We start from the raw sequence: 71,701 nt of genomic DNA, 5'->3' as shown, positions 1-71,701 counted from the left end.
AGTCTGCAACATGTTGTCAGTCTAGCACTGTAGTATTTGCACAGTGGGGACATGTGACATTAAGTACACACCTCCCTCAACATCGAGGGTCACCAATGACTCCAAGACTGTTAACTAACCAGAGTACGTCAGGTCTTCATTCTAGCCCTCAGACCTGTCAGTGTTTCTCAAACTTTTAAATCTCAAGGTCTCCCTTTAACTCTGGCAGCGTACAAATGGAACCAAATGGACCCGTTAGGGTTCATTTGGTTCCATTTGTACACTGTCAGAGTTACAGACTTGTATGGGTCAATTTAGAACACCATAAAGGAATCCTGGAATCCACTTTGAGAACCACTGGTCTAGGTCAATGCATTAATGTACCTGGTAGAATATAAAAATAGTAGTATTCAGGGTTTTAATGGCCAGAGTTTAGAACCAGTTGACTATAGACAGTTGTTCTGGTAATCTCATGTACCTTTATTTTCAGCTGCTCTCACAACCTGTTCATTTGTGCATGTCGGAAGGGAACCAGGGTATCATCGTTATTTGAAACGACAGACACACCTAGGCAAGCACATACGTGTTAACTGTGTGTGAGCTGTGTTGAACTCCACGTGCACGTCGTCCACCTTATTCCTCATTAGTACATGAGACCGTTTATCCTGGAAGTGTTTTAAATACTTAAGTGTGAGCTTTTGCAGACACTTAAGTATTTAAAACAGTGGTTCTCAACCTTTTCAGGACGACCCCCAAAATATTCATATTTTAACTGGGGACCCCCCCCCCCCCCCCCCCACCCTGACGAGCACTAAGAGTTGAGGCATTACATTTTGTATAACACGGTTCTATTGTGAAAATAGCAGATCTACATGTTGCGAGGCGTGTTGAGCATGTAGATCTGCTATGTAGATCTGCAATTTTCACAATTTCTGACTTTCTGACTTTAGAGGTATTAAAAAGTCCTTAAATTGTCACTTTAGAATGTGCTCATACCCTCTATACACTTAAACTTTATGTTGGTTTGTTTACTGTTGAGTGAGAAAACAATGTTGCACATTAAGTTAATCATTTGGGGATCCCCTCAGGTTGAGAACCACAGGGTTAAAACAGGGTTAAAACACTTCCAGGATAAATGGTCTGGCTTGCATAAGCTGGGAGGGCCGCTGTCCAACTCTGTTTCAAATGGATTTCTGAAATCAAGGCTTCAAAGGGTTCAACTCATTTTGGCGGTGAAGTACTCCTCCAAGTTTAAATTCATTGGTTAACCACATTTTTAAACGAAATTTCAGCAAACGTCGCTCTAGCTCACCCATGGGGTTGAGTGGCCTCATGCCTGGCTGTCCTTGCAGGCCCTGGTTGGGCATGCTGGGCTGGCCAGGCTGGGCCTGGAGTTGGTTGCCCTGGTAGGTGAGGCCCAGGGCTGCGTAGGCCCGCTCTATGGAGCTGGGATCAATTTGGCTGGGTGGGTTGAGACTGGGAGCACTCGGTTGGCCGCCCGGCACTGCCCCGCCTAGAGAGCTGCCTAGACCAGCACTTGCACCGCCCAGCAGAGCTGTTGGGAGACGGAGGACAGAAGACAGCACGTAAGCATTTCCTTTGATGACACGAGAGATTAACAACAATACTTTTGCACACCTGAGTTGTTGACAGCTACAAAGCAGGTAGATAAGCCAATGCAACAAAGCCTCCACGCACCGTTGCAATTTATAAAAATGTACTTCAAGAAAGAAAACAAAACACTGTGGCATCCGGGTGTTACAATTCTTAGGTTCTGCTTACAGCCGTGGAGAGTGGAGACTGGCCTTTAAATCCTCCATGGTGCTTTCAGGTTGGCCAGGCACACCAACAAACTACTACTATTGACTGCTACAGGTTGGTTGGATGCCTGTTCAGCAAAGAGCAGCACTGGGAAGGATAGCACGTTCCTACTGTAATTATATTCATTTGAATGTAACCAGTGGATATTCACTTCTGAAGCCTGAAGGCCCTGTAAATTCACCATGAAGGAGCACGTACTTATTGGTGAACTTGGCATGCAAATTTGTGCCATCAACCAATAACAATACATTTACTGCACTGACCTTGGCTGGGGAAGGAGCAGTACAATTAGGGAGGAAACTATCATTTTATCTTTGTCACATTGTCACAAACAGAAACTGTAACATTGTAATGACAATGACTCATGAGGCTGGGATAGAGGGTAACTAACATTTGTGACAGACACTAAACATAAACACAAAAGAAGAAGAAAAGAAAAGAAAAAAATAAATAATTTGCTTTTATGTCAGCAAGCTTCCGGTACCTATTATGACCAGAAGTTAAACCTTGTTGCATGGAAACATCTGATTTTCAAGCTGTCAACAGAACACTTACGATCGCAAGTGGTCTGTTGACAGTTATTTTCCAGTACCATTATCATCATGTTACCAAGTATACTGTAAATTCGGCTTTATTATAGTATAGCTGTCGTATGGTCAGATACAGACACTCACACTGGGGGTTCCTCTTGTCTCCGGCATTCTTCAGAGGCAGGCAGACAGGACAGTCATGTCGCGTGCAGTTCTTCCAGTGGGAGATGATCTGCCTGGATGACGCACAGTGAGCGACTGAGGAACAAGGGAACAAGAGAACAAGAAAGAGGGGACGAGTTGGGGTTACAAAATGAATGGAAAAGAAGTTAGAACTTTCAAGATGCCTCAAATAGAAATAGTGCTGTGTCCACAGTAGGGCAACAACAACTATTCTTCGATAGTTAAACCTTTATTCAAATAGTAAATTTGCCAGTGCCAGTAAATAGTGAATTTAAAAACAAAAATGTTATCTGCCTCGTGAATTCTAGCATAGCCCTGGGGTACTGTAATCTTGCTGCAGCAGTGAGTCCAGGTAGTCCAGGTACACGTTTGATAACAATTTAGTTTCATTGATTGACATGAAACTGAATTTAGTACTGAAAGGAAAGGGCCCGCTAACAGATGTCTTCATCATTGTACAGATCCTTCTCGAAATATTAGAATATTGTGTAAAAAAGTATTGCAGATGCCATATCACCCCAAATCATAACTGACTTTGGAAACTGGACTGGACTTCAAGCAACTCTGACTTCTGAAATGGTTGACATTCGTATTATAAATCCTTGTTTTGAGTGGTCTTGTGTAATATTGTAATATTTTGAAATATGGACTTTTGATATTCATGAGCTGTATCTGTATGCCATAAAAATTCAAGGTTTTAACAAAAAAAGGTTTGGAATAATTCACTGAATGTCCAATGTATCTAGAATATATGAAAGTTTCAAGAAATATATGAAAGTTTCAAGAAATATATGAAAGTTTCAAGAAAATGTACTTTTACACAATATTCTAAGTCAGGACATAGCAATGTGTGAAAGGGGAGAGGTAATTCTGTTGCTCAAAGACACTGCAGGTGCAATGGGTATCAATACAATAACAATAGCCTTCGCCCAATCCTTTAACTCCTACTTACCCTGACAGGACTTGCCGGCCTGGCAGTGGGTCATGTGGTTGAGGACGTTTTTCATGGTGCGGCAGTGGGGTAGGTTGCACTGGCGCACCTCCCCGTTGGCCTGCTCACGCCGCTGGCACTTGTGGGCGTGGAGCAGGAGCACCAGCTGCTGCTGGATCAGCTTGCGCTTCTCAGGGTCGGCGGTAGGGGGCGCTCCGGCCGCGGCCGCAGCGGCTGCCGCTGCCGCAGACACCTGGCCTCCCGGCCCCACCAGACCGCCCTGGCCGCCAGGGACCATCCCCGGAGCTCCGCCCACCCCAGGCCCAGAAGGACCTCCCACTCCCGGCTGTGGCTGTTGGGAGGCCTGCACCAGTGAGGTGGTAGAGAACAGAGAGGAAGAGGTGAGAAGGAAATAAGGAGAATTTTGTTTATTACGGTATAATAAAGGTTTTGACAATCATCACTATGACAGAAATGATGTCCTACCATGGCAGCCATGCCTTGCATGGGCTGGTTCTTCTTGTCCATGCTGAACTGGGCCAAGCTGTTGGCCATGGGCCCCTTGTTCTGGAGCTGAGGGCCCAGCCCTGCTCCCCCGAGACCCTGGTTCCCCTGCCCTCCGTATGGACCTCCATATGGGGCCCCTGGGGTCCCCATCATACCCATCTGAGAGGAGTGAAGGGAGAGAAGGAGAAAGCGTGCATTAAAATAAGCAGTGGGGAGAGATGGTGGAGAGGGAGAATAAAGGGAAAAGTGCACGTGAAAGGTGCACAGGGGGAGGGGAAAGATGTAGGCGAGTAGGAAGAGAGAAGTTATGTGCAGGGGGAGAACAAGAAAGCAGAGCAGGGAGAAATGGATGAGGAGAGAGGAAGGGGGTAGGAGGAGAGAATATACAAGAAAGGTGTGCAGAGATTGAAAACAGGGAGATGGGGTAGAAGCGGAACAAGTAGAGATGGGATGAGAAGAGGGAGGTAGGGAAAAACGATATGAGATGGGGAGGATGAAGGGTGTGAAGGGGTGGAGGGGCGAATAGGAGCAGGAAGGGATGAAGGATTGAGACAATGATGAGGGAATGGTGAAGAAAGGGGATAGAGGTGAGAGGAAGGGAGAACGAGAGAGGGGAGGGGGATGGAGGAGAGAGAGAGGTAGTGATGTGAGGTATTTAAGGAGCAAAAAGCAAGGGAATACAAAAGCAGGAGGTAAAAGAACGGCAAACAGTGTTCATGTTCACGGAGCACAAACAGACAACCTTTCCCAAGATTTCAACTGTATACTTGGTTCGCTGCTTCGCTCCCTTTACAATCAAACATCTTGTGCTCAGACTGCTCAACCAAGGCAGCGCATATTCATAATCTAGCATTGCGCCTCAATCCAGGATCTCAGAAAACAGCAGTTAAACATGGGTATCAGTCTTGCGAAAGGAACATGCATGGAAGCGATGAAAGATGAACGTTGCTTCTCCCAGTGGGGTGTGGGTACAGGGAGGACGTTAATCACGTTCCATTTTTCATACCGTTGAGCTGCGTAGTGCGTTCCCTTCCATCTGAGAGAGCAATTAAATACGTCCACTTTCTGAATAGACACGCTGCTTTCCGTTTCTAATCAATTAGGTGGGTTATGGCATTTAGTTCAATTAAGCCATTAGCGATGGTTTAAAACATACCATAAACCCAATTAAGCCGGTCGTGGCTTCTGGAGACTTAATATTGACATCTCCGGGACCGTGTAACCACTCGCTGTGATGCACTTAATTAATTAATGGGGGGGGTTTCCCCTCGCCCACCAATCTATAGCTGGTAATTTTTGGTTTTCATGTCGCCAACACTGTGTGTGGGCCACGTGAAGGGAAAACATTACCTGTGATATCTTACAGTGTGACACCTGCAGATACAGCCTTTTCTACACCATTTCTTTTTGCCAACTTGACCAAAATGTGGACAAATGAAAACATGCCTAGATGTTAAAGGTCAAATCAAAACTTTTCCAACAGGTGTCCCACCTGGTAAGAAGTAGGGATGGGACGATATGAAAGTTTCATATCACGATTATTGTGACCTAATCACGATTATTGTGTTATTATCACAATAATCAAAAAATTCCCAACATCAATTATCCTAGGGCAGAATATTTGACAAAAAATAGCTGATCAACAAGCTCACAACGTGTCGTAAAAACAACGCGTTGTGAGCTTGTAGATCTGCTATTTTTCCAGAAATGTTGGTGGTTCTCAAAATAGCAGATCTACAAGCTCACAAGCTTGTAGATCTGCTATTTTTTGGCAAAGAGATTTGGTAGAGTGAAAAAAAGACTATCAACTCGGCAACTAAAAGGTGATCCCAGTGCATGACGATTTCATGATAAATTAAATCTCCACGATACGATTATCGTGAGTGTTTTTTAATCACGATAAAATCGCTTTTCGTTCCATCCCTAGTAAGAACAAATTCCCACAAATCCGACCAGAAGCTCTTTGCTGCATGTCATCCCCATGTCATCCCCATTCTATCTCCCACCTTTCCTGTCTCTCTCGCTCACTGTCACTATCGAAAATAAAACAGAAATGTCAAAACAAATTTAAAAAATATATATACAAAAATATAACACCTCCCAAATATGCAGCTTAATTTGTGGGCCAGTAATTCTGCACAACACGACCAGACTACCTTTATAGGAAGCTAAGCTATATGAAAAACATTTCACTCAGAAGAAAGAAAATAACGCCTTGTGCAATTTATAAATTACAGTGTTTTGTTTTTGTTTTATCAATGAACTCGTTTTTGTTTTATCAATGAACTCTGTCTGCAGTCCTAAAGTGCATGCCTTACTACAGTTGCAAACATGTCATGAACACCATCCCCCAATTCCTCCATGAGGACTGGGAATGAAAACTAACACGTTTATTATCCCTTTTATCCTATTCTCCGATCCAATATTGTTCAGTTTTCCTTTCTCGATCCCTCCATTACTCCCTCCTCAATCTCCTCACTAGTGGTCATCTTTATATACATTTTACGTTATTACAGTTCGGGTTATTATTTAGATGAATAGACATGCTTCTTTCTATTTCTATTTCATCTGCTTTCCATTTCTGTTTCATCTTGAGGAACAAAAATATTTATTCACAGCCATTTTTGCATCTTATATCAACATCGTCACTGTTTCCGAATATTAAAAGCAATTAAATTGTTTTAAAAGTTTGTTGTTCCTCCCACTCAACCGACAGGTTTTACAACAGTAATTCACCAGACTTTGACATATAGCCTGTAAATATTTACCATACTGTACATTTTCGAATTACTATTTTATTCACTACCTAGTACCCTACCACTACCAAGCAGCTAAAATCTACACAAATGTGAAATCAGGCTTTGACTGACCTAACTCCAATTAAACAATTTTCACATCATTTTAAAGTCACATCACAGAATTGAAGGAGCCAGGATCCTTACCTTGTTCAGTGCTCCAGGTTGCTGACCTCTCATCCCAGCCGGTCCCCCTGATCCTTGCTGCTGCTGTAGGGTCTCAGCCAGCAAGTTACCATTACCCCCCATCCCTTGATTCCCAAAGCCCATCCTGGGGGAGCCATTCATCACCTGGCCCCCCATCATGCCCGGCTGCTGCTGTCCGTTGTTGCCTTTCTGCTGCGTTCCCATCATGCCTCGGTTCATGCCACCGCCCACCATGCCGGCTGCACTGTTCTGTTGCTGCTGCATCATGCTGACTTGCTGCTGGGGAGACATATGCTGCCCCCCCGGGCCCATAACTTGCTGGGGCCCCTGGTTGGGGGATGCCTTCATGTTCCCAAGGTGTTGCCCCATGGAGGTTGGCCCTCCTGGGCTGCCCATGGCTCCCTGGTGCCCCTGTTGTTGGGTGGAGGTGGGCGGTGCCCCCGAGCGCAAGAGGTCGGAGAGCTGCTTGTGCTTGGCCACCGCGTCTGGGCCGCCGCCTCCCCCGCCTGGACCACCTCCACCAGGACCTGGGCCTAGACCCAGGCCCATTCCTCCGCTTCCAGGACCTAGGCTGCCAGGGCCTCCTCCCAGACTGGTGTGCAACTGGTTGAGGTCCCCACCATTGACCAAGCCCAGGTCCGAAGAGCTGATGAGCTCATCTGGGAGGTCATGCTCCAGGTCAAACAGTGAGCCAAAGTCTGAGAGAGGGGATGCAAGGAGAGCAAGGGAAGAAAAGATAGTCACATGAGAAGCATGTTGAGACATAAAGACTAAAATAAGGAAAACAAAAGTGCATCAGGTTTGTCAAGGTTGTATGAAGTCTAGATCATTCAGCAGAACTGAGCAAGGACATTATTATAAACTGCATGCTTATTGCTTAACCAACAGTGATGAAAAGCCAATTGGGAATGAGGATGCCTGGGACATTTTCTCAACCCTCAGTGACAGTGTCTTCAAACAAAATGAAATCCTGATGTGCAGATGGTCTATCCATGCACAATACTACAGGTGACATCCAAAAATGAACTCACCCAGCCCTACAGTTTGTTGCATAAATGCCACCCCAGAAACATGTCACACAACTAGCCCATTAGCGGAGGGAGACCGGTGAACATGTGACAATGTGATTTAACATGATGGTGAGACAGGTTCATGCATACAAGCTGACGGATGGCCTGATTCACAGTGTTATTGCCACAGTGACAGAGCCAAGCTGGTAGGAAACACACTGGGTGTGCACGACTCCATGCTGTGTGCTGAGCACAACTCTTGGGCAATCCAGAACGCAAAGAGAGACCAATTCGCTATTCCAATGACAAGACAGGCACATAGGAGACCAAATGGCACATTTTTGGAATTCTTCAAATCAAGAATTTAAATGGGTGATTATTTGTCTCACTCTGTCAATGGATACAGTTGTTTGTGTGTGTGTGGTTTTTTTCTCCCATAAGATTAGGGTATCACATTGGGACACTGTCATTTATGTGTAGAGACAGTGAGACACACTGCGACTGTTATTAATCAATTGGATAATGCACTGGGTAAATTCAGCATCAATATACAATCTGAATCCTCAAAGGCAACCGCTATTCACAAACTATTTAGCTGAGTTAAATTAAGATAACATCTCATGTACAATATTACTAACAATGTAATACTTTATGCAACTAACCTAATAAAACAACAGCCAGCCTGAAATGTCAAAACAACTTCTAGCACAAAAACTTCAATAATATATGATGTTTATATTATGTCTTATCCACAAGCGTTTAGGCCTGTAATGTTATCACTGAAACATGCTTCCATTCAACATGTGAAATGTCTTGACACACGACTTAGCTTGACAAACTCAATTGAATTTAAATTGTTCTCTACGACTAGTTTGATTTTATCAACAGGGAGAGATTATTCTCGCCGTTCTTCAAACACAGTAACGCAAGCTTAATTACCTAGGTGGACAACGGTAAAGGCTTGTGCAATGACAGAATGATGGAACATGTCTACTTGCAAAGATGCTGACCACCTCAGATCATAGCTAGAGAAGCTCAACTGCAGCAGTTAATGACCATATGCATAGGTGATGGAATCAAGACAACTACATTAAGTTTTAACAGCAGCCTGTCAAACTAACGTGATATTTCAGTGGTGCCAGTGATAAGACACACACGACGCTGTCCCCGTTCCCCAGACAGAGTTGTGTCCTCACACTGAGCCCACTACGTTACTCCAGCCCTCTGCCACACACCATCCACAGAAAAACTAACAATGGCAATTTGAGCATAACAATCACTCAGACCCATGGGCCTAAATTTAGCTCCCCCACAAAGCTAGCACCGTTAGCGCTGCCTCTGCTCAGTGCTTACACCAACGTTAGCAGGGGAAAGATCCCATTTGGTTATGATGAGGCAAAATAATGTGGTTCAGTGTTTGTAGTAAGCATGTCTACACGGCTCCGTGGACAGAAGAGGAGTTGTTGGACATGTCTAGTGTTTTGCTATGGCGATCACTCAAAACATCGCTAAGAAAAACTTTATTATAAGTTGGCTGGCCGTTTAGCTCATTAGCAACCTGGCTAAACTAGCCATTAGACATGGATGGGACCATCATTGGAAGCCAACTAGCTATGGCTAGGAGAGTCTCGAAAGAAGACACCAAGGATGAGTCAGTGACGTCAAAAACAATCGGGAAGTGTGTGTAGCCTGTTATGGTATAGGTTCCGACGTCCGTTATGGCTTTTACATGCGTCGCCCCACTGCCCCTGTGTCACTGGACAACATGACGTATTTTCAAATAAAAGTAATTGTCGATACGTCATTATGTCGAGCGAACAGCTCGTGCGAGACAGCCTGGCAACGGTGCTGTTTTGCGGCGCATTTACTGCACGGCAGTCCGTCCGAAGCACTTCCGCTAGGACGAAGCCTAGTTGTGACATCATGCACGCATCCTTGTTATTCTATTCTAGAGTAGAGCTAGCTTCAGCTAATGTCTCTCTCCAAGTCCGACACACACACAACGCTAACATGCTAACATTAGCCAGCTACGACAAAAACACAAGAGGAATCCCACGTTTCCTTCCTCTTTTGGGCGAACACGGGCCGATGAAAACGACCCAATTTGATCAATAACACTGTAACGAATCATATACGAAACAAATATTTACCATTTCCATCGCTGGCGGAGGCAGAAAGTGCCGGAGAGGAGAGTTTAGGCCTCTTGGCTGAAGGCGGGCCAGAGTCCAGAACGTTCTCGGCCATATTTTTTTCGAAATAAAAATATACAAAGTATCCACAATTGCGGACGTTTTTCACGTCTCGAGAACCTCGCTCCTTGTCGTTTCCACTATTGCGACTTTTCCCCCTCCTTTTGGGGGACTAAGAGGGGGAAAGTCCCGTTGTACAAATTAACTCCTCTTTCCTGTGTGTTCGCCTCTCGATTTCAGCCTCGGCGTATCAACCCCCCTCCCTCCCTGCTCGGATTTTTTGTTCTTTATAAATTTCTGCGAGCGGAGGAGGAGGTGGTGGAGGAGTAGGAGGAGGAGGAGGGGGTCGGTGAAAAGTAAAAGAGGGAGACGCACGTAGCGGCTTCCCTCTAAAGTTATACAGCCTCTTCGGAGGTAAATAAACCGCCCCGGCAACGTCTCTCTCCCATGATTGCATCCGTCATTTCAGCCTCCCCGTAGCGGAGTCTGGGTGAAGATAATGTCGGGCAGAGAAGGCTTGTTTGGCTGTGTGTGAAGTGATGGTGTGGTGGTGGAGGTGGTGCTGCTGCTGCTGCTGCTGCTGCTGGTAGCGGGGAAAGATGAAGGCATGCAATAAATAAAATGTAGACAAACATCCACATGCAGTGGCGGATAATATTCAGATTCATTTGTATACGAGTGGTATAATTACACGTTTGTTTTTGTTTTAGTATTATTATTTTAAAGCCAAAACAAATTAAGTTTAGAAAATTATCCTGTATGGCAGTGGGAGCTTTGGGAGTTCTCTTATAAAAGAAAGAAAGAAATAAAAGAAAGAAAGAACATGTTCTAATACTCGTTCTAATAACTGTAAAGACATCTGAAGTCTTAAAGGAACTAAAGCATTTACAACATAAAATATGTTTCAAATATAGTTGATCAGACCTAATAAAAAGAGAAAAGAAAACAAGTGTGTGTGTGTGTGTGTGTGTGTGTGTGTGTGTGTGTGTGTGTGTGTGTGTGTGTGTGTGTGTGTGGTTAATTGTGTGTAGGTCTAGTGGCATTTTTAATTTAAACGTACTTCTTTAATGAGTGCTGTGTAAACTGCTGCTAAACTCATGCTGTCTGAGTTTGTGTGTAATAAAGGGAACGAGTGCATGTTGCATTATGGGACATTGTCATTTATTCTGTATATATGGTAATTACTGTACATCTTTTCTTCTTTCAGCTAGTCCCACAGTGGATCATATATTTTCATCTACTGAATTCTGTTCTCTGCATCTTCCGCAGACACTCCAGCCACCAGCATCTCCATCTTCAGCATCCTTCTCCCAATGTATCCTCCGATCCTCTGCACATGTCCAAACCATGCTCAACCCTGCCTCTCTTGACTTGTTTTATCCCCAAACCTTAATATATCCTGGGCTGATTCTCAGTCTTTATACATAATTTTAGATTATAAACGAAACAGTTTCCACGTGTATAGTAAGTAGAGAGAACACCTGACATCAGGGCAATTTGGGCAAATGAGTGCAGGCCTGAATGAAAATATAGCCATACCTTTATTGCACAAGTTCCTTAGCTTCATTTTGAGCATCGGTATTCAACACAGGGTCCATGGCCCCTAGGGGGTCCTCAGAGTCATTCAAGTTATTATATGATAGTAATGATTATTTTAATTTTTCAAATATTTAGATTATGTCTGAAAATATCCAACAATGTTTTTAAAATAGTAGGGAGGGATAGAAGGAGCACTTGTAACCCTGTACAGTATTATCATCTCCAAGGCCACCTCTCTACCTTTACCCTAACCCTAACCTTTCCTCTTTCTAAATTGCCTTCGAGGCATCAGGAAAACCAGAGACAGACAGATGCTTTTTAAAATGTCCATAAAACACCCCTATATAAAGTACCTTTGTCTCCTTTCTTCCTCGTCTTTGCTCTTTCTAAATTGCCCTTGATGAACTTTTCATTGGTACAGACGAGCAGTCCACCGACCAAACCTGCCAGCGCTAGATACTGTTGTTACTGTCATTTTATTTTATACACATGCCAAGAAACTCCCGTGCACATCCATTCTCTAAAACTCTACAGAGCTGGCTGCAAATTTCAGTATCCATTCACAAATCTGGCATAAATAGTTTCTGAGATCAGCAGGGCAGGAATTTCAGGGAGGCCACAAAGGCCATGGCCGTCGTTGCCCCTCAGTTTGGCCTTGTGTCCCTCCAAAAAATTGCATACCCTGAGGCCACAGTGGCCTTATAGCCACAGCTGACTGTACCACTTTCTCCTCTGTCTCTGTCTCTGTCTTGTCAATATGTAGACACCAGTGTCTCTTTCTTGTCATGTGTCACTTGTCGCGTCCCCATTTTTAAACCAATCCAGTATCTTTGGGGCTAAGCATGGATCAGAATGTAAATACCACATTATTTATTTCACAGCACATAGTCTACATATTACATTTAAACTCATCCTTAACCCTTAAATTCGATCAATTATTTCAATGGATTAAAATCTTGTTTTATTTGATGGCCTTCCTGCCCTGGCATTTGGCCTTTGTGCCCTCATAAAATGGACAACACCAAAGGCCAAGTGGCCTTGCCCCTAAAATGATGAAATTCCAGGCCTGGAGATCAGCAAACTTGACAATCCCATGCAAAACCACAATACCTATACCATCCAGCTGTATGATAGAATAGAAGGCTTTCAAAAAACTAAAAAAGATCAGAAGATTAATATGCAAAACAAATTTACAAAATGAGTAGGGTGTCCCTGCTGTGTTACCCAAGGAGACCTTGGCCTTTGTTTTATTTACATTTGGAAATATTGTATTTTTAATGTATCCATTTCTGTTGTTATAACCTCCATAAGCTGCTGAATATCTTCCCCGCTACAGCAAACAATACACATTTCAATACATTTGACACCATCCATAGATCATTGATACATTGAACAGTTTTGGGCCTAGGACAGACCTTTGAGGGACACCACATTGTTCTGCAGCTTGATTTAATTAATGCCATTGCAGGCGATCTGTTGGCTCTGAAACCATATCGAGTCTCTGTTAAGAAGTTATTTCTTTCCACAAAGTGATCCAGTCTGTCTATGGTGAATAAGGCCTGGAGATGGAGGCAGGGAGAGACGGCCATGTAAAGGTGGCTCTCCAACAAACAGACTACAAGAGACTCTTTCCAACTCGTTCAGACTGGCAGTCTGTAGCACAAACTCTAGTCAGCCGAAAGAACACAACTTTTGTGCTGATCTCTGTGTTTCCAGGTCTGCTTATTATAAGCAATTATTAGCAATTATAAGTAATAATAGGCTTGTTTTCCTGTAGTCATTTGTACATATTATTAGTTGCGGGTTGCTTTTGTTTGGGCTTGTTTTCCGAAGTGTATAGTTGCTTTTTTATCTGGGCTTTCTTTCAAGATTACAGTATATATATATATAAAAATCTGATGTAATAGGGCTCAAGTGGTGAACTGGTCACATCTTTTGGGCTTGTTTTCATAGACCTGTTTGTTTGTTTCACTCACAGAATATAGCAAATGTGGCAACACTCAGCTTCGACAAAAACAAACACTTTAGAGTTGATCGATTGGTATAGGAATTCAGAGTTGAGATTGAGAATATGGTATTTAGTTCAAATGTGCAACGGGAAAAGGCTTGTTTCTGCACGAGTATTGCAGGGGAGTTTTTACCCCTAGTCGGGGGCCTTGTTTATTTGTGCTAATCAGTCTAAAAGCGCCAAATTTTGCACAGTATCCCAGGGCATGCTCTAATGATTTAGCTAGGGCGCCCGAGTCGGCGACCTTCGGGGTCGCCACAGCGGCCAAATCAAGTTGGGCTCCCATCGACTTTCTATACAGGAGGAAAATACCCAGGAAAAAAAACTGCTTTGAGTAGGATGTGAGGGGTCTAACTAGGGGTTTGTCATTATTCTGAATCCATTGCAAGCATTTGTTTTGCACAAAAAACATTCCTTGGGCTAGAAATGGCCCCACAAAACGCCCACAAAATGTTGGTTTAGTGATGAGTCATCACCTTTCACAGTTTTTCTGGGTATTTTCCTCCTGTATAGAAAGTCGATGGGAGCCCACCTTGATTTGGCCGCTGTGGCGACCCCGAAGGTCGCCGACTCGGGCGCCCTAGCTAAATCATTAGAGCATGCCCTGGGCTACATCTGTGCAAAATTTGGCGCTTTTAGACTGATTAGCACGAAATTACCATTCTATCTCCCTAAGGCCCCCGACTACCCCTCATCTCTACCGACAGCAAAAATATGAACCCTTGTCGTAAAAAAACAAAGTTGTCCTTTAAGCTGGGCACTGGGAGATGAGGCAGAAACAGGGCAGTAGAAAGTGCAGCAGAAGAATAATTATTTGCTGCCATTTATGAGAATGGCTGAGTCGGCTCGTCTCAATAGAGAGTAGAACATCATAAATGTCTTGAGCAGAGGGGAGGTGAGGGCTTCTCAGATCACATCAAAAGACTATAGAATGTTCATTCTATTCTATTCTAATGGTCAAGTTCATTTTCTTATCTCTTGGCATTTTCTTAGGTCTTTGGCCTCGATGATCTTGGCCACATGCTACGGAGATCCACCTTTATCTGGGTGGTTTAGGACCATGATCCTTCGATGAGCCTCTCGTACCTTGGCCTTAGTAAGCCTACTGACTGGACTGATGCCAAGGGCACAGCTTGCTTCTCTTTTGGTCATCTTTTGTTCAAAAGGCTGATGTGGGCATCTTCTTGACTGTCTCAGAGAAGACCTGTCCAAGCGGCTTCCACACCTGGAATGCATAGCGTCCTGCAAAGCCTGCAGCTGCAACTCCAAGTCCCACTGTTATTAGAGTTTGACCCAGTCATCTATCTATATAGACTCCTGACGTTTGTCTTGGAAGGGTATTCGGCGTCGCGTAACGACTCTCCTACATCCATACTATGAGCCAACATAAATGCAATATAAGAGCAAGCATTATGTCATACAGTGCTGTTAAAATCGTGTTAAAAGAAAAATAGCAAGAAGATCCTTTTTCTATGTTGGAATCTCCTTATGGAGCAACCTGCCATTACATATAATCTCCCAAAAAATGGCAATCCTTATTAATGCACAAAATGTGTCTCAAGAACGGACCATCCGATCAACTTCAAACTCGATGTTGTGTGTGTGTGTGTGTGTGTGTGTGTGTGTGTGTGTGTGTGTGTGTGTGTTTTTGGGCTTTAATGCCTTTATTGATAGGACATTAGACTGACAGGAAATGGGGAGAGAGATGGGGAGTGACACGCAGCAAAGGTTGTCGGGTTCGGGACTCAAACCCACGACACGCTGTCAGGCATTAGAGCCTATGTGGTATGCACCTGGACCGGTAGGCCAGCAGGCGCCCCAATGTTGTGTGTGTGTTGTTACCAAGGACCCGAGGGAGTGCCGTGCCCGGCAAGTCAGTGGATCAGCGGTTCTCCAAAATATATTCAGAAAACGGCAAATCCCCAGGAGTACCCTGATGTCATCAGTATGATGTCGTAGTAGTGAGATCATAGACTGTCTGGACTCCATATCGGTAAAATGGACACAGACAATCAGAAGGTTACAACGGGTACTCTGTTAACAGGTACAAGTGGTACAACGGTTATTGTATAACTGGATGGGTATGCGTTCCCAACTAGCCTAATTCCCAACGGGCATGAGCCTATAAAATGAAAGCTAAGGAGGCTTTGTGGGGCATGTTGATGGTTAACTTTTAAGAGAGGCAGCGAACCTGTGTGTTCTAAACTTTTTGACAGATGTTATTGTAAGGCTGGATATCTTGGACAATATAATGTCCAATCAGACACGATTGGCCATGCTTTGCTTGACATCACAGTAATGCAATTCCAAAAGCCCATTAAGATCAATTGAGGAGTGGTCTAAGACTTTATAGAGTAACTTTATAGACTAACCTCAAAAGTCCATTGAGTTCAATGGAGGAGTGGTGCAAGCCTAACATCATGTATAGCTGTATAGCTATAAATAGGCACACTTGCAATTTCCCAGAATCGCACCTTTCTAGATTTTTGGATCCTACGTCTGGCTCTGTGTGTTGATGTATCCCTATGTATGTAAACGAACGTAATAGAAAGTACGCAGAGACCGACATCACCACAGCTGGTGTCACGGACAGAACGGCCCATACAAGGAGATATGCACGTGTGTTGTGTTTGATACACAGGTACGATTTCTTTGTTTTCCATTGATTTTCCATCAAGGACCACTTTTGAAACAAGTGTTTTAATTTTAAAAGGAGTTTTACATTTCAGTGGCTCCTGTGTAGATAACAACGGCTGTGCAAATCGGCATTGTTAGGCATGCATGTTAATGTTTTGTGTTATGTGTGATGTCAGACTAGAGCTCTGGTCAGTCTAGGGTCAACAGATATAGTCAACACTCTAAAAAGGCAACACCATATATAGCTTTGGTCAGGCTATATAAGGCTAGACATTGCAAGAAGAAACTCAGAGACAAAAGAGACACAGGGGGAGAAGCAGAAGATAGACAATAGAGTGGAAAATGTTTCGCTGGACATTGCATTTGAACAGACGTCTAAATAGACCCGGTCATGCTGCTGTAGCAGTGGGGGATAAGGTGTACTCCTTTGGAGGGGACTATTTCAGAGATGACTACAACATGGGTCAGATTGAGGTGCTCGTCTTCAACACAGTGGCTTTATGCTGGATGAAGTTACCCCCAGTGACAGCTAGAAGAAGAAAACATACCCTTGAAGTTCCCTCAATGCGTTGGAGCCACACAGCTGTGCTTATAGAACATATTATCTATATCTGGGGAGGGATTACTAAGAAACAGGAGTACTGCAATGTGCTTTTTGCATTTAATGTCAATACCCACAGATGGTTCATGCCCAATGTTTCTGGCACGGTTCCAGAGCCGAGAGTCGACCACTCAGCCTGTGTCTTGGAGAAGGTCATGTTTATCTTCGGAGGATTTAACAGGCTGTCTGGACGCACTAGTGATATCCACAAGTTGGACACCACCACAATGGTCTGGTCTTTAATTAACACCAGAGGCACTTCGGTACCTGTTTCAGCAAGCCACTCTGCCACCGTCATCGGGACAAAGATGTTTGTATTTGGGGGCCGGCGGTATAAGGACCACAACAACAAAATCAGAGTGTTTGACACAGAGACCAGCCGCTGGCTGAGCACGCCTTCTGCACAACTTCTTCCGGAAGGACGTGAGGCTCATTCAGCCTTTGCCTACAGTGGAGATCATTCAGCCTTTGCCTACAATGGAGAACTGTACATATTTGGTGGCCGCAACGTTCATCTGGATCAGACGTTCAATGTTCTATGGAAATTCAATCCAGAGACATTTGCCTGGAGGAAGGTCAAGCCTGAGGGGAAAGGTCCACGTAGGAAGTCTGGGATGTGCTGTAGCAAGGTGGGAGATCGTGTCATCCTCTTTGGAGGTTACACACCCCATGACATTTACATTTTAGACTTAAACCCTACTCTGAAGACGTTATGCAAACTAGCTGTTATTGAGTATGGTCTGGAACGGTCTGTACCCCGACACATAAGGTGGGAACTGGCAGCCATGACTACCAACAGTAGCAGCAGAAAAAGAAAATCTGTTGCCAGCGAGCCCACTAGAAAGACCACTAGCAAGCCCCCCCCCCCAAAAAAAAAATTTTGCCCACTAAATCAAACACAGTGAGTGCCCTAAACCAAAGTGAGCACACTAAAAAGAGAAAAGTCACAACCATAGAGGTAATATATAATAGAGAGCAGACTGCCTGGCCCCCAGCTATTCATGAAGGGGTCTCCATGTATGAGTAACTGGTCCCATATACATCACTGGCCAGATGGCCAAGAATTGGTGCGGCCTCGCCCAATATTAAGGACATTATTAAGGAGCTACGAGATTTCTCAGGGTATAAAAGTCCATATATGGTCATTCCCAGAAAAAGAAAACAACCTTTTATGCCCATACATGGTTTTCTGATGGATTTCTGATGTCATAAATCCCAGGCCGCAAAAAATTAGAATGTTAGGGTACCCCCTTATGCCCATATATGGAGATCCACAGGCATGAAACCAAGGCCCTAACTCACCAAGGCCCTGCTTGGCATTACTTACGTACGTTTTATGCCCATATATGGAGATTCCTAAATTGTCAATATTAAGAACATTATTAAGGATATTATGTTATCAATATTAAGGACATATACTGTATGGGAATGCCCATATTTGGTAATGTCCATATATGGGCATGTTTTGGCATAACATAACTATCATGAAGGGGTCTCCATATATGAGTAACTGGTCCCATATACTGTACATCACTGGCCAGATGGCCAAGAAATGTCACCCTGAGGTCGCAAGTCACCCTGAGGTGTCTTACTAGTTCATCTATTAATTTAGTGAATGTCTGTCCTTCCATCTGACCATCTGCATGCTGACATTGCTGATATTACACAGTTTCGCCGCCATGGTGGTAACCGTCTGTCTGCATGCTACTCTGACGTCATAGTACTGACATCACAGGCCTGTCACTGGCCTGGAACACCTTGAATGGGCATAAAGATCTTCCCAACGGGCACTCCAACATGGAACACCATATATGGGCATAAAGATCTGCCCAACGGGCACTCCAATATAACTTCTGAGACTCCTACATTCCAATTCCTTACAGTAGATATTGTGCACACGTGCACACTGCCGGGCACAGGACTAGTCTATCTACCAGTAAGATTCCCTAATCGGGAGATAAGCGACCATAGGTCGCTTATCTCCACAAATAGGGTAAAAATGTGTTTTTTCCAAAATCTTCCTGATCCATGTTGATCACATGAGTGTAGACATGCTGTGTAGTGATTTTAGGGCAAAATCTGTAGGAGCAGTGTCCAAAAATGTGTTTTTAAAAATCGGCCTGAAGGTGGCGCTATATGGGACAGATTCATGTTGATGGGATGAGTGTAGACATACTGTGTAGCGATTTGCGTGACTTTAGGGCAAAAACTGTAGGAGCAGTGTCCAAAAATGTGTTTTAAAAATCGGCCTGAAGGTGGCGCTAGAAGAGGGCCATGTGAGAAATGAGGGGTGGGGTCTCCGCGTTGCCTTGGCGGACGAATAGGTACCGGCCCCGGCTCTCCCGGACGCTCCTAGCCCGAGTTACGGCATTTTATGTGAGCTGCAGTGGAGGGGGTCCTCCACTGGGGGCGCCACCACTTTTGCATCCGTTCTGGAGCACCAGGAGTGGGTGGTCCCCAGGAATTCCCCGTGAGCAGCCCCGTTGGGGTGGTCATTTGGTCATTTTTGCACATTTGGTCATTTTTTACACCTGGGGGTCCCCCAGGGACCTGGGGGTCCCTGAAGCTCCGGGGGTCCTTGGAGGTTGTAGTTTGGCAGGTAAGGAGTGTGTGCAAAACTTGGCATGGATGGGGGCAACGGTTGTGGAGATATGAGCAGGGCAAAACCAAAAGTGTGACGTGTGACGGACGGAGAGACAGACAGACAGCCGGTGGAGGTTTTGGTAGTAAATGCGACCTACGGTCGCAATAACTTCCAGAAACATGCATGTCTGTCCGTGTCCATCTGTGTTTATGCCTGTAGCCATGTATGCCCGTAGCCATGTATAACTGCAGCCAATCAGAGAGAGTCAAAGGGTGACATCATAATATCGATGCATAGATAAGGTTATATGTGGGTATTTATCCAGTTTAGAGATCGGACAGTTGAGGAGAAGGGTAAGAAACAAACCCCTTGTATTGCCAATTGTCTCTAATGTGATTCATTGTCAAATGTATCAGACAGACAGACAGACAGACAGACGGCACACACACACACACACACACACACACACACACACACACACACACACACACACACACACACACACACACACACACACACACACACACACACACACACACACACACACACACTTAAAATACTTGATTTCAAATCAGATAACAATTTATTTTACACTTGTCCAGGCAACAGGAAAGTATAAAATAGGCTTAAACAACAAGGGTACCAAGAATAATGCTAAATGGTCCTGCTGCCTTTCCTGGATAACAGAGAAGTTAGAACAATAGTGTGTTGCAATAGGTAACCACATTCACCAGAAAGATGCAATTGGGAAATTGCAAGTGTGGTTGTCACGAGGAATCCACTGGAAATGAATTCCCTCTTACCATTTATGTTTTCATATTGTGATGTCAGGACAGGTGAAGCATAATCTCTCGAGACAGCCTCAGAGTCGCTACGCTTCTGAAGGAAGAGAGACAGGCCGAGTGGGCGTCGCCCTTTCTTTGCGATGGCTCGCCAGATTGGGTGAAGCATGACCAAAAGTAACAACTCAGAAATTTTACAAAACACAGGTTCAATTTGCTGGGGAAAAGTTCTCGAACCAAATAAAATAGTGTGTTGCCTATGACAACCACACTAATAACTAGAACTGCACTCTGTCGAGGTGCCAACTTTCTCCTTGTGCACCACTGGCGATGCCAGTGACATCACCACTGGCATCACCAGGAATGCTGGTCCCTCATTGGCTGTTAATGATGACGTTGCCAGAAATGCTGGTCCCTGAATGGGCTTCGGGCTTAAAGAAAAGAAGGACAATGACATACATACCCAGCCGATCACTAGCCTCACGTAGCCAGGCTTTACTCATCTACGAAGAGAAAAGCCTGGTGACCATATAAGGCAGAAAGCGTTCAACTTCCGCTGTGTGAGCTTCCCCGGAAGTGAGCTTCCCCGGTTTTCCCCTAACGTGACTTCCGTTAAACGCAGCACTTCCGCTAGAAATCTTGGAACCAACCGGAAAGCATATTGTCTACAGGGTGGCCGATCACAGTACTTGTGAGCTCTGCTGTAGAAAAGATGCAATTCGGGGAATTGCGAGTGTGGTTGCCTATAGTATGTATTGCAGTCAAAAATGTTTTTGAAACTTGACTAATACTCGAACTACTATCACTCCTCCATGAACTCAACTAGAAAGATGCAATTGGAAATTGCAAGTGTGGTTGCCGACGTGACTATATTCTGCAGAACGCTAACATCATGTGAAGTTCGACCAATACTCATTGATTCCCTATTGATTCCCAATTGAAAGTTTATCTAGAATAAATAAAGTTTATTGCGACCATCAGGTCGCAGTTACTATCAAAACCTCCACTGGCTGTCAGTCAGTCTGACTGTCAGTCTGTCTGTCAGTCAGTCTGTCCGTCACACATCACGTCACACTTTTGCCCTACTCATATCGTAATGTCATGTGTGTAACCTCTCTCTTCAGGAGGAGGAGTTCATCTGTGTTCATGAACATCGCAGAGCAATCCGACCAGCGCAGGCCTCTGACGGAGGAGGAGGATAACGACAGCAGGACAGGGGGGGACCTCCTAACTGCTCCTCCTCTGCTCCTCTCAGCAGGAGTAGTTTCCAGAGCCCTTCACGCCGTTCATGATCTCCTCCTGCAGTTTCTTCCTCTCCTCCTCTTTGGCGGACGGGCGATTTTCCGTGGGCCGCTCGGTCACGCCGTTGATGCTGAGGATCTTGCTGTTCTGGGTGTTCCACTGGTCTGCGTACAGGTTGCCGGGCGTGCTCAGGAGTGTGGCGTGGTCTCCGCGCTCCACTACTTTACCCTGATTCAGGACGATGATCTCATCAGCGTCAACGATGGTGGACAGTCTGTGGGCGATGAACACTGATGTTCTGTCTTTGACCATCTCCTTCATCGACCTCAGAATGACCTCTTCTGTAATAGAGTCCAGTGAGGATGTGGCCTCATCATACAGTAGAATAGGTGGGTCCTTCAGTACGGCGCGAGCAATGGCCACGCGCTGCTTCTCCCCTCCTTACAGTTTGAGGCCTCTCTCGCCGACCATGGGTGTCGTAGCCATGAGGCATCTTGAGGATGGCATCGTGGATGCCATGGAGTGTGTTCATGTCGATGAGCACCTGTCTGGTCTCCTTGTACACGGTACCCAGGAAGTTGAGAGGAAGTGAGAGCTGAAAAAGCAGGCCGTTCACCATCACCAGGTCTCCTACCATCATGGTGCCTGCCATGATGCCCTGGCTGGCCATCACCATGACTGTCTGTCATTTCTTTGAGGAGAATAACCATGTTCTATAACGTTTTGGGATAACATACTGATTGATATAACATACTAGTCTCAAGCCCACGTGTTGTTGTTATTTATATCAGGTCGCACTTGTTGGTGGTGATGTCACCAAGTACGCTGCTCCTCATTGGCTGAGGGCCCTGCCTTTGTACTGTCGTTCATTTTTTTGAGGACATTTTGGTACAACATACTGGTCTCGCCTTTCAGCAAGCCCACAGCCCCACAATAATAACTAGACTAGAAAAGATGCAATTGGAAATTGCAAGTGTGGTTGCATATTTATTGCCCAGATAGCCAGAACGTCACCACCCCCCATTCCCCCATAGTCACCACTCCCCCATAGAACCCACATAGAACTCAACTACACGACACTAACTACACCAATCAGAATCAGACTTACTCTATAATGGTGATGTCACCGAGAATGCTGCTTCCTGATTGGCTATGTTGACCGTACTTTTTGGCCTTCCTGATTGGCTATGCTGACCATAATCATTTTTGGCCAGACTAGAACAATAGTCTGGTTGCCCTATTGGCAACCACACCAATAATACATGAAATGTATGTAAAGCTTTTCTCAGCTTTTCTCAGTACACAAAGTCGCTTTACAACAAAACAAAGAAAACACAAACAACTTTATTGGGAGAGAAACAGAGTTCTGACTGCATGTGCTATTAAACACAAGAGAAGTGTTCCTGACAAAATGGATGGCACAGAATAAAAACTATTAAGCCCACTGACATTGCCAAATGTCTTTTTGGCAATTGCAAATAAACCTGAGAATATATATATATATATTCACTATAATACAATGATCACATATTAAAAATTGCATCAACCAAACAAAAATACATTTGTTTAGGAAGTTTTGTTTGAAAGGGAGTACTGTAGGTATGCAAAAGCAATAACTTTAAATTGCCTTGTATAAACTGATAATGAAGTAAGCAATCTGATACATTATGGAAATTTTGGTCTTGCAGAACTCCTTGGTTATATATTCTCAGGAACATTAAAATGGATGGAACTATTATGTATGTGACCCCCAGGCTATATGCACAAAACTCTCCCTCTTGTTATTTGTATTAAAGGGATTGTTCACTTTCAAAAATACTTTTGGTCATTTTATCGCCAGGATCAGGATTTTGTGAACACCCTGGACACATTTTAATTTGCTTGATTCCATATTTAGATATTTGATATTCATTTTATCAGACATTCCCCACCCAGGGAACTTCAAACTCCCTTTTAACCATGATAGATTCATCAAAAACACTTGACCTTTTTTATGGTGATCATACTGTCCTCCTATTACGTGAGCTGTTTCTCTGATAACCTTTTTCATTTATTTTCAAGCAATGCCCACACAGACACACAAACACTCAGAGAGACACAAGACCTGATGGTTGCTCCTCACCCTTACGGCGTGTTACTTGTATCTGGTGTACTCGTTCAACCCATTGTCAGCTCCACATGTATTGTGTTTACATAGATTTTCAGCCTGAACATCTAATCCTATATTGTGCTGATCAGAGCAATGGTCACCGAGTTATTATCATTTGTGCTGTGATTCCCCCCCCCCCCCACCCCCACATCATAATCATTTTATGATGATTTATTTTCCCAAAAAAGTGTAAAAAAGAAAAAAAAAATATGTGGCCTCACCAACTGTTCATTAAGTATGCCTGGTTGTCAGGTGGGTGGTGATCCAGCTGAAGTTATCTACACCCACAAAAAGGGGAAGGGATGATTTTATGATGTCATTAGTTTACATATAAAGTCACATAATAAAATATATAAAAAATAAAATATATATTTTTTTAAATAATAAATGTGAATATAAAGTCAAATATAAAATATAGCCCAAAATATATAAAATATAAAATACAAAATATAAATATTTTTTAAAACATGTAGGTAGTGGTACCCAGAAATAGCATGCCCACTGTTCCGGTTACAGATATGCAGTAGAAGATATAAAGGCTATCATTAACTTACAGAGACCATCAACATCACAGGGGGTCCATTTTATGTATCAAAAATAATGCAGATTAAAATCTACAAAAGTCATGACATACAAGACAATGTTTGCTTAAAAAACTTATGTTTTTACAATGTTTGCTTAAAAAAAAGATTAGTCGTGACGTGAGTGACTCGTTCTCATTGGTCCTGTTGCCTTGGAGTCACCACTCACCGATGAGCTTCATTCGTTGGATACAGACTTCAAGTCCCAGCATTCCATGCGCATGAAAACAACATTGAGGTGGCGGGTAGGTGACTGAACTACTACAATGAAAACATAATACTGTAACTGTAGACTACTTATTTATACATGTATAGGCATATTAAACATCGCAATACACACGTAGAGACGTAGCCTACTGTATTATGTGGAGGAAAAAAACATGCATAAAGTTTCTACTCTTTTGCCCATTTATTTTACACGTGTGCTAGCGACTAGCGAGCTAGCTTGACTGTATGTTTTGATCAGCAAAGTTTGTAAACATGAAAATAATATTAGCCTACATACGTTGCACACATTCTGTTAATATTGGTTATGACGTGTGCCTTAACGTGAGTAAGCTGGGCATGAGTGATTTCTTTTATTATCTGGTTATCTGGTGATTATCTGGTTCTTTTGATTGATTTAAGTATTTATTAGAAGTTTTGCATAGGAAAAGGTAGTCTACAGTTTCATGACAGTACAGTTCACTGATGGGGGGGGGGTCAGTTCTCTATTCTGAAACACCCCCATTCCGAAACCAGGTTAGCATTGGCATTCACCAGCGTCGGCATGTTAGCATTTCACCAGGTTAGCATTCACCAGCTTCGGCAGGTTAGCATTTCACCAGGTTAGCATTCACCAGCGTTAGTTTTACTGAGGTTACTAGGGTTAAGGTTAGTTTTAGGTGGTTGGAAATAGCGATGTTTCGGAGTGCCGATGTGTTATCCTTTAACTCATATAGGGATTGGCACTCCTTTAAGGCCTTTGGTAGGGTGTTCCTCATTTTAGTGTTTATAGCAGGAGAACGAATTTGACCCTTTGTTTGAGTTGCATCTGGGTTGATCAAAGGACAAATGAACTCTGCCATCATCATCCGTGTAGAAATGTATATGTTAATAACGTGTAATATAATATAATATCAACAACATTGTTCCTTACAGAACCAATAGGAGCAACGCTATTAGACACATAAGAGTTGTGAAGAAGAGAGGGCGTGTGACTGTTAGATCCAACACCAACCAACTCTCTTTGCCACAGAAGACACAATGCCCTACCACTGTGTGGCTTACGGATGTGGAAAAACGGTGGAAGATGGCGTGACTCTGTACAAATTCCCCAAAGATCCTGAGGAGTCGCGAAAATGGGAGAAACAGGTGCAGCGGACCCGCAGCCACTGGGTCGCCACGCCCAGGTCCCACCTGTGCAGTGATCATTTTGGCAGGGAGTACTTTGAACTCCGGTCAACTTACAGCATGTTCAAATCACTGGCTGCCTCCGGAACCTTGAAGCTGAAGCCCGGGGCTGTACCAACAGTGTTCATCCGACCCGCCTGCTCCACCTGTAATGGAGTGGGCTGCATCGAGTGCTTGCCTCCCATCCAAAGAAAGCTCATAGCATTGGGCCAGACAGAATCCAATCCCCCAGTAAGTCATTGTTTAAGAGAGAGCGTGATAAATACTTATTTTGAAATTGGGGCTGCAGTGTTGGATATGTTAGTCTGTCCGTAGTCTGTGAGTCCTTTTCTTTTAAACTTTAAGCGTATAGTGCTTCATTTGTGCTGTTCACTGCTGTGCCAGTTATGGCGCATAGGCTTGTATCCCCTGGCTCTCCTACTACACTCCTTCTCTCAGCTTTCCTACTGTTACCATTATTAATAATATTTAGTGGGCAACTGCACTCTCCTTAACTCTCCTTTTTTGTCTCCACCAGCCGAAGGCATGGGGGAGAGTATGTTTTCCCCTTCGTCCGTCCGTGCGTCCGTCCGTGCGTGCGTCCGTCCGTCCGTCCGTGCGTCCGTGCGTCCTCGCAGTTTGTGTGCACCAAATCTCAGTCGCCGTTGGCCCGGTCGCTGCCAAAGTGAGCACACACATTCCCTGGATGCCAATCTAGAACCTCTGCCTTAAATTTTTCAAATAGGCCTTTTCTAGCGCCACCTAGTGGCCGATGTTCACAAAACACATTTCTGTGCACTACTCTTACAGATTTTGTCCAAAAATCCTACAAATCGGTAGGCAGTATCTCGACAGTCGTGTGATCGACACGGATCTGTCCAATTTTGCATATTCCATCCTGATTGGCTAAGATTGGCTTCCAGAATTTGTAGGATTGAGCCGTTTTGAACAAAATGCCTCAAATCCCAAACGCAAAGTGCAATTATCATGAAATTGCGCACACACGTTCCCACTAGGTCGAGGAAGAAATGCCACTTCAAATTTTTGAAATCAGCCTCATGGTGGCGCTATAACGGGCCGATTTCTGGTTTTACCTATAACTCCACCGATCAATTTCAAACTTTGTAAGCGCACTCCCTAGAGGCTAAGGATAAACCTTTGCCCTGCATTTCTCACATCAGCCTTTTATAGCGCCACCTTTGGGCCGACTTATGTAAAACACATTTTTTAATATTACTCCTTGAGATTTTATCCAAAAATCACGCAAATCGTTACACAGTATCTCTATAGTCATGTGATCAAGTCCGATCCGTCTGATATTTCATATTCCATCCTGTTTTCCAAAGTTTGCAGGATTGCTCTGTTTTTGAACAAAATGCCTCAAATCATCAACGCAGCTTGCGATTACCGTGAAATTTGCCACACATATTCCCACTAGGTCAAGGAACAAATGCTACCTTTTTCACATTGGCCTGTTATAGCGCCACCAGCAGGTAGACTTTAGCAAAACACATTTTTGGAACACAATGCTTCAAATCATGCATGCAGCGTCCGATTGCCATGAAAAATCTAAGGTGAAGAACATATGCCACCCTTTTTTACATTGGCCTATTATACAGTAGCACCACCAGGATGCACGGCCTGGTGGAGACCTGTGCTCGGAAGAGAACTGCTTCTAGTTTAAGATTTGTTTTTGGGCTTTTTTCCTTTATTGGATAGGACAGTAGACTGACAGGAAATGGGTGAGAGACAGGGAGTGACATGCGGCAAAGGTCGCCCGGATCGGGAATCGAACCGGCGACACCGACAGGCATTGATGCCGAAATGGCAATGCCTATATGGTATGCGCCTGGTCCACTAGGCTAGGCCACCAGGCCTAGCCTAGCCAACTTTTTAGTTGGTTGCACTGGTGCGCCTAACTTTGTCGCCCAACTTTGTCATACTGTAGGTGCACCAGCATGTCATTGAGATGCACCCACACATACACACGCAGACCCTGTAAATATATGGTGCACCGGTGCAACCAATGAACATTTTTTGTTGCATTGGACAGATATTTGAGTGTATGTACAGTGTACACCCAAAATGGGCCTGCATAGACTGTAGCATTCCTCATACTAACTCTAATCATGTATGTTTTTCCCTCAACAGACAGATGATGACATGGCCCCGTTGGAGTTGGATGAGCCTGAGCTAGGAGGTGAGGAAGTCTGGAAGGAAGGAACAGTGGTTCACTCTCGAAAAAAGGTCAAGGAAGACATACCAAGTAAGGAACAAATGACAAACAGAGGAGCAAGAAAGGATTTATACTACCAGGTACTGGTAGTATACTGTACTGGTAGTATACCTATACAGTACCTGGTTGTAAAGGTATACTTATACTAGATATACAACATGCAATGTGTGTTGTAATAATAATAATAATAATAATACATCAAACTTATATAGCGCTTTTCAAGGTACTCAAAGTCGCTTTACAAACAAAATAAAATAAAAACAACTTTATTAGCACAAAGTTAAAAGGATAAAATCTAAGATGTACATTAACAGGCACACAAGGAAAAAAATAAAAACTGAAGGCGGGTGGAGAAAAGTTAGGTAGGGAAAGCAAGTCTGAAAAGGTAGGTTTTGAGGGAGGCTTTGAACACGGCAAGGGTGGGTTGTATTATAACATTGATTCCCTGAAGAAGACTTTGAGACTTCTGCACCAAGGTCAGCAGCAGCATCTCAAGAAATAAACAAGTAAAAATCAAAACATGATGTGCCGGAAAGGTAAAAAAAAAACAAAAAAAAAACAAGAGGCGTTTGTCGAGTGGCCTTCCTAAAAGCTATCATTCAAGCTTAGTTCATAAGTATATGGGGAATATATCTATGTCAGCAATAATAATAATGAATATAGCAATATCAACTATATAATAATAAAATATACAATATACTATACTATGATACTATGATAATAGTTATTACTGATAATTAAAGTATAAATGTTTCAGTATACCATAAGAAATGGATAAGTAGAAATGACCATATAGTACCTGTTTGTGTGCCGCATTATAAGATTGATAACATGATGCATAATGTTTAAGGTTACAATAACATTTTGATTATAACACCAAATGGCTTACTGCCCTCCCCAATTATAAAGAAGTTATTATATCTGGCCATGAGAACAGCCCAACTCGACCCAGTCACCCATATGATTCCAACTCTTGAGTCCACTCCCTGCTCACATGCTTGGTGTGCTTGTCGACTGGTTTGGTGCAAGCAAAATGGCTGCCGTGTATTATATGGTAAATTCTTGGTGCTACCATTCCTTTTGTTCTCCAGCTGTGTGCGAGATGTGTGGTACCAGTGGGACCACCGGTACGTTCTTCTCCAAGACCAAACGCTTCTGCAGTGTCTCCTGCTCACGCTCCTATTCCTCCAATTCTAAGAAGTCCTCCGTGCTGGCACGTCTACAGGTAAGAGAAATGGAGAGATGAGGCAGGCCATCACAAATAATGGAGGTGGAGAGAAATGGATCATTTATAAATGAATGAATGAATATAATGATAATGGCGACATTCTGGACTTTGTATCTCCAAGATGTTCTCAACTGGGATCACAATTTGTGCATTGGCATTACCTTTTATATTATATGTTGTGATGTCATGTGATGCATGACCAAAAGCTTCACTTTTACGTTTTAGCAAAAGTTTACCAAAAGCAGGTTCACTTTGCTGGCCAAAAATTCTCAGAGAGCGAACAATAGTGTGTTGCCTAAAGCAACCACACTAATTACACAATATGTCTAGTATTGAAGTGGTTCTTTCAATATCTTACAATATAATAATGTATTCAATTAGTGGTTCCATCCCATACTTTTCCCACGAGAGCTTTACCTGTATTCCTCTACGTTTACGGTGTGGCCTCCCTCTCAACTTCCCCTCTGTCTCATTAACTACCTAATCCCTATTTTATACTGAGTCGTATGACAAAGCTACCTGCTAAAGCTTGTAGATATTTTCAAAAATCTTGATGACCTGCCCAAAATGTGAACGGCAGGTAATGAGGCTGGGCGATATGACTTCAAATCGATATATCGCAATTGTTTCAAACCTTTTGCCTCAATTATCGAATATATGATTATTTAAAAAAGCGAAAATAGCAGCTGTACAAGCTCATTAATTGGAACTCATCAAGTGCCTTTGTCTCCCAAGGGAAAGCCCCCATCAAAGAAAGCTACAGTGCTGCTGAGCAAGGTGCCCAAGGCCCTTCCCACCACTGGAACGGGTGGTGAGAGCACACACACACATGCACTATTTTACTTGAAGTGATTTGTGATTATGATCACATTATAACCTTTCTTTACTTGCATGATTGGAAATTTGTGCTGGCGGTGCACATATGTATTATAGACATGGTAGGACTTATGATATTATTAGCTACACAGCTCCTGTATTGTGACGCCATAGCACTGTAACTGTAACTATAAGAGCAACCATTTAGTCAGGTGGCAAAGAACACAGTATTCCATGTCACAACATTTCCACAACCTGACAAGAAACTATATTTCTCTTCTAACCTCAGGCTTTGAGTGGGGCTCCTACCTGGACAGGGAAACGTCTGTGGCTGCTTCTGTCTCCTGCTTCAGACACGTGAGTTGGGACTGGGAGGCGTTTCTTTGCTTTTGGCCCCTTTTTGTCTCCCCAATTTAGTCGTTCCCAATTGATTCCTACCCACAAACATTTCTGTGGTGTCACATGCTGTTGTATCCTACTCACTCACCTATCAGTGAGGAGCCCCCACCGAGAGGACGTAGAGCCCATAGATATAAAAAGCTAGATGCCTCGTCCGCCCTGCAGTTCATTGGAGCGACGTGCAACAACTGGAGGCCGGATGTCCGGGAGTGCTGGAGACCACGCTGCCAGTCAAAGTGACTACTGGCCAATCACAGCGCGTCTTTTCCGGGACCTGTCAATTCAATTCAACAGAGCTTTATTTGGCACGTCTCCATCCAGTTCTGATGTTGCGCGGCTCAGCTGTTCTTAGAGGCTGCGTACGAAAAGACCCGCCCCCACCTGCCTCTGATTGGCCTACCAACCTCCGTATGTGTGACGCACTTGGAAGTGGGAAACGACCGAAAACAAGCGATCCAAGAGTGTGATAGCAAGAGGGCGGAGCAGACCCGTACTTCCCGTTTCTGCGTGACGTAGAAGGATACTTATTTAGGAGGCGGAAGCATGTTTGGAGTCTATTCATTTACAATGAGAGAGCTAACGTGAACACAGCTTTTGAACTATTATTTTGCTCTATGGTCACTGAACTAACTATTCGACCCGATCTTCACAAGCCACATAATATTAACAAAATTGTCATACTAAAGTGGCTTTTTTCAGCTACACAGAAAAGGAGAAAATCAACTTTATTATCGCCCTTTATCTGTCCCAGCAACACACTCTCGCGGGGTCTATAGCACCAGTAAACAGGACGTTAGTGAGAGTTGCCCGTCAGAGCCAGCGCCCACTTAGGAGGCTATTTGTAGGCTTTGTGTACTATGTCGCACTCTAGTGGATCCAATGAGGTTGCGCTATCTTCATAATTAAAAATCTTTGAGATGCATGTGCCCCAGAGCCGAAGGAGGCGTCTACCTTTCTATGCCTAAGTCCTACTTCTCCCACCCAACACTCCCTGCTGACAGTGAGTGTGTTTATGCAGACGCTTGACACGGTGGATTCGAACCCACAACCTCTGGTGATGGTGGGCGGCTACTTTACCACAGCGCCACCGAACACCTCCCCATTGTTAATTCTTGTAGCATCACAGGAATCTTGTCTGAGCAGCACTATGCACACGCAGACTCCAAACTATTGTTGGTGTATATTAGGAACTATAGTTGCCCTTTTCACCCTGGATAAGCCGATGAGAATGACTGTTTTTAACATGCTCCTACCCAGAGAAATGTGTAACAAATGTAAAATAATCTTCAATCGTAGCATTAAACACACAGATATTCCTGACTAAGGGGTTTTCCCTGACTTCTCCCCTTCCTGCAGGCTCCTCTGTGTGCCCAATGGGATGACATCAATGTAGGGATGAAGGTGGAGGTGTTGAACACCAACGCAGTCCTGCCCAGTAAAGTCTACTGGATCGCCACAGTCATTCAAATAGCAGGTCTGTACAGTACACCTGTATGTTGGTGCTGGGGTTGGGGTTGGGATCTTTTTGGATTTTAACGATTCCGGTTCCAAATGGACCTCTACAGGTCTGTAAAACTGAGAGTGTAGTAAGTGTAATTTGTACACTCTCAAGAGTTTGGGAACCACTGGTATTGTAACTGTAATGCAAGTCCACATACCAGCTCTGACAGAGTGATAAAACCGGTTCCAGAAAAGGTTCCAAATGTGATGGAACCGATTCTGATGCCTTGCTGTTGGCTCCGGTTCCGGATGCCAACTCTTGTTGGCGTGTGGATTCATTGGGCCATTATAGCAAAGTAGCACTTCTTAAGTGACTGTTTACATCAAGGTTGTTGTAAGCCTTGTGGTAACTACTTTTTCTGATGCTTTGCTTTCCAAGGAAATGTAATCATTCTTGGTGTCACCACTCACCATGGCCTACCTCTCTTTCCTTGTCTCCAGGATACAAAGTTCTGTTAAGGTATGAAGGCTTTGATTACGACAGCAGCCATGATTTCTGGGCCAACCTTGGTTCCGGGGAATTGTACCCTATCGGCTGGTGCGCAATGACCAGCAAGTTGTTGGTTCCGCCTCAAGGTGAGTATTCACATCTAGAGCTCACATCCACGTCGCTCTGCCAATCCGACTGATATGCCCATATATGGAGATCTCTGTATCTGTCAGTTCATGTCCCTTTTATGCCCATACCAGACCTGCCAACCCGTACGCATTTTGCGTACTAAGCACGCATTTTAAGGCTCTGTACGCAGGTACGCAAACTCCTCTAACGGCTACGCATTTTTGGTTCGGGGGAACCATGGTAACACATAACACATTCTGCGTTGTGTTGTGAGGCCAACATTTTTGCTCCATGCCGTGTAGTTCTCCCAGGCACCACTCCCAGGTGTGTGAATGGGGTGCATGGCGCTGCGGAGCACTAGAACGGAAGCGATGCTCGTTTTGTCGGTAGAAGAAGAATTTAACGCGGACGGAGTTTGTTTTGTTTTGGTCATAGAGTTATAAGAAGAAGGTTTTGGTTTAGTTTCAGCATGCACACATCTCACAGCGACGCGTTATCGCTCGGATTTCACATAGCGGCGATATTAATCAGATTAATTTATAAAGAAGATACTACGGAGAATGGCCGTGGTGTGCTGCCAACGAGTCTTAACAGGTAGGCTAATAATAAACTTTTAAAACCCTCCTCTGAGGTGAATTCACATGTCATAGCAGCCACGAGGGTGAGAATTGGTGAAATCTCGTACTATGCCTAACCTAAACCTATCTTGCGACGCTGGTGAAACAAAACAACGAGCGGCTGCGGTCCGCCTGGAGCTGTGGTGTTGTGTACGAAGTGTTGTAATTCGTCATACGACGGTGTTGCAGCGAGCAACCAGTCAAAACGTGTGACCCAGGGCTTAGTACAATGAACTGATATACATTGGCCATGATTGGATAACATACTGGGCTGCCTGTTCCACTTTATCTCTAAATGAGTATGAATGAATGAATTAGGCCCATGTGTATTGTCAAACACATTAACAGTGAACAAATTATTTATCACCTTTGAATATATGAAGACATTAATGGTCTATCAACAATGAGTAGCCTGCAGCCTATATGAATGAATATACAGACTAGGCTGTATGTGATCTATACACAATGTAGGCCTATATATCATGGATGGAATAGAAACCTACATGAGTTGAATACCTTCAACTTCATGCAAATCATGCACAGACATATGGTTTTATTTAGGCTGCTCAATTAACAAAGACACAGGTTTATGTAAATAGCCTACAATGAAAAGCTATTTTGCAATTTGAATAACAGGATTATATTGATGTATGTTCATTCCTGAAGTCACTGGTGACTGTTTTGCGAGTCTATTGTTAACTAACTCTGAGCAAGTGCAGTTAGTATATTTTATTAAAGATTTGTCAACAATATTGCCAAAGCAACATTACTGTATTGCCTGGTAATACTAGCCTCCAGACCAAATGGCATTTTTATTTAAGAGGTTGTTCTAACATCTTGCCTCCTCCTATTAGTGTAAGTCAAGACATGCAATGTGCTACATTTCTGGTGTGAAATTTTGTTAACATAACTGTAAAGGTCCCACCCAAAAAGGTGCATGGAACCCCCCAAAATATACGCTGTTTTGTGCGGGAAAACAACAAAAATTGCACCGCGGGCGCTGCGGGCGCCGCGCGGGCACGAAGAGTACTCAAAAAAATGTGCCAGGGTTGGCAGGTCTGCCATACATGGAGATCCCTGATTTCATCAGTATATACCTATATATGGGCATGCTGCTATACCCATATATGGAGATCTCTGTGTCTTATCAGTCCATGTCCCTTGTATGCCCATATATGGAGATCTCCATCAGTCCTTCTCCCTTTTATACCCATATTTGGAGATTTGTTCGCCATCATGACACATTGAGTAGTCACTACTCAATGTGTCATGATCAATACACTACTCGGTAGTGTATTGTGTATTTGCCCCTTTAACCAGCATATCATGAATACTGGCTATAGATTTAGTCAGATTGCCAGAGGTGAAGGTGAGATGCTATACAGAACGTAATTATCACACATGCCTTTGTTTGTGAAGACATTAAATGGTCTTAAATAAGATAAAAAAACGTATGCAGGTGGGGAATAACCTTGAAACGAGCAAAGAAACAATGAAAAGAAAATGTCTCTCTATAGATGTGCAGCAGTTCATTCCTGATTGGAAGGAGTATCTGATGAGGAAGCTGGTTGGGTCCAACACTCTACCTGTCGACTTCTACATCAAGGTAGGCATGAAGTAGATGTACAGTATACATCAGGGTTCCCCAATTAGTTTTCCCCAAGGGCCGAATCATGTCTAGGGTACCAAGCTGAGGGCCACAGCATTGCCGGGGACGACGGTCGTCCCCGCTACTCCAGCGACAGTTCAGATATCGTCGTTGTCGGGTGTAAATCTTTTATGTCCAAAACATTCGTTTTGCATTTATCATTTTAAAAACGATTTAAACTAGTGAAAACAGCCGATCTATAAGCACACAACGCCTCGCACCGCGAGGCGTTGTGTCCTTGTAGATCTGCTGTTTTCACTACTTTTGTGAGACAGCCTTGAATGCTGAAGCAGGGCTTTACTTTGCGAAAGAACGTACAAATTTGGAGATACGAGGTTTCCACCTGACAATGACGGTATACTAGTGTTGTTGCTGCTCTTATACCACCATTATTACTGGGGTTGGTGGGGGCCAGACAGTAGACCCCCAAATGGCCCGCCGGGCGCCTATTGGGGAACCCTGGTATACATAATGCTTATGAATCCACCAAATATCACTCAGCCAGCAACATTTCTTTAATATACCTGTACTTGTACGCAAGTTGTATTTGTGTATACATTACACTTTCCTGTACTTGCTTTATATTTCTATTTTAACTGTACATTCTGTGGTATTTTGTTCTATGTCGGACTGAGGCTGTATATTAAATAGAGACATTATAAACAAGTGTTAAACGGTGAAAAGTCACACCTGAACTAATTCTCCTGTGAATGTAATTGCCATCCGTTGGTCAAAGTGTAATTTGCCTCTCAGTGTGAAACTAGTTCATAAACCTCATCAGCAATCAGTCGCAGCTGGTCATTTCTACATGAGTGCAATATAATACCATTATCCCTCCAGTTAGCAGAGAGCTTAAAGTGGCCATTCAAGCCAGGCTTGCGGGTGGAAGTGGTGGACAACAAGCACATATCCCGGACACGAGTGGCCATGGTGGACAAGGTCATCGGGGGCCGCCTTCGGCTGCTGTATGAGGACGCGAATGCCGATGGACCAGAGAAAGTCGTCCCAGATTTCTGGTGCCACATGTGGAGCCCCCTCCTCCACCCAATCTGCTGGTCCAATAAAGTGGGACACGCCATTAAAGCCCGTATGTATGAAGCCATACACCCTGGGAGGGTGGGGTAGGGTTGCAAGACAGACAGTGAGACCAATGACTTATAGGACAAAAGTAAAAACTTTGCTACATCAACTATATGAATTTAAAACTTAATTTGTACAGTTTTACAATTATTCTTAATTCGTTTACTGCCCGAGTTATTTACTTATCATTTTCTTCCAGCATTTTTACAGTTTTTCCACTAACCTTTGATTAAAATGCTTCGATCCAATCCGGCCATCAAAAGATGCACATTGACGTCATCGATAATCCCATGTAAAGTTGGATTATGTTGAATGCAGGCTGCTTCAGTGCAGTGTTTACAAAATGTATTGTATGTACACCAATCGTTTTGGAACCGCTCACTTCACACTGGGTGTAATTTTTAAATACAAAGAATGGCACCCACCCAGTAATTCAACCCCTATCCAACCCTGCATTGTCATATCATGGCATTTTATATGTAAGGAGCTAACTGCTCCTAATGAGCGTGCAAGTACTGCGGTTGGAGTATCTGTGCGTCCCTGTGCGCCTGTGTGTTTACTGTTTACGTCAACCAATGGCAAAACCCTTGAAAAAACACAGGGTGACGTCACCAGTCACCACCAACAAGTGCGACCTGATATAAATAACAAGACGCAAGTTGGCACCCCGGCAGACTGCCAACTTCCCCACCCACATATATACAGACAGCACGGATCGAAGTACGCTCTGCTGGCACACAAGAAGGCCATACGTGGCCACAAGTGCACAAGGAACAAGTTGGCACCTCGATAGAGTGCAGTCTAGTTCTGTCTTTGTCTGTTTGTACGCCCCGGGTCACGTTGGCCACACTTCGTGGGACGCCACAGTATGTCTAGAGTCATGTCATCAACATGGATCTGTCCCATTTAGCGCCACCATCAGGGCGATTTTTGCAAAACACATTTTTGAACACTGCTCCTACAGATTTTGTCCTAAAATCATGCAAAGCGGTACACAGTATGTCTAGAGTCATGTCATCAACATGGATCTGTCCCATTTCCCATATTCCCTCCTGATTGGCTATGACTGCCTTCTCTTTGTGTATGCGATGTGACGGTCGCTTATCTCCCGATTAGGAATCTTACTGGTATAATTAACTCATATAAATGGTAGCTCACCTATTCTTTATCTTCCAGCTAAGAGAACAGAAACCATTGGTCGGAAGGCTCAGCCAGACAGCTTGGCCTGCATGTTTAAAAGGGTAAAGTGAAGATTCCCACTGAAGTTAACATGATTAATCCTTGAGTTGTTGCCACACAACTAAGTATAAATCAGGTGTTAGTTTTCATAAAGAAAAGGTCACAGGATAACTCCTTGCAACGCCTGTAATCCACAGCCCAGGGTGGTGTACATGGAAGGGGGATTCTATGAGGAGGGAATGAAACTAGAAGCTATAGACCCCCTTAACCTACTTAACATCTGTGTGGCTTCTGTACACAAGGTAAGAGACCCCCCCCCACACACACACACACACACACACACACATTATTATGTCCAGGCTATTGGTCTAGGTCAGAGAACCTTTCTGTCACATAAAGTAAACCTGTTTTCATTTAACTTTTCTGTAACCCCAAAAGTCCATTGTGTTCAATGGACCTTTTCTGTCACTCTGATTGGACAATATAATGTCCTAATCAGGCAGGATTGGTCATGCTTCATTGACATTACAATATCTAACATAAATGGTAAAACAAGAGTTATTTTCCTCACGGCCCGCTTCAATGCAACCGCAGTAGTTTCTAGTTTGCCTTGCATTGGCTTGATTGTGTGAATTGTGACTCTCTTGTGCTCCTCGTCTGTCTGTCTCTCAGGTGTTGTTGGACGGTTATCTGATGGTTAGCATAGATGGCGCTGATCCAAAAGGCGGTGGCGACAAATTTTGTTACCACGCCTCCTCTCATGCCATCATGCCCATTGGCTTCTGCCAGAAGAACAACATCCCCCTCACAGTACCTCCAGGTACATCTCTAATTCTCTTTCCACTTAACCCTTAAGTTCTGTTCAGATTCACTACACCTTCGTTCTGTTCGGGTCATTTTGACCCGGTGGATATTTGGTTTAAAAAAAACAACACTAATATAAATTTTAACTTAACAAATCATCATGATACATTGACTTTGACTCAATACCAAACAATTCATATGATATATATGGTAAATGTTTGCATTTCTGCTTTGCTATATCACATTAAACACTGAAAGAGCTAGGCATTTTTACTGATTTAGCTGGAATCCATGTAAAAAAAACTACTTAATTTAATACTGGGCAATATTGCTCATGCTTATAGGAAGGGGGGGAGGGTTCGGAATGGGGCTTCGGAAGGGGGGTGTTAGAAGTGGGGGTGACTGTGTGTCTGTGTTTTGGCATAATACTGTGTATTTCTGTGCTTCCGGGTCAAAATGACCCGAACAGCACTTAAGGTTCAAAAAATATGAGGGGGGTGTAGCATGGGTGTAGTGCAAAAATATTTTTTTTACATGTTCATCTCAGAAGAATCTTTAAGGCCAGAGAGTTTCAGGTGGAAACATTTTCAACTTCTACCTTTTTTTTTCAAATGAAAATGTAAAACGGGTCAAAATGACCCGAACAGCACTTAAGGGTTAAACAAACAGGGTGTAATAATGGTGTCTTGGCGTGGCTTCCATTTGGATCTCTGACATCATACTGATGAATGTCAGTCTTGCCCAAATATGGAGGGACGGTGGATCCAAGATTATGAATTCCAACTGTAGGTTTTCACCAAATAAAATATTTGGGGATTTACTTCCTTGGGCTCCAAGTACCCATTCTTGAGAACTGGGACATATCAAGTCATTTTTTAATAAATACATAAATAAATACTTATTAACACTCTAATTTCTTTTTAAAAGACAGGAAAATATATTTCCTTTTTCATTATATAAACTTGCACTCTGCCAGAAAAGTTAAAACCATAAAATTACAAAATAAACTAACCATGTGTATTGATAACATGGGTTTAAGGATGTACTATTATCTTGTTTAAAAATATATATTCTTTGTAAAAATGTTGGCCCTTTTAAAGGTCCCTGACCGTCTCACTTCCTTGTTTTTTAAAAAGGCAGGAAAGCTTCTGAAGCATTTTATTAGCATTAAGAGAACTCTGAGCAACGGTGTAAAAACAAATTGTCTACTCACTATGACTGTGCTGTTGAAAAAACATAACATTTTGTCAACTCCGTAAGATGTCCTCTCCATCAGAAACATCCATCCAAATAAAAATTTAAAAAATCAAACCTCGGTTCGAAGTGAAGCGGTGAATCTTAGTATAGAATTGTGTGGAGAGCCGGTATGACAGCCGGTATAATAGGTTTTCTCTTTTGTCGTCTTTTCGTAGCTATAGCGGGTGATTCCAACATGCCAAAGACATAGGAAACTACAAACATGGGAAGCTAGCCCATGACCGATTCTACATTGGCCTTTAGGGCTTTTTCCAGGATGTTATTTAGCCCTGCTGCTTTCCCGTTTTTCAGCTGTTGTACAGCTTTCATGATTTCTTCTCTGCTGGGTATGTCACAGCTGATGGGGAGGCAGGTCTGTGCTGGTTGGATATTTTAGGGGTTTTCTAGGTAGAATCTCCTTTAAGTGTTCTACCTATCTGTGTATTTGGCCATCCTTTGTTTTAATACTGTTTCTTTCTTTATCCCTGACCAGTCTTTGTGACCTATTATATTTTCCCGACATCTTTCTGGTGGTGTCGTACATCTGTTTCATGTTTCCGTGTCTTGTTGCTTCCTCTAATTTAGTCACAGTGGCTTCTGTCTACTACAGAATGGTGGCATATTGCTAGGTTGTCAATGTATTTCCTCTTGTCTGCCTTAATGCTCCTCTTTATCGTTCATTATATACTATAATGAACGATAAAGAGGAGCATTAAGGCAGACAAGAGGAGTGACACCATGGAGTGCCTCAATAGCTTCCAAGTAGTCTCTCTATGTCTATTTCTCAGCTGGTGTACAGTTTTCCTGATCTTTATCCCTGATCAGTCTTTGTGGCCTACTACATTTTTTCAACTCTTTTGTGGCCTACTACATTTACCCGACATCCTTCTGGTGGTGTCGTAAAACTGTTTCATTTATCTGTTTCTTGCTGTTTCCTCTGCTTCTTCTGCTAGATTTTCAATGTATTTACTCTTGTCTGCCTTAATGCTCCTTTTTACCATTCTGTTAGCATCTGTATATTCTTATTGTGCCTTTACTTTTGCTCTTATGCGGCTATTTGTCATGCAATAGGTGAGACCTATTGCATGTACAAGACAGATAAACCCTGAATGCCAAATTATCATGTGAAGCTTGACCAATCCTCAAAGTATCCATTCATCTGACCGGGAGGGACACCGCACACATATTCTGGACGTACAGGACATATAAAGCCTATTCATTCTGAACTGAAATGACCATATATGGACATGGGACACACATTTTGCTTTTTGAAAAAGCCTATTCATTCTGGACTGATATTTTGCACGTACGGGACAGGAAAAACCTGTTCATTCTGGCCTGGAGTGACCATATATGGACATGAGGTGACATACATTGTGTTTTTGAAAAACCCTGTTCATTCTGGACTGAGATCACCATATATGGTAATTAAACGGACATTCTGTTTTTGAAAAAGCCTGTTCATTCTGGACTGAAATGACCATATATGGACGTGATACACACAAAGCCATTCATTGGAAGCGGTTTACACTGCTTCAAAAACAGTGGGAGGTTATATATTAAAATATATTTTCCTGGCATAATTGTATAGTATTCAAAAAATAAACGTTATGTCCCAGTTCTCAAGAAAGTCTCCTACATGTAGGAGCTACACTGAAAAAATAATCGTTAGTGGATTTTTATGGTGATCTTGGCTCAATCCAAGACCTGTAGTGCCCGGCATCCGTCCTCACTGTTGTCTACATCAAGCAGAAATTACCTACAATTAGTCTGTGAATATACTGACAAATTCAAGTGGGTGCCAACAATTTGGTGTTTCTCCTTCTGTCACCAGATCATGACCCTGAGACATTCACCTGGGACAAATACCTGGAGGAAACCGGAACTAAAGCTGCACCGTCACGTCTCTTCAACACTGTAAGTTGACATTGTCCTAATACCAGTAAGACTCCCTAATCGGGAGATAAGCGACCGTTGGTCGCTTATCTCCACAAATAGGCCAAAAGTTTGTTTTACCAATTATCATGACATACGGGCAGTTGACAGTTTGCCATGGTTACTCATTGAAGTTGAATCTCCATGTATGGAGATAACCTACGCATCACACTAAGTCTGACCTCACCAGCCCATATTTGGGCATGAGCAACTTATGTCTCCATATTTGGAGATATGATGACATCACACAGTCCTCAGCCGATGATGTGGCGTGATGTCATACAATACACAAACGAGCCCTACAGTATAAAGGGGCAATTCTTGCCAGGAAAGAAGCATTTCTTCGACTCAGACCTTATCGCCAGGGTTGGCTTATAGCAGCTGTCGGTAGGACCATATATGGATTCTGTTAGTGTGGATCTCCTAACAGGGCATCATCTGGGATACAATCCCTTTTATGCCCATATATGGAGATCCCTAACAGAATCCCTTTCATGCCCATATATGGAGATCCCTAACAGAATCCCTTTTATGCCCATATATGGAGATCCCTAACAGCATCCCTTTTATGCCCATATATGGAGATCACTAACAGCTAACAGAATCCCTTTTATTGCCCATATATGGAGATCCCTAACAGAATCCCTTTTATGCCCATATATGGAGATCCCTAACAGAATCCCTTTTATGCCCATATATGGAGATCCCTAACAGAATCCCTTTTATGCCCATATATGGAGATCCCTAACAGAATCCCTTGTATGCCCATATATGGAGATCCCTAACAGAATCCCTTTTATGCCCATATATGGAGATCCCTGCTCTGTGTATCTGGTTGCTATGGTAAACAGTTGGTTGCTAGGGTAAAAAAACATGGTTGCTATGGTAAACAGTTGGTTGCTAGGGTAAACAGTTGGTTGCTAGGGTAAACAGTTGGTTGCTAGGGTAAAACCATGGTTGCTAAGGTGGTTGCTAACGTACACTAACAGACCAGCAACAACAGACTGTTGCCACAGCAACGTACACAAAGGTTTGTGTACACATGTGGTGTGATGTCATACTGATGCGGAGATATGAGCAGGGCAAAGGTGTGACGTGTGACGGACGGACGGCCGGTGGAGGTTTTCATAGTAAACTGCTCCCTGACGGTCGCAATAACCAGTAATTGTTGCGACCGTTTATTGCAAGTTTAGTTTGTGAACGGTCACAGCTTGTCCGTATGTATGAATGTACTGTATCTCTGTCACGCCTGTACTGTGGTTCTATGGGTTTGTCGCTCTGACGTCACTGTGATGTCAGGGGAACCACTCTTAACAGAATGGGTTGTCCGCTCTGACATCACGCTCTGGCTTCACTGTGATGTCACACTAACATAATCCCTTTTATGCCCATATGGAGTTCCCTGATGTCATCAATATTAAGCCCATATCTAACACATCGGCCACATGCCACACTAACGGCTGGTTCTACAGACAGGGATCTCCATGTATGGGCATAAAAGGGTATGTCATAGACATCATAGGACTTTCACATAACGAATAACTGAATAAGTATGTTTGGGCTCTCACAGCATATCTCCATATACAGTACATGGATCTCCATATGGGTACCAGGGGTCTCCTGGTCCGATATACATCACTGGCCAGATAAGGGCGAGGTTGCATGTCGCCCTGAGGCATCTTACTAGTCACATAATCACATTTACTGCCAGATCAAAACTCAGCGATCCACGATCCTGCCAAGCTATTTTATGATTTTATTGAATTTTCTCGCAGTGTGTCCATCATGCATAATGGGAGTGCACAATCGCTATATCGCTGTGCATGGTGCGGTCCGTGGTCGATCAGAAAAAGCTGCATGTTCATATGTCCAAGTGGCCCCAAGCTTGGGAATTGCATGATTTCTTAGGGAAGGTACTGGCAGGAAGGTGAAAGAGAGAAATGGGCGTTTTCCTGCAAGCTTTTTAGAATGGGAGTCAATGGAGAATCAGTTTCCGTATCCGGCCCACACCGGAAAGCACTATGTTCGGGCACTTTGGCCCTACATTGCGGCGATTTCTTTTTAAAATGTATAACACAAGTTTCCCGAGTTCTGGCAGTGGGTAGACATTCGGGCCAACCTCGGGAGACTTGTGTTTAAAGTTAAAAACATCCTAATTATTACTCATTATTATTCAATATTATTATCTGATTAATTTCATCCTCAGGACTACCCAGGACATGGCTTCTCCCCCAACATGAAACTGGAGGCGTCTGACCTCATGGAACCGCGGTTGGTGTGTGTGGCCACTGTGAGGCGCTTTGTGGGCCGCCTGCTTCTCATTCACTTTGATGGCTGGGAGGACGAGTTTGACCAGTGGGTGGACCACCAGTCCCCAGACATCTACCCTGTTGGCTGGTGTGATGTCACCGGCTACCAGCTCCAACCGCCTTACACACCCGGTAAGGGTCTTTACTCTTACTAAATATAGAGCTTCTTCTGATGCACAGAGCCTACTAACAATATAACAAGGATCATGTGCACCCTGCCTGTATTAATTAATAAAGCACACAGTTATATCTGTTAATACAGAAGCCTTAACTATAAAGCCTATTACTGTACTATAATACTACTATTACATTCTACAAGTGCTATACATTCTTAGCCTTGCGTAGCCAGACTATATCACTGCGTGGATATGAGTCTGGTACTTCTATATGGAAGATGGAAGGGGTGGGTCAAATGAAATGGCTTTGGACACAATTGGTTAGACCAGTGTTTCTCAACCACTGTGCCTGGGGACCTTTGGTGTGCCCCTGAGAAGGGTCAAGTGTGCCCCTTGAAACTGCTTGAAGGCCAGTATTGTATTTATCATTTTAAAAATGATTTAAACTACTGTTGTGCGACAGCCTTGTATGATGAAGCAGGGCTTTACTTTGCGAAGAAACGTACAAATTTGAAACTTAGAGATACAAGGTTTCTTCCCGACAGTGACGATATTTACACCCCCGTATTATGTTGGTGTGCCCATGGATTCTTGGGACATGAAAAGTGTGCCCATGCAGAAAAAAGGTTGAGAAACACTGGGTTAGACCATACAATACTGGGCCCTGATTGGTCACCCAACTCTTTGGGGTGAGGAAATGAATTCACAATTGAGCGGGGCCAGACCCATATCTGCCACGGGCACGTTTTTTTGGTCTGGTTCCAGGCTAATAAGTTCTGGGCTGGCATGGCTGAAATTCCCAGGCCGATATCTGATCGCAGTCTCCACCCCTGCCTGTACACCAATACACAAGGTCGGACCTGAGTTTATTCTATTTCATGTATTTACATGGACATTGAGTGAGCTCAAATAGGTGAGCAGGTTAATGGTTGGTGTGGGTGCAATACTCTAGATCATTAGAAATCAGCCAGCCCTCTATGAATGACATTATGGTGTTATCATGAACAACCACAGAACCACCTAGACGCCTTCATTGTGGTAGTTGCACCCCATTGAGGCTAGCCTGGAAACCAGACGAATCTGCCAGTGCCAGTGATATGCAGTGATATTAGTCTGGCCATGCCAGGCTACAATGAGGCAACCAATGGGAAAGATAACATTGAGTTTCAACTTTCCAGAGATGGAGAACTACAATATCCCGATGGTGTCCTATGGTGTTGTCAACATAATCGTTTTATATATAAAACTGACAGATTTTTTGTTCCCTCTCCAAGACGCAGCAGAGTACCAGGCAGCGCGCCCCAAGAAAACAAAGCCTCCCGTGTATAAGGGAGTAAGTAAGAAGAGTAAGTTCTTCCGCCTCAAAAACACTTTGTAGAGTACTAAACTTTGCACTGTTGTGGTGTGCACAGATATTATATAACAGGAGAGATAATAATTGTAAGAGAGCTGAGCCAGAAAGCAAAGTTCTCGATCTACTGGTCAATCTCTGTTCCGTTCCGTTCCTTTTTTCCTTTTTTTTTAATGTGGGTCATGACCAGAAGGACAAGATTGCGGATACAAGCGGCTGAACTGGGTTTTCTCGAGAGGTTGGCTGGCATCTCCCTTGAGGGTGAGCAGGGAGAAAACATAAAGTTTTGGCTTACCAGTCAATGTGGCTGGTAGGTTTAACAGCCAGGCAAATTTGTTCCTGGTCATTTGCGTCAAAAATAATATACTGCTTTTTAGTATATTGGCTTCGTTAATATTGCAATATAAAAGTCATGCTATTTTCAATAACTAAAACGTTTTGTGAATTGTTGACAGACTGTTTTTTGTATGAAAATTCATACTTGGCGCCTATTTTCAGAGTGACTGGTTACGTTTCCGCAATTTATCGGCCAAAGAGAAAATCTATACGCTGTTGGTTGATGTAAATTTTGTTCCCTGGGATAAGGTGAGAAGAAGAGCGAGAGCTACTGCTCCTTTTATATAGAAAGGAGACAGTTGAGGTGGGTTGGGCATCTAGTAAGGATGCCTCCTGGTCGCCTCCCCAGGGAGGTTTTCACACCCAGCTGGAAGGAGGTCATAGAACAGACCGAGGACCAGGTAAGGCGGTTATATCTCCCTTGGAATGCCTCGGAATCCTGATGATGGATGTGAAAGAATAGAACGGCAACCCCTCCCCCTAAATGAATGAATGAATGACTATGAATGATGATGAATAATTAATGTTTTGTTCTGCCACTCAAGGAAAATGGAGGAAGAGAATGGGCCTTGCGAACCGCTCTGAACAACAGTCCAATGAGGATCACGTTTCGCGCCAGACTCCAGACCTCCAGCACCCCGATGGTCCCTTGCGGCTCGTTGGACTATCTGAACCTCCAGAACCCAGCCTGGTTGTACCCAAGACGGAGCCAGAAGAGCAGGAGAGTAAGTAGAATGAATGAAACGATTAAACAACAGTGTTTATGTAGGTGTTGGTCACGAGTGTTCTCTTTCTTTGCCCATATCGTCGCTGTCGGAAACAAACCTTGTATGTCCAAAACTGTTACCTTTCATGAAATGTAAAAAAGAAAATGTGTTATTTAGTCTCAAGCTCTTTTAGAAACAATCAACCAAGAATGCCTCCACCGAAGAAGAGACTTGTTCAAAGCAAACCTTTTAGTTTTGCTACTGAGAGCAAGTGCTCTTAAGTTGCAACCGTAGTGTCTAATAATATTCGACTGCCAGACAGCGATATTAACGTTTTTGTAATTTACTGGATCCTCTTCTCCCATCTCTCCAGTTGTTGCTGTGCAGGTGAAGGTGGAGGAGTTGGAGGTGGAGTGCCCCATCTCTGCTGCTGTCGCTCCACTCCCTCTGGCCACTGTGAAGCAGGAGAGCCAGGCGGAGGCACAGACCAAGACAGGGGAAGACGAGGCAATGGAACTGGGAACGTCAGGAAAGGTGGGTGGCCAAATGAAGGAAGAGTGTGACATGAAGGCTAGCCACTCAGCGGGAGCAAGAGCACACTCGACGACAGAGGAGATGGCAAATGTGAGCGACGCAGAGCTGAGTGGAAATGAGGAGGGCATCGACTTAAAGCAGAGAGTAAAGTTGGACCCAGAAGGGGAGACCAGAAGCATCCAGAGCCCCACGGAAAAGATGTTAGACGCAGGGGAGGGAGGGGACGGTACACAGAGGCCAGAAGCGCAAAGAGACGACCGGGAGACCGGAGAAAAGGTGGATCTGACAGCAGAGCAAAGTGTGGCAGAGAGAGAGCAGAGAGTGGAGGATGTTCCTATGACAGAGAAGGGACGGGAGGAGAGCGAGCTCCAAAGTGGAATATTAGATGGCAGACAGGGAGAGGGATACTCCACGGATGAAAGCAGGACAGAGAAGTTGAAAGAGCAGAACCAGAATTTAGACCAAGAAGTGGAGACCAGGAGCACCACCCAGAGCCCTGCAGAAAAGATGTTGGACGCAAGGCAGGGAGGGGACGGTACTGAGAGAGCGGAAGAGCAAAGCAACGAAGCAAAGAACCAGGCAGAGCAGCAAGTGGAAGCAGAACCAATGGAACACTGACATTTTGGCAGCCTGGACACTTATTGTACCTCAATAATTGTAACAATGGACAGTGTGTTACAAAATAAACTGATATATCAGGCTGATATTTGGGCTTGGGCTTGGCAGCTAATGATGCCTTTTTTCCCATGTATGGACCAGTACTAAACTTTTTCTCTACTTTGTCAAAAGTGGGACCCAGCATTTTGGAAACAATAACTGCTGTATTTGCCTTCAGCTATTCTCTTGGTTGACTTTCCATTATCATGGGATTCTGTTTTAGAAAAAGACAGAATAATGCTGTGACATAAACACATTAACATCCGATGAACAGTCGGAAGGTATAAAAGTATTGATCTAGATTGTAAGGACACTACTGACAGTCTTCTGTTGTATTATGTTTATTCTTTCTTGTTCTTTTATGTCACGGTATGATTGGTAAATATGTATTAACCGTTGATTAAAAATACTGTACCAAAGCTGTTGATTTGAAAAATGATTGAAATGACATTCACAAACCTGTCAATTATTTTTTACTCCTGTAGAAGTAGAGGCTATCATGAAACACCATGACACCAGTCATGGTGTAGTGGTTAAGGTAAGTTAGCCTGAAGCAGTAGATGCCACAGAAGTAAAACATTTTTCCTAGAAATGTCTAAACAGTAATATAAGAGACCATTTGTTTAAACGACTATAAGCTGGTGGATTGGACTTCTATCACCAAAGCCAATTGACCATTCTCTTTGGCAAGATCCAAGAGCCTGCACATTGGCCAACAATAGGATTGTGGTTGTATTTTCAGCTCTCAGTTGTTACTGCAAGGCTATTTGTATGAAGGTAAAGCAGATGTCCAAAATAACTGATCTGGATAAATATATTTTTTTTATACTCTCTCCCCCCCCCCCCCCTCCCTGGCTAATACAACAAATATGCCTTAATACATTATAATTGTCATCTATAACTACAATGTAAAATTAAAAACACCTTAAATATTTTATTTCTTCTAGAAATAGCTAATTTTTCACTCAATAGGAAACATGCCTGTCGCAAGTTGATGTCATAAAACCATGTGTGGTCTATCCCTATGGAAATTATGGCATGCATGTGCAAAAAATGATGCATTTGAAATATTGATTTGATGCTCATTAACCATAGGAAGTAATACGTTTGTTTTTGTTTTCACATGTTCACATAAATTCCATAGGGATAGATCACACATGGTTTTATGACATCAACTTGCGACAGGCATTTCCCCTATTGAGTGAAAGATTAGCTATTTCCAGAAGAAATAACATTTTTAAGGCGTTTTTAATTTTACATTGTAGTTATAGAGGACAATTATAATGTATTAAGGCATATTTGTCGTATTAGTCAGGGATCCTTTTTAAGTTTTCTTCGATGGCGGGTTAGGGTTTAACAGCAGAAATGTAATAAACGTGTGAATTAAACTTTTCTCAAGCTGAGCTGTGCACAGTTCACTGATTGTCAGTACAGAGCCCAGAGGGTGCCCGCCCCCCCCCCCCCCAAACACACACACACACAGGCAGTTTCAAGCCGTCTTGCTTCTCTTTGTTGGTTTCTTGGTGGTTGGGGTGTGACTCTTGCGAGGCTTGCCTTTCGCTTTGAGCATCTTGGTGTGATGAGGGCCATTGAGATGTGCCGGCTTGGGTTTGGTGGACTTGGGCGCCTTGGAGGTCTTTGGGGCAGGCAGGACAGGGGCAGAGGGGAGGCTCTCACCCCCAGGACAGGCCTTGAAGGTGTGGACATCCTTGACCCTGCGACCCCGGAGCTCAGGAGGGTTGGCACAGGTGGCACGCACCTTCAGGTTGACGTTCTCAAGCCACCTGGAATAAAACATACGTTAAAATTGTTCCCACAGAAGAATAATTTATTTAGGCAGGAAAATTAGATTATCATCTATACTGACCTGAGACAAAAATAATATAACAAAAAAGCATTCTAATATTGACTAAAATATAACCAGACCTATTAATACCACATGACAGGATTGATGAGGTGTGATTTAGAGCCAGGTTTTCAAAGTGGAGGCCACCAGGGGGCACCCAAGGAAAATGGGGAAAAACTAGAGCTTGTAGATTGACAATGTTAAAGGAGTAGTTCACCACTTTTCAACCTGTCTTCATATAATAGGTCCTCACTAATTCATGATAAAACATCACAATCTTTTTCTACTCAGTCCAAGTCTCCTAGGAGAGCTATGGGAAGTTCAGAATCCATCGTCTTGTGACATCATCATTTTCCCAAAAAAGATTTTAATCAATATTTTTGAAAACAATATTTAGATTTTTATTATCGCGAGAACAATGGCTTCCACTTTAAAATTGCAACTTTTCAGGAATAGAAAGCCTGCAGTTTCTATAAGCTGGATTGGCAATCGATGATGTCAGAAGACGATGGGTTTCTGACCTGCCCACAGCCCTCCTCTGAAAAAAAAAAGAAAAGCTATTTTTGAGTGAGGACCAATTATATGATCATAGGTTGAAAAGTGGTGGAGTGCCCCTTTAAGTTTGTTTTTGTTGGCCATTCAGTCATGGCTATTGGGGGTCCTTGGCATGGAAATGTCTGGGAACTCCTGATTTAGACTCCAGGTCCTTTCTACAAATACAAATGTGTGTACTATGTCTGTTTTAAGCAAGATTATGACCAACTTAAACATCGCGATTATCAATCACAATTATTAGTTTGATTTCAGGGGAAATATCAAACATTTTGAGTATGTTATACGACATTGAGTGATCTGTAGGAAATTACATTGTTTTGGTATTCTACATCTTCCTACACTCATGCCTGTGAGTGTGTAAGGTAAACTTTATTGTCCACAAGGGACATTTTGCTTGGGCTTTCACCCCTGCTGCAGCCACACATAAAACATCAATGACAAAGACATAATAGAAATACATACAGAGGGGACACAACATTACACAGTGCACAAAAAGGTACCCTAATTGCTGGACTATAAGCTGCACCTGAATATAAGCCGCACCAGCTAAATTTAGAACAAAAAAACTAATGTTTACATATATAAGCCGCACCTGACTATAAGCCGCAGGTGTCCCTCCTGCTTCCCGCTAGAGCGCCCCTGGTGGCCATTAGCTGTATAAATCTATATATAAATCCTTGTTAAAGACCATTGTAAAACTAACTACCTGGCCGTTAGCTGTAAAAGTATTTATATAAGCCGCACCGTTGTATAAGCCGCAGGGTTCAAAACATAGGAAAAAAGCCGCGGCTTATAGTCCGGCAATTACGGTAGTTGATCTAATGTCACAATCAATGCTGTTTCAGAGCCTCGTTCAACATTTTAGTTGACGCTGGTACAAAGGATTTTTTAAACCTAACATAGTTCCATGTAGGTTCACTATACCTTCTGCCAGAGGGCAGGAGTACAAATTCTCCATGTAAAACATGGGTAGCATCGCTAACTATTTTTTGAGCCTTTCTTAGTGTGGTCTGCTCATAAATGGACTGCAGAGAGGGGAGCTGTCTTTCTCCTATGATCTTCCCTGCAGTCTGAACCAATCTGAGCAGTTGCACAGAGATTACCAAACCAAACTGTGATGCCAAATCTGACAAGGCTTTCCAAAACTGCTCGATAGAACACTAACATAAACTTTTGGTCAACACCGTGAACCCTCAGACGACGGAGAAAGTGCAGTCTTTGCTGTAGTTTACTACAGAGACTGTCCATGTGCGTATTCCAAGTTAGTGAGTTCTCAATACAAATGCCCAGGTATTTATATGAGGTGACCTGTGTCTGTGAGATGGTTGAGTCATGAATGACCACAGGCCTGTGGTCACCAACACTCATAGGGTCGAACACCATCTCCTGTGTCTTTCTAACATTGAGAACAAGATGGTTTTCATCACACCATTTAACAAACTTACATGCGTAGTGGCAGCAGGGGGCAGTCACAGAGCAGGGGGTTTTCAGCCAGGTTAATGACCTCCAAAGAGGTCAGGGGGTGTAGGTCGGGAATCTCCTCTAGCTGGTTCCCTTCCAGGAAGAGACTCCTCAGACTGGGACCCAGCCCTGCCAGGGCATCCTTAGACATCTGAGGTGGCAGAGGAGAAATGGTACAGCATCAGTGGCGTCAGTTCAGCAAAAGCTAGGGTAAGGCAAAGATGGGAGTCCTCATGGAAAATAGGCATTACATTTTGTATTACACGGTTCTATTGTGAAAATAGCAGATCTGCGCGAGGCGTTGTGGGCATGTAGATCGGCTGTTTTCACAATGTCTGAAAAAAAAAGACTTTTGTCCGTTTTTTACACGTTTTTTTCTACGGTTTCTTGGGCTGGATATGGCAGCTTGGAACGGTTGTTCAAGTGCAGCTAAATTTGGCAGGTTAGTAAACGTGCCACAATTAACAATAATGCATTGCACCTGTGCAGCTGACCTGCGGAACCTGGGAATATACCATTCTGTCAAGATGGGGAGATAAGTGTGGAGAATATAATTATAATACCTTGTTAAAGTGACCATTATGTTAAATTTTGCATTTGTAGTTATTTTACTGTAATTTAACAACATAATAACCAGCGCAGATAGACAAAGAGACATTCATGGATTTATATTTAAAAGTAACTTATTTTCCCCCCTGGACCCAGGGTATGGCAGCTGCATACCCCTGCCATACCCAATTGACGCCCCTGTACAGCATGCAGGAATGATGTTTGCAGGCCATTGCCCAAATTACTTCTGCCACTGGGTTTTTAAGAAAATAGCTCTGTAGCAAACAAAGGCTTACGATATCAATTTTAATAATATAATAAAGATAGGTACCATCTTCACACTATCTGAGAAGCACATCCAAACGTGGCCCGCTCACCTTCTCCAACCCCATGTTGTTCAGATACAGCTCCTTCAGCGACCCGGCTAATGGCAGGAAAGCGTTGGCCCCCACCCAGCGGATGGGGTTTCCCGACAGCCGCAGGTCCCCAAGGTTCCCTGCTTTACCCAGAGCCTCCGTCGGCAGCTCCTTCAGCTTGTTCCCTCCCAGGTGGAGCGTGTCGAGGTCGGTGGCCTGGTCCAGAGCCCTGGGGGCCACCGTGCCGATGGCGTTCCCGGTGAGGTAGAGGCCCCTGAGGCCCTCGGCCCCCGCCAGCGCCCCGGCCTCCAGCCTGGTGATGGCGTTGTTCTCCAGGTGGAGCGCCAGCAGGCCGGGCAGCAGGTTGAAGGCTCCCTTAGGGAAGCTTGTGAAGCGATTCTTCTCCAGGTGGAGGTAGGTCAGCTGGGGTAGACCTGGGAATTCATAATAATAATGATAATCTTTATTTTTAAATTATAACACACTTTACATTTTTTGCTACAGGGTTTAAAGACAAATGGCACAAAAATAACAAAGGAAAGACAAAACATTCTACATCAAGACCCTTCTTGGGGTAAAAAGTAGATTAAAATGAATTAAGGCATAGAGTAAAAAAACCTAAGACAAAAAGGCTAAGCTAAAGCTAAAAAGGTATGTTTTGAGTCCATTTTTAAAAGCATCGGTAGATTGTGGGGCTCTCAAATGCATTGTTCACAGGCGTGGAGCAGAATGCCCACTCTCCCATTGTGCGGAGCTTGGTCATGGGGCAAGAAGAAGGTTGGTGTTGGACGAACTTGCATGGCATTGATGGATGCACAGAAACATGGATGCACTGATGAGTCAGAAGGGAGATCTTGTGTTCAGTCCTGAAGGTGATGGGGAGCCAGTGAAGTGAATTGATTGTGTTTATGTGTGAGTGTTTGTGAAATTCAGTTTGACAAAGGCCTAACAATGTCCTAAATGTAGCTCCTCTCATCTGAGAATTTCATCTTTGAATGTACATACGGTATCTATGCATGTAGCAATCAATCTAAATATTGATCTATGTATCCATCTACTCATCCAATCTTTTGGAATTCTTTAAATTACCTTTGAAGGCATCAGGGCTGAGGGAGGTGAGGTCATTCTCTGACAGATACAGGTAGACCAGCCCTTTCATGCCGCTGAAGGCTCCACCCTCCACCTCCGCGATCTTGCAACGCTGCAGGTGCAGCGACACCACCTGCGCAAGGCCGGGGAAGCTGTTGCTGGTCAGATAGTGGAAGTGGTTGCTGCGCAGATCCAGGAGTCGTGTGCTGGGAGAGAAGCCACGCGGCACCTTGGTGTGGCCGCGGTTTTCGCAGGACGAATGGTGCGTGTCTCCCTGGGGGAAGAGAGGGAAGAGGAGAGGACACACAGGCAGGTAGACACTGTTCAACCCAGCAGTGTTGATTTCGTCGACTAAAACTATGACGAAAAATGTTTGTCGACTGTGTTTTTTTCACTGACAAAAACTAAATAAAAACAAAATAAAAACTAAGCTGTGATGACTAAAACTAAGACTAAATATATTGAGAATTTCGTCAACGAAATAAAAACCAAGTGTAAAATCCTACATTACGATGCCATCAAGGCCTGCCAAAATACATTTCAGTTGACTGAATCAACTGTAGATTTAGTCGCCTATAATCTTATGATATTTAGTCAACTAAAATTAGACTAAAACTAATACTTTTCAGGTGACTAAATTAGGACTAAAACTAAATTACATTTTATTTAAAAGACTATGACTAAAACTAAATCTAAATTTGCTGTCAAAAACAACACTGCAACCCAGATCTAAACCCAACTACTCAAAGACTGAGGCCTACGGAGTCCCACATGGGAACCCCTTCAGTACTACAGCAAATATTGTGACACTGCCATGTACAGGGGATCAGAGAGTCTGTAAACCAGGGACTATTTGATGGACCTGTCAGCATAGTGGATTTTCATCCCTATTTGGTACTCCAGCACGCACACGCACACAAACACATCCTAGCAAAATAGTATGACTGGAGTCTGGAGCAGGAGTACACTACAGCTGAGCGATATGGACTAAATCAAATATCAAAATACTACTTGACCAAATACCTCAATATCAACATCGTGACGGTGCTATTGTACTGTGACGAACGATGATATAAATGTCCAAAACAATTACATTTTGAAAAATGCACCTACAAGCTTAAAATGTCACACTAATCTGTTCCTGTTCAGGTCTATACATAGAAACCACAAAATCTCCAATTTAGAAGGCGACCTAAAGTGAACATTGCATATCTGTATATGTGGACAGGGCCTCACTCAAACTCTTCCCCACCTCTTCTCCCACAGACAGGCATTAGACTTCAGAAACACTCCACATCCTATAACCCGATTATTTGCTCTCAATGTATATATAGTATGTACTGTACACACACAGTATATATTACTTTAATAGATTTGCTTCCATCCTTACTTTATTTATATATTTATATATATATTAGTGTGGGAACTGTAGAGTAACCAATCAACTCCTGTACTTGTTACTGTACATTTAACACAGTTTTATTTCCTCAGCACTTACCTCACAGGCACAGTTGGTGGGACACTTGACCTTGTTTTGGGGCTCTGGGGTGGGCGGGGGAATGATTCTGGTGGCCTCCTCAAACTCTGCCTTCAGCATGGCCTCTTGGCTCTGGCAGCGCAGGTCTCCAGGGTAGAGGGACTCGATGCTTTCTCCGGACATATGGCCCGGCCCTCCGCATGTCCCTATCAGCTTCACCTTACCACCGATAGCCCACTCCCTGTGGGCGGGTTGAGGAAAATAATCGAATCATGTGGATCTTGGCCGGATGCGCATGGGAACGGTGTAGCCATCCAAATGTGGGCAATGTTTGAGCTCCATTGGCTTCCATTATGAAGGTGTAAAAGTACTCATGTGAACTACTGTCTCCAGACACCCCCCCCCCCCCCCCACACACACACACACAGAGACAGAACAACCCTCTTTTAGACACTAGACTCCTGCAGAGCCACACTGTAAAAAGACACAGCAAATGCCTTCATTTGTCAGTGTGTCACTGAATGGTTTGATGAATGGTGTGATTATTTTAGTTTACACTTTGTAAAATCTGTTTTTAGAAAGTTGTTATTCAACAGAACTGGGATCAAAGCACATTAACCACTTTGACGCTTTGTGAACAATAGGGACACCAGGTTGAAGAACACAATTCAGCTCGTTATAGTGACCCACGACAACGTGTCACAGAATCCCACCTGAGAGGGCGCAGGTAGCAGTTGCAGTAGATGGGGTTGCCGGCCAGGTTGAGGCGCGCCAGCTTGGGGGATCCGGCAGAGAGCGGCTGGACCACGCGCAGCTGGTTGTGGCTGATGTCCAGGTGGGTGAGGCTGGGAGACGCGGCCACGGCCGAGCTGGCCAGGTCCTGGAGGGACATGTGGTCCAGGAAGAGGTGAGTGAGCTTGGCCATGGACACCACCTCCTCCCCCAGGTAGGTCATAGGGTTGTAGCTCAGCTCCAAACGAGTGACCTCTGGCAGTCTGAATGACGAGAGAGAGGAGGGAGGAGACCTTAACACATTAAGACCTGAGGCCGATTCAACATAATGTCTCCTAAAATAAATCCTTCTAATGTTTTTGAAAAACGTTGTTTTTTGGCACTCAGTAGGCGTTCCAGCATAACATCCGGGCTAAAGTATAAAATAATGGTTTAAGTAGTTGAAATCTAAAGTGACAAAGATGATTTCCACAAGAGGAAAATAACCTGTATACTCCAGTCAACAAGAACAAACTCGGGAAAACGTAAGGCTGAATCTTTAGGCTTGCCAATTTTACAGTGCACAGTCTTTCCTGTGTCCTGGTGAAACGTCTGATATGTAAACTTCACTTGACCTGACTTGACTCGACAGCCCAGGCTTGACCATACAGCAGCGTACCTGGTCATGGTCTCTGTGGGGAAGAACTGTAGCTCATTGTGGTCCAGACTGAGTCTGGTCAGAGTGAAGAGACCAGCGAAGGCCTCTATGTCCAGGTAGTTCAGAGAGTTGTGGCTGAGACGCAGCCACTTTATGTTCTGCATGCCCTGGACAAAGTATTTGCAATAAATGTCATATTGTTATTGGTTAATGGTCTGTTTATCTTTGACTCTCTGTCTCTATCTTCCTAATGCAGTGTTTCCTAAACCTTTTCGCCCGTGACCCAAAAGAGAAATTAGACATTTGCCCAAACTAATGAAAACAGCAGATCTACAAGCTCACAACCTGTCGCTTCGTGCCGCGTTGAGAGCTTGTAGATCGGCTATTTTCACTACTTCTTAAACATTTTGTTATCTAATTTATGGAATTTCTTTGATTTTTCTTTTATTTCTTCATGCGCCGCGTTGAGAGCCTGTAGATCGGCTATTTTCACTACTTCTTAAACATTTTGTTATCTAATTTATGGAATTTCTTTGATTTTAATTTTATTTCTTCATGAAATTACTGAAAATAATGATTGAATTAGTTTTTTGGGAATGTTTTTTGAAGATGTTTTGAAATAATAATAATCAAAAACTAAATGTAGAAACAAAAAAATGTAGGGACCCATTGTTTGGGAACCAGTGTTCTAGTGTGTGCACGCATGTACGTTGGTGTGTACATGTGTGCTTGTGTAGGTGTAAGTATGTGTGAGAGTACCTGGAAGGCCATGTTGGGTATATAGACCAGCCGGTTGTGTGTGAGGGAAAGCAGGTTGAGAAAGCCCAGCTGAGAGAAAGCTCCCGTCTTGATCTCCTCCACGCGGTTTCGATCGATCATCAGCTGCTTCAGGGACGACAGGCCGTCAAACGACTCCTGCACACCATGGAAACAAAGAGAGATATTAGGATTGGTGGTTGGAATCCCACTCAGGACCAGCAGCATGTCTCCCACCACCACTTGTAGCTCCTGCCGCTCTACAATGTTCAGGATATAATGTAGCAGAAATGTCTAAAACACTATTGAAGCGAAGTGAGGACAATTGCCAGAATAGTGCATCTTGTAGGAATAGTATACTTTAAAAATGACTAAATCACTGGTTCCCAAACACCGTGTGGGTTTTCATGGGTCCCTTCATGTTTTGTTTCCTTCATTGTTTTGGTTTGAATTATTATTATTTAAATAAATAAATGAATCAAAAGACATTCCCAAAAAAGCTTCTTTTTTTAAAAGGAATTTAATAACAAATGGAAATGTTTTTTCCATGAAGAAAAATCTAAGAAATTTCAAAAATTTGAACACAAATGTTGTAGTAGTAGTGAAAACAGCAGATCTAAAGCTCACAACGCTGCGCAAAGTGGCGCATTTGTGAGCTTGTAGATCTGCTGTTTTCACTTTCAGTTTGGAATCTCTCTTTTGGGTCTGTCCCCTGGTCTTGAGCTAAAAAGTTTGGGAACCACTGTTCTAAATTATACAATTGTATAAGGAAGATGAGAGAAAGTGAGATGGAGCAGGTCTCACCCAGAGGGGCTCAGAGAGAGAGAGATTGAGGGAAAGAGAGAGTTGTTATTCATCCAACCTGGTAGAGGATCTCTATGTTGTTGTTGGCCAGGTTGAGAAAGACCAGGCGTCCCAGGCTGCGGAAGGCTCCTTCCTTCACGGCACGTATGTTGCAGCGCTGCAAGGTCAGGTGGGTCAGGTAGGGGGTGTGTTTAAATGCCCCCGTGGGAAGCTCCTGGATGTCATTGCCCCTCAGATCCAGCTTTACAGTGATCTATTAGCAACAGACACATTAGTATATGCTTCTAACCATGCTACAGCTCTGGAAGCATAAGTGCTTCCTACTAGTCTAGGGTCAAATCCTGCCTGAACCACATCTTGATTAAATCAACACTATCCTCTCGCTATCTCTGCATGCTATATTCTCGCTATATCTGCATGCTATATTCATAAAAGGGAAAAGTGAGTAAACTCTGACTCTAAGAGTAACAATAAGGAGAAAGGAGAGGTCCATTGTGTGCATCCTCCTTCAAAGAAAGTATTAGAAACAGTATTGCTGCTGGAAGATTTTGAAGAGTATCTCTTTGAACGATTGGATTGAATCTAGGAAAACAAATCACCACATAGAAGTTTTTATCAATATTTTTTCAACACTGAAATTCGTTGCCATCCACAGAGGTGAAAATATGAAGAAATTATCATAATGAACCATAACCTCATCTATAGTTGGAGGCACTTCGGTGAGGTTTTTGTTGATGCAGGCGACCGTGAGCTGGATGGGGTCGCAGACGCACTGCTTGGGGCATTTGGCCAGGTGCGCTCCGGGAACGAAGAGGAGCAGAGCCAGTAGCGGCCAGTAGAGGGCGTCGAGAGAGACCTTGGAATACATCTGAGGGAAAATTCACAAACACATCAACCTCCTCATTGACAAAGAGGAGTCACTCCATGAATTCTGTCTTAATTAATTCTTCCCTATGTGTTGTATAGGCCTATGCACTGTGTAGCAAGGTGCCTGTCCCTGTGTATTAAAATGTAGCCGATACATTTTATGCTCCTCTAAACCATAATCTGATCCAAAAAGAAAAAAGAAATCTCTACACAAATCCCAGTTCTTTTTTAGGGATTGGGATTTTGGCCAGATTGTGCTGCCAATGCTGCCATAGTCTTCAATGGAATGCGTTATGTCCACATTCGTTAGTAGGCTAGTCTGAAATAACTGGGACCGAAGATTGAAAAGCTTCAGTTCCACACTCTATATAGGCTGCTTAAAAAAATGCATGCATATGGTCAAACTCTTATTAAATATGAGACGTGATATGGGCCGAAGGCAATGACAGAGGGAGAAGACTATGTAAAACTAGCAAGGACTAAATTAATCCAAAATTGTTTACATTCATGTGCATGGCGTTCCTGCATGTGCACAACCAGCCCAGTCATACCTGAACGCTGAAAAGATCCCAGATGAAAAGTCGAATCAACCCTTTTCAAGAAAAATAAGAAAATCAACAAATGCTCATATTTCTAGATCCGTTCGTCCTTTTTGCTATTAACGCGGTTTGTGGTATCTCGGACGCCTGATCGAGCGAAGGAAAAGTTGTAAAAGAGGCAAAGAAACTGGAGACGGTGGAATTTGCTAGGGCAAAGCCCGTGTGTCAGTGTCCCCCGGGGGACCAACAGTTTGACCGCAGTGGAGCTGGCAAGCTGTGCGCGCACAAAGACGCACAGTGTATTCGTGTCGGGCACCATCCGGAGTAGACGTTGAGGGCTGATTTCTCCCTTCTGCGTAAAGCAGTGGTTCCCAAACCTTTACGCTCAAGAAAGACCTTTGCCTGGGACCAAACTAGTGAAATGTTTTTATTCTATTTATTCATGAAATTTCCCTCAGAATTTGTTTTTTTTTATTCATGAAAAAAAAGAAAAAGCTTTTTTGGGGAATGTTTTGAAAAAATAATAATTAAAGGAGCTATAATCAACTTTTTCATGAAAAACGGATGCTAAAATAAAAATAATGTTTTGGAAATATTTTATAAAAAAAAAGATAAGCTTCGTAATATGTGTTTCTATTCAAAAAGCTTAAAATAATAATCAAATTTAATATCATTTTGGCCATTGTCAGGCTGACACCTTGTTTATATCCTAGTCTATCTAGTCACACAATGTAAATATTGAATATAAAAAAAGAAAAGAGCTCCAGATCTTGACTAGGCCTACTATTGCACCTTAAAAAATGTGCCTATGAAACATAAAATTAAAATCCACAAATTGGTTCCGAGTCTGTCACGACCCACTAACTAACCACTGTTTGGGAAACAGTGGGCTACTAGGCCTATAACACAATTATCCAGTTATCTGCCATTTTTCTGTTACAAGCACACCCTTGACTTCTAGATTTTAGGCCTAGTAGCCTACACAAAAATCGGCCTACATTCTATTCTAATGTGCGCGTTGAAACACTCACGTTGCCCCGGCTGTTGTTGTGTCCTCCGGCTGTTTGCTATAGGCGACTTGGTACTTGTCCGTAGATTCTCTCACGGTCTCTCTCTGGTCTCTCTCCGATGCTCTTCCCCTGGTTGTCCCCCACCTAAAACAAACTCAGCTGATCCCTCTCATTCAGCCTGCCCGACCCCCCGCCTTTCTTTCTCCTCACTTCTGCTGAGTAACAAGAGCGCGCGTATACTAAAACAATGACACAGACCGAGTCGAGTCATGACATAAAACAGTGTTTCTCAAACTTTCAAATGTCAAGGTCTCCCCTTAACACTGACCCAAGAATGTTATGTCATAAAAGGTCCTCAGTAAACGTCGTTGAATGATAGCAACCACTGATTTGAAGAAAGGATCTAAACTATAACCTCAACCCTAAACTCAGTACGCTGGTGATTGTTAACCTGGTGAAATGCTAACCTGCCAACGCTGGTGAATTCTAACCTGGTTTTTCATGGGGATGTTTCAGAATGGAGAACTTTATACCATTCGACTATATCAAATTCTCACAGACTTCAACGACATACAAAGAAAACAGGTGGCTACTACACTTTATAGGCAGGCCAAAAGGCTACAATAAATAGGCCTACCAATGTTATTAATTCATAGAAGTAGGCTAGATTAATATTCAGATTATATTCCAAGTATATTCCTTTTTATTTCCAAATTTCCCTACATTCTAAAACATACATGAACAACTATAGCCTATGAGAGATGGCTGGCATTGGTTCTATAGGGCTGTGGTTCACACCTTTGGTTCTTTGGGGGCCCAAAGTAAACCACTGCTGGTTCTTAATGATAATATCATTATACTGGACATTTACATCTGGGACACCATAGATGTGTTATAAAGACACTTTTTGGGGGGCGGAAACGCTGAATGGTGAGAGGAACTGCAGTCCCCAGTTAGCATTGTGTAGAACAGTGGTCCTCAAACTGACATTTGAAGGTCTCCTTAACTTCTTTGACAGTGTCCAAATGGAACCAAATTAACTTGTTAGGGTTAATTTGGTACCATTTGCACACTGTCAAAGTTACAGACTTGTCCTTGAGCAAGACACCTAAACCCTAACTGCTCTGTGGCGTGCCTCTGAACTGAAACAGAATTTCCCCTGCTGGAGCAAGTAGGGTCAACATTATTATTATTGAACTACTGTAGGTCATGTTGCTGGCACACCAGTTATTGAATAAAGACTTTAATTCCGAAACATTCAATCTTAATTTTGAGAAATTATGTCTACCTCATCATTCTTCTGTACTATAATTTTACTTGTCCTTTCTTAATGTGTTTAGTTTAGTTTTAGTTTGCCTTGTTGATGTCTTAATGCTTATTGTTGTGTGAAGCACTTTGAATTGCCTTTTGTTAAATAATCCTGACTTTGTTTTCCTCCTATGTCCAGACATTTTGTTCTTTGAAGGAACAAATTCGCCCATTTGCTGTTGCATACAAAAACATACACATTTTGTATTGGCCCCTTAGGCCTCATGGGCACTGCAGTGTAATGACTGTGTACAGTGCAGGACAATGCGCACACATACTGTACATTCAGGTCCATACTGGTAGGAGGGAATGCTCATGCATGCAACTCATTCCTGCTCACAGTCTGATGCACTGAGCATTCTGACCCAGCTGAACCCTGTCCAATGACCAACAATAATATAATGTAGCTTTGATTTGTCTTATAGGCGGCAAAAATGCATCGTCTTTCCCCATCTTGGAAATTTTAAGTTGACCACCCAAGTAGACAACTTTGCCAAGTCCATCATTAAATCAGTGGAATGCTTCTTATTGCTCTAGTCTAGCCTTAAAATGCAAGACAAATACAGGAGGGCAATGCTTTGTTTCAAAATCAAACTGCAAACAATTGAGGACACTTATAACATAATAATATGCAGCAAGTTATCCTCATGTTGCCAATGACTATTGTTAGAACCTTTCTTTATTGTCTCCAAAATATGTTTATTAGAACTTTTAACAAACAAATATTCCCCAGAAGGGAGTTGAATACAGTCACTTAAAAAAAGAATAATTATAAAACAAACAAATGTCATTAGAATTTCAATTCAAAGATTTAATTTAAATTAAAGAACTACAACATAAATCAGTGGTCTCACCCCCTCCCCACCCCCATGTTAGTTCCTCACTAAATTACAATCAATTCATACTCCCCAAATAACCTGCAGTCTATCGCAAGCATGGCTAGCCCTGTATGTCAAACTTTTTATAAAACATTTTCCCTTTTGTACAAATATAGAAGTAGCAAGCACAATTAAGAAAACATTGAAAGGCAGAGAATCCTGGTTTCTTTAACGTGCCTTAAATGAGTGGATCCTCATCCCTTTTTCAAGTGTAGAGGGCTGTTTACACCAAGCACTATAATTATAACAATAACTAGGGATGCAACGATGAGAAATTCCTGGCCAATACCAAGAACCGATAACAATACGGTTGTGGCAGATAACCAATATTTACAGATGTCGATATTATCTGTATAAAAACAAGTTCAAATGATGTAAAACACATGTGAAAACTGAATTCAAAAACTAGTGATGAAAAGAATGTTTGCGCCTACTGTATGCAACTTGTTGACCCTTTTCATTCAGCAGCAAACACAGTGAATCTGCAGCCTTCATCATCGGGTAAGGCTTTTTCAGCTTCACGTTTAAACAATTATTAAATTGTAAATCCTATACTTCTTATATGAAATATTTAACTGAAAGTGTATTTGTTATATGCAACAGTACATTGTTTTCATCTCGGAGCAGTTTTCCCCAGCAACCCGTGTCGTTCTCCTGTCACAACCAAAGGGCAACAAACAATACAATGGAAATAAGCTTCAGAGCTTTCTTGTCTTTATCCTTATGACTATTGTTGTGCATCTGTCATCATTAATGTACATGCAACTTTTCAATCAATCAATTTAGAGCTTGGTGTGAATGGCGCTTAAAGCTTCCATGCTTTGTTGGGAGACAAATCACGGCGTGTCCATCAGTGCAGAGAGTGTGTGTGTGTGTGTGTGTGTGTGTGTGTGTGTCTGTGTGTGTGTGTGTGTGTGTTGGGGGGGTAGTACTGGCGGGCAGTGGTTGAGACTGGTTGTGAGGTGTACTTGGACTCAGTATTCTGGAGAGCACCTTTTCTCCAGGGCCAACTGTAGGCTCTGTGTGGCGCCACCACCTGACTTCAGAGCCTTGTAATTCCTGGCACCAAAAAGACAAGAAGTGACATCATGTCATTACAGTCACATGTGAAATACTTCCACAGGCACAGGTATTGATTGCTTGAGTTAAATGGTATTCCATTCAGGGTTTCCGTTAGTCGGTATATTCCGGCAATTGGCCAATTAAAATCATGATCGACTGTTAAATATAAATATAGCTGGATTCAAAAATTCACATTTTATAATATTATTAAATAAAGTAATTTGAATATGTGGTTTACAGCCATTAAAGTCATATTAAAAATGTTTTCATTGACTGGTGAATCGTCATTGATTGCTGCTAGCCTGCTACCCAACATAACATTTGCTTTCTAACACTGTTGGCTAGCAAACTCTGGATCAACTCAAGCAACTCCTGTTCTGACTGACTGTCTAATCGCAGCACAGAACAGTCCAATAACAGCGCTTTGGGGCTTGGGAATTGCTGCTGGAAACAAAATAATCGTCCCACGGACAAGTTCAACAGGACAGCCCTCTGTGTGTCTTTACACCAAGACACACAGAGGGCCTTACTTACTTGGAGAGGAAGGTGTGCAGCAGTGAGGCATGGTCCTGGGGGAAGTATTCCTGTTGGACGGCATGTTCCAGACACAACAGATGACCTGGGACCACAAACAACTTCCTGCCAGTCCCCTCACCCTGAGAAACACAATAATCAACACACAGTAGGTAAAATGTCATACATTACATTGTACCAAATGCATGTGCAACAGTGTCATGCAAAAAAAAAAACTTGTTTCAAATTTTGCCTATAATGACATGCCCAACATAGGAATCTAATTGAATAATTCAATGAATGAACTGTTGCACCCCAGTTACATGTATGTACCTTGAGCAGCCCTGTCAGGACCATTAGGCTGGAGAGGAAGCAGTAGGATTGGACGGCTGAACCAGAAAAGAGCCTCTCAAACACTGCGTCTATGGTACACAGAGACAAACAGTGGTGCATGGGTTAAAGTGCATGTTAACAGTCACTTCTGACAGTTGTGTTATTTTACAGTGGCTATAAGTCACTCTGGAATAAGAGCAATAGCTCACAAACAAAAGAAAGAAACCTGACAAACTGAATTGTGACATGACATAAATTGTTTAAAGTTAAGAGAATGTGTAGCATGTATTCGTTCTCCATTTACCAATGGTTTCTAGAACCACTTTCTTGGTCTCTGGCTGGTCACTGTAGATAGAGGATATCTTCAGAAGGATGTCTGCTGCCTTGTCTGGGTCCGATACCTCCACCTGAGAAGGGAACATCTTTATAAGACATACGCACTAAGAAACGGGAATGTCCGCACACGATAGGCTGCTCTCCCTTCTTTTTTTTTTAAATGTAACCAAAAGTGAACAACATTTTGCCCATACAAGGTATAACCAGGGTTCCCACATACTTTTACCAATTTATTTCCAAAACTTTTCCAGAATATTTAACCCAATTTTCAGGACTATATAACAATAATTCAGCTCAATAACGAGTCACTTACTCCTATGCACAGTGCCCAAAGACAGGTAGTGTATGCCAGTGGTTCTCAACCTTTTCAGGCCGTGACCCCCGAAATCATATTTGAACTGGGGACCCCGGCACCACCCAGGAATTTTGTATAACACGGTTCTATTGTGAAAATAGCCGATATACATGCTCGAGGCGTTGTGTGCATGTAGATCTGCTATTTTCACAATTTCTGACTCTAATATTTGACAATTTGGCCAATGTTTAATTTGTCATTTCAGAGGTATTAACAAAATCAATAACCAAAGACAATGCATAGCTATTTTTTCCAGGACCCTTGATCAATTCCAAAACTTTTCCAGTACTGGAAAAATATTTTTCTAATTTCAAAATATTTCCAGGAATTTCATGACTGTGGGAACCCTGTATAACTCGGGAGTGCTGGCCTGAGTGGCAATTCGGTTGGATAAACGGCTTTAGAGGACCGGAAACCCACACATGTCTGTAACTGTCTGTCCCTGGACCATGGAGGACACATTGATTCTGCTGAGCACGCACCGAGTCTCTGTGTGTTTGAGGGAGTGTGGTTCGGTATAGGTTTCTCTAAATTCCCACCTGTCGTATAAGAAGTGTTCTCTCTTCTCCGAGCTGTAGAAGCTTTTCACTGGAAGGGCTGTTCAAGAACGATTCCACCTCTACCTACAAGTGGAGTCAAATGGTCACATTCAGGCATCAGGGCAGAAAAACAAAATGTTGTCTTGTAAAATCTTGCCTAGGCCACCATATTGGTCTGATGCATTAGTTGGTACATAAAACAACCTGATTGTGAATGTAGTTTGGTATTGTATTATATGTTTATTACTGTTTATAAATGGTAATTCCTTTGAATTTTCTGCTGCCTTACTGAGCTCTGAGGTTTTGTGGGGCTGCTTTCTCCATTTGACACGCCATTCTCCTTCACATTTTCATCACTTTCTTCATCTTCTTCACTTTCTTCCACTCCATTTTCATCCTCGTCTTCCTCTTCTTCATCATCGTCAGACTCTCCCTCATCATCACTGTATGCGTAATGGAGATTAAGATTATACAATCGGAGGGGAAATATGAAATTACATGGGGCACACACACACACACATTCATACAAACATTACCTGAGAGAGGCCAGCATGTCTGCTCTGTCCATGCTTTCCATGAATTCAGTCAGAGCCTCACAACCCTCCTCTCCCAGACAGTTGCCTGTTCAGAGGCACACGCTGTTAACACACCTTTAACAACACTTAATACAGAATTTATTCAGCCTTAGATTAAAGCCTATCAGGTCATGATGAAATTATTCGTTTCAGTTTTAATTATTATTATGATAAATATTACTGATATTTCTAAAAACAAGAAGTTACATAGAAATCTATAATTGTGCATTTTAAGATGTGCTTCAAAAATTTGTGAATTTTAATGTGATAAGAATACGATAGCTGACATTTACTAAACTAATTTACAACTAACAGTGTCAAACGACATAAAAAAAGAAGGAAAAAAAAAGAAAAGAAAAGAAAAACAATACTAATTTACAACTAGTGAGTAGTGTACTGTATACCATTCAGATCCAGTTTCTCCATATGAGGTTTGTCAGTGACGGCCTGTGCCACAACGAGAGCTGCAGTCTCAGTGATCTCCCCATGGGACAGGTTCAGTTCCTGGACAACATACAAGACAAGTCACATAATTCCACGTTGCACAGACGATGCTCACGAGGCGCTTGATGTTAGGCTGTATGTACAGTAGGCTGACCTTGAGAATAGGCAGCCCCTCTCTCAGGACAGCTGAGAGGGCAATGGCTCCCTCGGAGCGGACCAGACAGTCACCAAAGTTAATCACCTGGACATTCCTCAGATGCCTCAGAGCCTGGAACATACAAAAGATACACACATTTATATTTGATTGATTTTCTTTCATTTTTTTTTTAACGTTTAAATGGCAGTCCACAATCCTTTTGTGTTGATAGGTGGAAAGGAAACCATTTGACTTCTGCTCAGTCACTGACAAGTGAAGGGTCACTCAGAATGACAACAAGATCAAGGAGTTTTGAATTTCGTCAGCGCCATACTGACAGAATAGTCAGAGCGCGGTGGTAACAAAACCACTTCTGCTCTGTTGAGTTCAGGATCAAAAGCGTTTGAATTTTGGTTGGTGGAATTTAAAAAAGAACAGCATTGACCTGCAGTATGCTGTTTTTTGAAGAACTGTAGTTTTCACTGCTGCTACACTTAAAAATAACAATTGTGAACCCATAGTCATATTGTATATCATATTGTAATCGTGACATTTGTCATAAATATAAGCATGAAGTTTTGTCTATATTGTGGTATTCCGGACTGGTACATACCACCTAGTCTTTTTTCCCTGGGGGAAACCTTAGTACTTACAGTACATTCAATGTCCCTTCTACAGTACCTGTGCCATGGCCAGTGCTCCTCTCTTGGTGAAAGTGTTGTCATTGAGGTTGAGGACGCGGAGCTCTGGGTTGAGCTGCATGGCCGAAGCCAAGGCTGTGATGCCTGGGTGGGTGATGCCATTCTGGGGCATGTGGACCTCCTCCAGGCTGCCTATCAACTGTTAAGAATGGAAAACATAAATGGAAAATGGGAGAAGAAATTACATGTTGAATACATACAATATGAGGCTGTTGTATAATGTGTTGTACTTTAATGTTTTATCCAAATGCATCCGTTAGAATGAATTTAATATGATTGAATATCAACTTCGTGAAAGGTAATGCTATTCTTTTCAACAGATCATTCTCTGTATGAACATATCATGCCTTGACAACCTTGAGTGCAGTGATCTACAGCAGTGGTTCTCAACCTTTTCAGGCTGCGACCCTCAAAATAATCATATTTTAACTGGGGACCCCATCACCCTACGAGCACCAAGAGGCATTACATTTTGTGAATTTGAAGGCGTTGTTAGCAAGTAGATCAGCTATTTTAACAATTTCTGCCGTGAATGTTTGACAATTTGGCCAAAGTGTAGATACCCTCTATACACTTAAACTTTATGTTGGTTTGTTTACTGTGTGAAAACAATGTGTGTGAAAACAATGTTGCACAATAAGTTAATCATCTGGGGACTCCCCAAAATAATTTGGGGACCCCCCTGGGGGTCCCGACCCACATGTTGAGAACCACTGATCTACAGTACAGTTATTACAAGGCCAAGTGTTAAACAGGTACAGAATGTGTTGCACCTTGAAGGCCTTCGCGAGGGCCGTGGCACCCTCATTCTCCAGACGGTTTCTCCCGGCGATGAACACCCTCAGTCTGAGTGCCGCTCCCTGGGCTGAAGACTCCTTATGGCACTCAGTCAGTGCTGCTGCCAGGATCTACACAACACATGACATGAATACACATGTCGGTCAGTCTCTGTCTGTACCATTCTAAAGTACCAGCCTTGTTGTCAGCAGCTTGTCCAAGCAAGCAAAGCTAGCAAATGGCAGTTTTACTGTAGTTCAACTTCTCATGACGTTTTGTACAATCTCCCATATTTTCTACCTTATTTTAAGTGCAAGATTTGGGTAAGTGTGAATGTGTATGTGCAGGTTATATGTGTGTATAGGTTATTAACGCATCTGTGTGTGAAAGCATATGACTGCCATTTTCAATTGTATTCCACTGAATTGTTACTGCATCCTGTTTTTGTACACTTGCTCAAAGTAAACACCAAACGTATGTACGTAGAAGAACACACACATCCTCAGATATTACATGGACCAGGTGAGCTCACCTTGCCTCCTCCGATACCCATGCCACAATTGTTGAGTCTCAGAACCCTCAGTGAGTGGCAGGAGGGGCTCTTCAGCAGTAGTTCAATGCCCTTCACCCCATCCGGACCAAAGGCATTGTCTGACAGGTCCAGCTCTGTCAGTCTGGCCCCTGCACTCATCAGCGCACCTCCCAGGGACCTCTGGTGAAAAGACCAGGCATTGAGATCAACAAGAATTGTCTTGGCCTTGGAGTGTCAAATATATGCAGCCTCATTGCAATCAAAAGAAACAAAACAATGTGAAATCAGCTGGTTTCGAGAACCTCAATAGGAACGCTGTGCTTTGATTTCACCCCATAATAAAAAATATAAAAGGTCGGTTTGCCAGCCACTTACCAGGGCAGTGGGTATTTCAGAGCGAAGTCTTCCAGTAAACATATCACTCCAGAGACATCTCTGAAAGATGGATGACACAATGTAACACGTGTTGACAGAACTCAAGACACCAAGCTTGTAAGGAGTTTCAAGCAGGGATGGGACAATGTGAAAATGTCATATCACGATTATTGTGACAAAAGAAATCGCGATTTACGTTATTATCGCGATAATCAAAATCCATTATCCTGGGGCCGAACATTTGCCAAAAAATAGCCGATCTACAAGCTCAACGCAACGCGTTGTCAGCTTGTAGATCGGCAATTTTTTGGCGAAGACATTTAATAGAGAGTGAAAAAAAAGACTGTATCAAGTACGTATATTATAAGTATGTTTTATCAATAGAGAGTTTAAATGGTACCGTATATGCAGCTCGGCAAATAAAAGGTGAATTGATCCCAGTGCATGACGGAGGACGATATCACGATAAATGAAATCTCCACGATATGATTATTGTGAGTGTTTTTTATCACGATAAACGATAATATCGCATATCGTCCCATCCCTATTATGCACAGGCAAAGAAATTAAAAAACGTAGAGTACCTGAAGTTCATCTTTGTTCTCCAGGGCTTTGGCAATGGCCTGTGCTGCTTCTACTCCAACCGTGTTCCCCTCCAAGCGCAAAGCCCGGAGCCCCTGGTACTGCTCAATGTCACGTACCAACTCTTTCACTGGATGAACAGGGACAGAGATCAAGATGTCAAGAGAAGATCAATTTGAGACAAGTACTTTGTTTAACTTTAAAGGTACACAATGGGTGAGACAGCAGGAGGATGGATTAGTGATGGGGGGGTACTACTCAGAATATCATAAACGTCAATGTGTACAACAACAGCAATGTGCAGCAGAAGTCTTTCAAATAATTATCCTTTTACCTACTGACTAATTAGAAGTTCTCTGGGTAACATTTTCTGGTTAATGCTGCAGTTGTAGAGGTACTTCCAATCTCAGATAATCTCACCTGTCTCTGCGTTGTCCAGTTTGAGTCCCCGACCTTTGTAACTCAACTCTCCATCTCCGACATGCGTCTTGGACAAAGCATCAGCCAGCTGGGCGATATCATCCGAAGCCATTGCGTTGCTAAGGAGTAGGGAGGGAGACAGTTACATGCTTGATGAAAGGGGGTAAACAAAAAACATGCCTCACTGATCCCATGGTGTAACAGGATAGGTGGGCACTATAGGGACATCTGGAAAGTGGAATCCTCAATGTAAATTTGGTTATTTTGTCCAAAATGTTTAAAAACAAAAGAAGAAAAAGAGCAGGAAAAGGTTAAAGTAAAATATACATGCTTTGAACATGCTTAAACATTCCAAATTAAGGTCACTCACATAGACTACTTTTTTTTGCCCAGATGTCCCTACCTATCCTGTCGTACTTGTTGTTACTGCTAAGATTTGTGACATATTAAGAGACCAACGCAATGACTGTCATATTACAATGCATTATGCCATTACATTAGCTGGGTCCTCTGACATCGCTGGCTAGTAGTGTGTGTCACCACTGGCTAGCTAACCTTGAATTGAACATGACGCGGGAGTTCGTTTAGCCATGGTAAAACTAACGTTAAACGTGCTTTTTGACCAATACAGACCTATGAAAGCCTACGACTGTTAGGACACAATTATGTAACATACTTTACCAGGACGAGAAACTTCCAGTTGTTGACGCGGTGTGTGAACAACACGCTGTCGGTTCCGTTCCGCGCGCCAGTTACGTTACAATGTGCGTGACGTCAGTTCCACAACCACAGCGTGTTGTCAGCATGGGCGCCACACCATGGACTGGATCAGTGGGTCTCAAACTTTTACATTAAAGCCAGGTCTCCCCTTAACTTTGACGGGTTCATTTGGTTCCATTGTACACTGTCAAAGTTATACAGACTTGTGGGTCAATTTAGACCCCCATAAAGGAACCTAGAGAGACTGTACACTGCCAAAGTTACAGACTTGTATGTGTCAGTTTAGACCCCCATAAGGAACCTACGCCCCTTTTCCACTGGCCCAACAGTACACCACTCCACACCTCACCGCCCACTTGTGCCAGGTTTTCCACTACAAGGACCTGGGTAGAGTGGTGTGAAAGTGGTACTAAACGTGGTTTCTTGAAACTGTGGTTTGACAGTGTACAAATGGAACCAAATGAACCATTTGTACACTGTCGAAGTTATACAGTCTTGTGGGTCAATTTAGACCCCCATAAAGGAACCTAGAGAGACTGTACACACTGTCAAAAGTTACAGACTTGTATGGGTCAGTTTAGACCCCCATAAGGAACCTACGCCCCTTTTCCACTGGCCCAACACTACACCACTCCACACCGCACCGCCCACTTGTGCCAGGTTTTCCACTGTCTACAAGGACCTGGGTAGAGTGGTGTGAAAGTGGTACTAAACAGGGCCAAACACTTCATAATGACTGATCACTCACTGACTTTTCATTTAGACACCAGGATATAGTTGTAATACATGATAATACGGTAGATTCTATTGTGTTATAATCATCACTATTATAATCTATTATAATTTTCATAGTAATACATTCATATTTTATAGTGTATTATAATCACAGTTATAATCCATTATTGTGCATATAAATTTATGATAGTTGTAATAGAAATGTATATTGTATTATAATCACAGTTAAAACTGTCAATGTGTTTCTTACCGATAGGGGTACTTTTGTGTAATAGAAAATGTAGATATTTTTTATGTGGTGCAGTGTGGTGTAGTGTAGTGTGGTGCTAAAACTGCAGTCAAAAAGGGGCTTAGAGCCCCTTTTCGACTGCAGCTTTAGAGAGTTCCTGAAATCCACTTTGTTTGAGAACCACTGGACTGGATTCAGTGGATTGTACTGTAGCTGCAGACATAATTTATTTATTGCGACCGTAGGTCGCATTTACTACCAAAACCTCCACCGGCTGTCCGTGGGTGAGTCAGTCACACGTCACACTTTTTCCCTGCTCATATCTCCGCAACCGTTGACCCGATCCATGCCAGATTTTGCACACACACTCCTTGCCTGCCAAACTACAACCTCCAAGGACCCCCGGAGCCCCAGGGACCCCCAGGTCCCTGGGGGACCCCCAGATGTAAAAAATGACCAAATGTGCAAAAATGACCAAATGACCACCGCAACGGGGCTGCTCACGGTGAATTCCCGGGGACCACCGACTCCTGGTGCTCCAGAACGGATGCAAAAGTGGTGGCGCCCCCAGTGGAGGACCCCCTGCCACTGCAGCGCACATAAAATGCCGTAACTCGGGCTAGCAGCGTCCGGGAGAGCC

At 43.1% G+C, this 71,701-nt stretch overlaps 4 protein-coding genes across 6 annotated transcripts in view; 1 reads left to right on the top strand and 3 right to left on the bottom strand.

Moving 5' to 3' along the window:
• ep300a (EP300 lysine acetyltransferase a) overlaps window positions 1–10,314 on the bottom strand; it is a 34,123-nt gene extending 23,809 nt beyond the window's left edge. For both annotated transcript variants that reach the window (XM_080747928.1, XM_080747929.1), the window contains exons 1-6: window positions 10,054–10,314; window positions 6,894–7,591; window positions 3,931–4,110; window positions 3,466–3,808; window positions 2,475–2,588; window positions 1,292–1,534 (exon numbers count right to left, since the gene is read on the bottom strand). In XM_080747928.1, coding sequence (XP_080604054.1) covers window positions 1,292–1,534; window positions 2,475–2,588; window positions 3,466–3,808; window positions 3,931–4,110; window positions 6,894–7,591; window positions 10,054–10,147 — 1,672 coding nt within the window. In that variant the 5' untranslated portion in view covers window positions 10,148–10,314. The remainder of the gene's footprint in view (window positions 1–1,291; window positions 1,535–2,474; window positions 2,589–3,465; window positions 3,809–3,930; window positions 4,111–6,893; window positions 7,592–10,053) is intronic.
• Window positions 10,315–25,360: 15,046 nt separating this feature from the next.
• Window positions 25,361–47,233, top strand: l3mbtl2 (L3MBTL histone methyl-lysine binding protein 2). Its single transcript, XM_080747934.1, has 17 exons — window positions 25,361–25,838; window positions 27,738–27,852; window positions 28,914–29,047; window positions 29,786–29,861; window positions 30,156–30,223; window positions 31,622–31,739; window positions 32,207–32,341; window positions 34,459–34,547; window positions 35,430–35,676; window positions 36,846–36,910; window positions 37,046–37,150; window positions 37,521–37,668; window positions 40,723–40,805; window positions 43,030–43,264; window positions 44,523–44,594; window positions 45,481–45,660; window positions 46,016–47,233. Exons 1-17 carry the CDS (start codon window positions 25,461–25,463, stop codon window positions 46,792–46,794), a joined length of 3,027 nt encoding a protein of 1,008 aa, XP_080604060.1. The 5' UTR covers window positions 25,361–25,460; the 3' UTR covers window positions 46,795–47,233.
• A 1,089-nt stretch (window positions 47,234–48,322) lies between these two features.
• Window positions 48,323–57,936, bottom strand: chadlb (chondroadherin-like b; the record flags this gene model as incomplete). Its single annotated transcript, XM_080747439.1, has 10 exons — window positions 57,790–57,936; window positions 57,154–57,348; window positions 56,295–56,450; window positions 55,557–55,702; window positions 54,880–55,161; window positions 54,188–54,407; window positions 52,690–52,963; window positions 51,622–52,034; window positions 50,680–50,846; window positions 48,323–48,617 (listed from the first exon to the last, which is right to left on the bottom strand). The coding sequence occupies exons 3-10, from the start codon at window positions 56,412–56,414 to the stop codon at window positions 48,323–48,325; spliced, it is 1,917 nt and encodes a 638-aa protein (XP_080603565.1). The 5' UTR covers window positions 56,415–56,450; window positions 57,154–57,348; window positions 57,790–57,936.
• Window positions 57,937–61,732: 3,796 nt separating this feature from the next.
• On the bottom strand, window positions 61,733–70,120 carry rangap1b (Ran GTPase activating protein 1b). 2 transcript variants are annotated; one of them, XM_080747942.1, is made up of 16 exons: window positions 70,054–70,120; window positions 69,378–69,496; window positions 68,960–69,087; window positions 68,376–68,435; window positions 68,001–68,180; window positions 67,465–67,599; window positions 66,672–66,830; window positions 66,009–66,122; window positions 65,815–65,914; window positions 65,372–65,456; window positions 65,125–65,278; window positions 64,836–64,919; window positions 63,910–64,012; window positions 63,606–63,694; window positions 63,294–63,415; window positions 61,733–62,756 (listed from the first exon to the last, which is right to left on the bottom strand). In XM_080747942.1, the coding sequence occupies exons 2-16, from the start codon at window positions 69,487–69,489 to the stop codon at window positions 62,672–62,674; spliced, it is 1,710 nt and encodes a 569-aa protein (XP_080604068.1). In that variant the 5' UTR covers window positions 69,490–69,496; window positions 70,054–70,120; the 3' UTR covers window positions 61,733–62,671. The 2 variants fall into 2 exon arrangements, with proteins under 2 accessions (XP_080604068.1, XP_080604069.1); XM_080747943.1 differs by having other exon boundaries at window positions 70,059–70,085.
• Window positions 70,121–71,701: the final 1,581 nt, after the last annotated feature.

The sequence above is a fragment of the Nannobrachium achirus genome, assembly GCF_963921795.1.
Source record: "Nannobrachium achirus genome assembly, chromosome: 18".
In the NCBI taxonomy this organism is placed as follows: Eukaryota; Metazoa; Chordata; class Actinopteri; order Myctophiformes; family Myctophidae; genus Nannobrachium; species Nannobrachium achirus.
Note: the sequence above shows the minus strand (reverse complement) of the source record. Positions and strands in the feature narration are given on the sequence as shown.

What these genes read in the sequence shown, in the direction of transcription:
- l3mbtl2 (XM_080747934.1), top strand. Translation starts at nt 25,461, where the DNA reads ATGCCCTACCACTGTGTGGCTTACGGATGTGGAAAAACGGTGGAAGAT. An exon ending in CTGTCGACTTCTACATCAAG is followed by an intron (nt 34,548 to 35,429) that starts GTAGGCATGAAG and finishes TTATCCCTCCAG; the next exon opens with TTAGCAGAGAGCTTAAAGTG. An exon ending in TGGCCTGCATGTTTAAAAGG is followed by an intron (nt 36,911 to 37,045) that starts GTAAAGTGAAGA and finishes TGTAATCCACAG; the next exon opens with CCCAGGGTGGTGTACATGGA.
- rangap1b (XM_080747942.1), bottom strand. Translation starts at nt 69,489, where the DNA reads ATGGCTTCGGATGATATCGCCCAGCTGGCTGATGCTTTGTCCAAGACG. An exon ending in CTGAAATACCCACTGCCCTG is followed by an intron (nt 68,181 to 68,375) that starts GTAAGTGGCTGG and finishes TCTTTTCACCAG; the next exon opens with AGGTCCCTGGGAGGTGCGCT. An exon ending in CCACAAAACCTCAGAGCTCA is followed by an intron (nt 64,920 to 65,124) that starts GTAAGGCAGCAG and finishes CTCCACTTGTAG; the next exon opens with GTAGAGGTGGAATCGTTCTT.